Below are 72,089 nucleotides of genomic sequence, written 5' to 3'. Positions count from 1 at the left end.
GTCTGGTTCACTCCATCTATGATGATTGAAAGTTTTGCTGGGTATATTAGTCTAGGCTGGCATCCTTGGTCTCTTAGTGTCTGCATTACATCTGTCCAGGTCCTTCTGGCTTTCAAAGTCTCCATTGAGAAATTGGGTGTTATTCTGATGGGTTTGCCTTTCTAAGTCACTTGGCCTTTTTCCTTTGCTGCTTTTAATATTCTTTTTTTTTATTCTGTACATTTAGTTGTTTAATTATTATGTGGTGAGGGGACTTTTTTGGGGGGTCTAGTCTGTTTGGTGTTCTATAGGCTTCTTGTATCTTCATAGGTATTTCCTTCTTTAAGTTGGGAAAGTGTTCTTCTATGATCTTGTTGAATATATTTTCTGTGCCCTTGAGTTGGTATTCTTTTCCTTCTTCTACCTAGAGGTAGAAGGTTTGTAGGTTTGGTCTTTTCATGGTGTCCCAAATTTCTTGGACATTTTGATTTATGACTTTGTTGGCTTTAGTGTTTTCTTTGACTGATGAGTCTATTTCTTCTACTGTATCTTCAACGCCAGAGATGCTCTCTTCCATCTCTTGCATTCTGTTGATTATACTTGCATCTGAAGTTCCTGATCGTTTACTTAGATTTTCTATTTCCAGCTTTCCATCTGTTTGTGTCTTCTTCATTTTTTCTATTTCCCTTTTCAGGTCTGGTCTGTTTCCTTCCATTTGTTTCATTGATTTTTGTTGATTTTCTTTCAGTACTTTATTGTTTTCTTCCAGGACTTTATTGATTTCTTCTAATTTGTTTGACCTTTCCTCTAGTTGTTTACAGCGTTCTTCCCATTTTTTTTGTCTTTTCCTCTACACAAGCCTCTACCTTCTTAATGATGTCCTTCATAAGCCTGTTTTCTTCTGCTTCTTCCAATTTCTGATGTTCAGGTCTAGGTGTTGGAGGAGGGCTAGGTCCTGGTGATGCTGTATTGCTATTCATTTTGTTTTATGTGTTTCTGCCTTGACGTCTGCCCATCTCCTTGTGGTTCGTTCTTGGCCTTATCCACACACTTGGTTCAGATGGAGCTGACAGATTCAGGAAGTCTCTCTCTCTTGTCCAGATGGGAGCTCTCATGTCCAAATTGGAAGTCTGGGGCAGTATGGGATCTCTTATCCAGAAGGGAAGTCCGGGGCAGGATGGGAGCTCTTCTCTCTCTCTCTCTCTCTCTCTCTCTCTCTCTCTTTCTCTCTCTCTCTCTCTCTTTCTCTCTCTCTCTCTCTCTTTCTCTCTCTCTCTCTCTCTTTCTCTCTCTGTGCTCCAGAAGGGAAGTCCAGGGCAGAATGGGACCTGGGGGCCGGCCTCTAAGTCTCAGGAAGTGGCTGGGGTCTGTGCTCCAGAGGGGAAGTCCGGCGCAAGATGGGAGCTGTGCTCCAGAAGGGAAGTCTGGAGCAAGATGGGAGCTTGGGGCCGGCCACTAAGTCTCAGGAAGAGGCTGGGGGCTCGGGCAGATGGGCATGGGGGCAGGGTATGGAGATTTCAGGGTCTCCTGGGGGTCTTGGAGAAGGGGATCCTTCCCAGTGGGGCTAGAAGGGAACCTGCCCGGTGGCCAGAACCTGGGGCCAAGTTGGATAGGTCTTCCCCAGAGTGGCTGGTGCCCAGGGATGGGTTCCGGGTCAAGCTAGGGCACTCACCTGTGCTCCAGAAGGAAAGTCCAGGGCAAGATGGGAGCTGGGGGCCGGCCTCTAAGTCTCAGGAAGAGGCTGGGGTCTGTGCTCCAGAAGGGAAGTCCGGGGCAAGATGGGAGCTGTTGAGTTAGTTTTCTTTAAGGTTGTGGCCTCTAGAGAGTCAAATACAGACTAGTGAGAGGCCACATATCCAAGAGCGTATCAGCAGCACAAATTAAATTTGATGAGTTAAAAAAGAGTCACAGGAGAGCCAATGCCATGAAAATGTATTATGTAAAACTATTAAATAAGTAATAGAATTGTACCCAAGGCAATAAGCTCCAAAGCAGGACAGGTTTTAGTAATCTCATAATCTTGGAAATTAGGCTTAGTATGAATAGGGATTGATTGATTGGTTGGTTTTCCTGACAGCATTTTTGATCTAGGTGTGAGAGAGCAGGAGCCAAATGCATTTACATCACATATTGGATAGAGAAGAGAATGTCAGGTAAATTGGGATTTCATAATCCCAATATCAAAAAAGCATACTGTGAATAATTTAATTCACCATATAATAACTTAATGCACAATGTACAGACAGATCCAAACTGAAGCTCAGCCATTCATGATGCCAGCACTTAATAACCCTCCAATCCAATCTATAGAAATTCTTGAAAAATAAATAAATGGAACACATAAAATAAGACTTACTTTCTTATTTCCACTATCGAAATTACACATTTTAGCTAATAACAAATCCAGAAGAAAAATTTTTTTTATCATTCACAAAAATTCTAATTACATAAATCATCCGAGGAGTTGGCATATGTGAAATCTAATTTGGAAAGCCACACACCAAGAAATAGTAGAAGTGTATTGATCTGGCCAGAAAGTAAATAAAACAAAAACTCTTTTGAAGGATTGTATTTGTGAAAACATGTGGGTGCAAAATATTGGTATTGTTTACTGGATGAATTATTCAATTCCAGATTTAAATAAATTAATATTGTATGTTGTCTTTAAATACTCTAATTTGTCACAAAAATTCCTGATTTTCTACAATCCTGTGAAGAACAAGAAATGCCCAATATTATCACATACTTCTATACCAGGTGAAATGTGATAGAATATAATGTTTGGCAGAAGGAATAGGAACAATTTGATGATATTTTGTTCTCTCTAGAATGTCACATTACTACCATAAACATGCTACCCTCAAATATTTTCATGACAAACAATAATCACAGGAACATCTTTTCAGTGCTTAAATACAAACGACATTTACCTAATTGGTAAATATCCTCATTATGAAAATACAGTATTATCTTAAGAAATGTCCCTATGAAGCAAGGCAGAAATATGAAAGTCCTCTCTTCACAGGAATTGGGCATTCCATAATGAAGCTAGAAATACCAGCAGACCATTGAAAGAAAACTTTACTCAGTCTGTAAGATATGAAGGCATGGCAGTGCTCTGGATTGTGTTTCTCGGGGATATCACTTGACACAATGCAGTGAGAACCAACACTATCAAGTGTATCCTGTAGAAGAAATGTAGACTTATGAATCATCAGATTCCAGTCTAAAAAAATGTGAGTCTAAAAGTACATAAAGTTACCATCTAAAGCACCATGAACAAGGAGGTGATCAGCAGTAAAATAACATAAATTTGCTTATTTCCTAGGTAATAAGGGAGGGTAAATTGAAGAGAAGAATGGTGGCATGCTTATGTACAGCTATATTATATATTCTTTACACTGAAAATGAATAAAAAATAAATAAAGGAAAAGTAGTTACTTCTTATCTATATTCTTAATGAAGTATTCAATTTTCACATGACGATGCATTGTATAAATAGAAGAAAAATAATTTCTTTATCTCCACCCCACATTTTATTAATCTCCAAAAGCACCTGAGGTCAGTCAAACTGAAGAAAACAAAACAAAACTTTAGGACAAACAACAAAAATATCAAAGAGAACATCTTTATCATGTCAACAAGATGGGAGCATTTGTTAAAATTGAAAAAGTAAAGCTTCATAGAAAACCATTTGTCCAATATGCCTGTACACATACATATGTGTCTTTTTATTACTGTAGTCACTAAGAAGTTCATTGATTTTTTTCTCAATACTTTTCTTCTCAGTTTGCTGTTCTGTGGAGAAGTTCTCATTCCTAAGGCTCTCATTATCTGGTCTCATGGCAAGGTGCAAACAACAACTATTTATTTACTTTCAGGATCATCCTTCCTTCCACATTCTGGATGATTAGATCATATGAGTGGACATGAAACACACAGGCCAGAATCCTCTTGACCATATTATCTCATAAGCCTAATTCATCACATCACAAGCTTGATCACCATGTGAACTCTTTGAAGCAGATTCCATTAGACATTCCAAAGCAAGTTTAAGGTAGAAGCATAATAAACAACTTATCCTAGAAAGATCTTAGTGTAGACATACAGATATTATGTTCATGAATGCCTATAATATGCAACATATTTGGTATCTAGACATGCAAAGAACACTCATACTCTCTGTCTCTTTGTGTCTATCTATGTCCCCCTTCTCTCATACACAACTGTATTACCAGTTACTGCACAAAATCTCCCAAACTAGCAGAGATTAGATAGAGAACCATTCATAATTCTAAAACCAGAAGTACCCATCAGTATCTCAATATCAAGGTAGACACTAAGTTTCATATTATAGTCCTCTTCATGACCTTGACATCATTTTAAGTGGATAGATATCTTGTGATCAGATATCTATGTCTGTAATATTGGTTTTCCCCATTGTTTATTCTTTTATTTGAATTGTGTGATACTTGGAATTGACTCCAAATTTTTTTAATATTCTATCTGACCAAAATAGAATGCAGCTGGATCTCTTTTCTTTTTCACTTTTTTTGCATTGTTCCTTGTTTTATTTTTTCCTTTTATATAAAAGAGCTTCTTTTCCCACAACATATATTTCAATTATGTTTTCCCTGTTTCTCCTTCTCCCACTTCATCCTTACCTTCTCTTCTACCAGATCTAGACTCTTTCTGTCCCACATTAGAAAACAAACAGGCTTCTAAGGGATAATAATATAATATAAACAAGATAAAATAAAAACTAACACATCTGCATTGTAAAAAATGAACAAACAGAAGGGTAAGAACCCAAGAGAAAGTTGAGATAACAGAACCCACTCATTTGCACACTCAGGAATCGCACAAAAATACTAAATGGGAAGCCATATTATACATCCAAAGAAAATATAGGATAAAAAGAAAAAATAAACATGTATAGTTAAAATAAAAAGAAGTAATACCTAATAATATAAAATTTAAACAAAGTTTGGAGAGGCCTCACATGCCATTGTGAGAAAAGGACCTCTAAAGATGCCCTTGAGTTTGGTTTCTCTTGGTTATCTCCTGCTGGACAAGAATTCTACCTTTAAGAATACTGTGTTTTTCACTGGTGAGACTCCCTTGGAGGAAACTAAATTGTCATTTCTAAATGATTTTCATTTGGTGATTGCTTTTGGATTAAGCATGGTGATATGTTTCTACTTTTCCTTTCAACTCTAGGACCCCAGTTAGTAAAGACTTGTGATGTCCCTGTACATGGTGACTCATTCTCTGTGAATTCATTTGAGCTTTGATTATACTGATTTAGAAGACCTCATTTTTTTGGTATCCTCTATCCCTTCTGGCTCTTAAACCCTTTCTTCCCCCTTTTCTGAAAATTTCTCTGAGTCTGAGGTGAGGGATATGATAGAGACATTCCATTGAGGGCTGATTGTTCAAAAGAATTTCCCTCTCTGCAAGAGGTCTGGCTGTCAGTCTGTGTTTCTTCCCATGTCCTACAGGGATGGATTCTGATCCTAATCCCAGGATGTCCCCAAGCAGATCAAGCTACACAACTGTTTCACCATGCAGAGGGCCCAGCCCAGTCCTATGCAGGCTCCACAGTCATTGATCCAACTTTCATGAGTTCCCACTAGTTTGGTTTACTCATCTCTGCAGGTTTCCCCATCATGAACCAAATGCTCATAGAATCCCACTTCTCTCTCTTTGGCAGGACTCCTGGAGCTCTGCCTGGTGTTTGGCTGTGGATCTCTGCTTCTGCTTCTATCAGTCATTGGAGATATGCTCTGTGACGATAGTTGGGGTATTCACCAATCTGATGACTAGGGAAGACCAGTTCAGTTCAGGCACCCTCACCACTATTTCTAGTAGTCCAAGCTGGGGTCATCCTTGGGGATTTCTGACAACTTCCCCAGCACCCAGTTTCACTCTATCTTCAGAATATCTCCCTCTATCTTTATATCTGTTTCATTGCTTTCCCATTTCATCCCTGTTCCAGCTAGAACATCCCATTCCCTATGTTCTCATGCCCCATCCTCTACCCTCCATTGACCACCCCTCATCCCCAGTTTACTCATGGAGACCTCATCTATTTTCCTTTCCCAGGGCAATCCATGCATCCCTCTTGGGGTCTTTCTTGAGATGGCTCAGCCGTTAAAGGATAGGCTCACAATCAAGAATCATAAACTTTTGATGTCATTGTTTTTCTCTTCTGAGTATTATTCCATTGTGTATATGTACCATATTTTGTTTATCCATTCTTCAGTTGAAGGGCATCTAGGTTGCTTCCATGTTCTGGCTATTACAAACAATGCTGATATGAACATAGCTGAGCAAGTGCTCTTGTGTGGTTGAGCATTCCTTGGGTATATGCCCAAGAGTGGTATAGCTGGATCTTGGGGGAGATGGATTCCCAATTTTCTAAGAAAGCTCCATATTGGTTTCCAAAATGGTTGTACAAGCTTGCATTCCCACCAGCAGTGGAGGAGACTTCCCCTAGCTCCACGTCCTCTCCAGCATAAGGTGTCTTCAGTGTTTTTGATCTTAGCCATTCTGACAGGTGTAAGGTGGTATCTCAGAGTTGTTTTGATTTGCATTTCCCTGATGATTAGGGATGTTGAGCAATTCCTTAAATGTCTTTCATCAATGACATCATGAGGTTTGCAGGCAAATGGATGGATCTAGAAAAAATCATCCTGAGTGAGGTAATCCAGACTCAGAAAGACAAACATAGGAGGATACTAGATGTGGAACAAGGATGACTGGACTGCTACTCACATCACCAGGGAGGCTACCTGGAAAACAGGACTCCAAGAAAGACACGGGGATCACCCAATGACGGAGAAATGGAAGAGATCTACATAAACAGCCTGGACATGAGTGGGGGTAGTGAAGGGCTAGGGTCGAGGGAAGGGGAGCTTGGGGGAGTGGGAGATCCCAGCTGGATCAACAACAGAGAGGGAGAACAAGGAATAGGAGACCATGGTAAATGAAGACCACATGAAAATAGAAAGAGGCAAAGTGCTAGAGAGTCCCACAGAGATCCACAAAGGTGTCCCCACAACAGACTGCTGGCAATGGTCGAGAGACAGCCCGAACTGACCTAGTCTGGTGATAGGATGGCCAAACACCCTAGTTGTCATGATGGAAGCCCCATCCAACTACTGAGGGATCTGGATGCAGAGATCCATGGCTAGGCCCCAGGTGGATCTCTGGGAGTCCAGTTGGAGAGAATGAGGAGGGTTTATATATGAGCGAGAATTGTTGAGACCAAGGTTGGATGGAGCACAGGGACAGATGGCCAAACGAATGGAAACACATGAACTATGAACCAATGGCTGAGGGGTCACCAACTGGATCAGGCCCTCTGAATGGGTGAGACAGTTGATTGGCTTGATCTGTTTGGGAGGCATCCAGGCAGTGGGACTGGGTCCTGTGCTCATTGCATTAGTTGGCGGTTTGAAACCTGGGGCCTATGCAGGATCGCTTGACTTGGCCTGGGAGGAGGGGACTAGACTTGCCTGGACTGAGTCTACCAGGTTGATCTCAGTCTGTGGGGGGGAGGCTTTGCCCTGGAGGGGGTGCGAGTGGGGGGTGGGCTGAGGGGAAGGTGGGTTGGGAGGGAGGGGGGCAAACAAGGAAATCCGTGCCTGATATGTGGAACTAAATTGTATTGCAAAATAAAAATAATAAATAACAAAAAAAGAATCATAAACTTTTGATTAGTGTTCTTTTGCCTTTCAACTATCTCTAATTCCATGTCCTATTAACTTTCAAGTAGTAGGCTATTTCCATTTAGGTCACATAATAGATGATCTAGCCCCTAAAGCATGTGACCTTAGAAATTCCTATAAAGCCCAAAGATTTTATCATAGAGTTTAATGTCAGAACCATACGCCCTTAAATTTTAACACCAGGAATAATCAGCTTCAATTCATAGATAACAGATGAACAATAGCATGCACAATATTTTTAATTTGGGTTCTTTTTGCAAATGTCATACTTCATCAATGTAACAAAATCATATCTACTCCTTGCTTCTCCATACATCTTTCCACACATAAAACACAACCTTCTCCCTGCTTCTTGGCTTTTGGTTTTCATAACGCAGTATGCTCTGTTAGTGATGTTAACATGTGCATGGTAGGGACATTTACTAGAGAGTGAGAATCCTACCATAAACCACAGTCTCAAAAAAGCCCCCCCCCCATAGGCACTACCTACTGCCTATATCTAATAAGTGTGTTGTGGTGGGTTGCTAAATAACATCTATTGAATCTATGCCAGTATTTTTGCTTGTTTGTTCTTGAGATGGTATTCCCAAGTAACCCAAAATACAATAGCAACATCATGATATAAAGATGATATTTCACAGCACTAATATGTTAGTTCTTAAATCCTTCAGACACCTATGCCAAGATGTTCCTTAAACAATGAAGAAGAGGGAATTTGTCTAATGTCCTTTTTACTTCAGAGCACTTAGATTGTTATTCTCAGGAATTTAAATGACTATGTCTTTCTCCCTTTACTTCTTCTATTATATAAATAAAATTCTAAAGTTGACTAAAGTTGACTGCAGCCTATGTCTCTGGGCATAAATATAAATATTAAGGAAAGCATTTGATTCTATGATCACATTGCAAACTAATGACAGAGTATTATACCCTTATTGTTCCTCATGCATCAGATTTTCAACAACATTACAATATCAGACATGAAATATCTTCCCACTGATTAGAATTCAACTTAAATCAGAAAACATTTAGTTACCTCCTACCACAATTATTGGTATTATCTCACTTATAAAATAAACATACAGATGCTTACATTATTTAAACTGCGTGGCCATTAGCTCAGGCCTACCATTGTCTAGCTCTTACTCTTATACACAGCTCATTTCTGTTAATCTATATGTTGCCACACGTTCTGTGGCTTTACCTGCTGCCTTTTCATGATGCTCTCTGGATGGGAGGCTGGCATCTCTCCCAGATTTCCACCTCCTAGCCTCTCCTCTCTGTTTGTCCCACCTATCCTATACTCTGCCTTGCTACTGGCCAATCAGGGTTTTATTTATTCTCAACATACAGGTCATTCCATGGCACTTCCTCTTTTCTGTTTTTTTAGGAAGATTTTTAACTTTAACATAGTAAAATTACATATAACAAAACAGTTATCTAGCAAGAATTACTGTTCCAATATCTAGTCTATTTGTATTTGGCAAAATTAAAGAAGATATCCTATGTATCTTACATTTGTGAGTCTAAGGTTTCATATCTAACTTATTTCTTATAATAACCAAGGAAATTATAACTATCTAGTCTTCAACTACATCAAAGACCTCAGAAGGATATAATATAAACTGAGAAATGGGAGAAGGATGCAAGCAACTTTTGAGAGTCTTGTGAGAGTAGACAGAGACAGCTGGCAGCCTGGACAGTCATCCAAAGTTCTCTTGTAAAGTTTGGGCATCTGTCTTTAGCCCACATGCCTAGAGTCTCTCAGTCATTTTTCTCTGTGTTCTGTAGAATGTCGGTCAGTTTCCTCTGCCAGGCAGGAACCTGAAGGACCATTTTGCCAAGCAAAGTTCAGTGGTCATCTTTCTATGGGTCCTACATGTCCAGTCGATACATTTTTTTCAAGCAGTCCAGGCAAGAAAAGTTTCTTGCCCAAATGTCTATTTTTGACAAGAAGAAGATAAACTCCATACAGAGTGTCTTTGATGCCCATCCTCCTCTTTGAAGTAAATTGGTGCTGCCAGGATCAGACATGTCTCACTGTCCTGAAAGTCTAAATTTTTAAAACATTTTAAATGCCATATTCTGTAGGTCTTTGAAGTGTTTGAAGATTACCTACCTAATTGAATTATATCTATGTATACCTAGAAAACAACATGACTATAAGTTTGACTATCATAGAAGACTAATTATTAATCTGTACTTCTTAATTATCCATTATAATCTGAATGAGTTACATAAACATAATACCTCAAACAAGAATATATATATATATAAAGTATATATAATATATAATATATATATAAAGTATAACAAAATTAAGTTTAAACTTGTATCAATAAACTAAAATCCATAGCAATGCAAAACATTTTAAACAAGTTGCTCTTTAAAAGTAGATTCAATAATCTACCCTTTCATCCTATCATATCTATATCATATCCCCTTTTCTTCTTTAGAAAGAGATCACATTGATAATAAACCTGATTTAAATAAAAATATTGATTTTTTTTTCTGTCCCACACAAGAAGGCTCTTCTGATATCTGACAAAAGAATCTCTCAACCTTTTTTAGCAATACATTTGGGTTTAGAGAAGGAGTGAGGCAATTCCATCTCCAAAGCCAGTTTGGTATATTTGGGAATTTGGGCATAGCTTCTCTTACTACTTCCTACTAGAGGGGGGGTGCTATATCTTATGGGGACACAAAGAAAATTTTACGATTATTGAGTAGTCTGTGAGGGTGTATCGTCTGTGCCAGTTGCCTTGAAACTGTTCTGGATGTTGGATCATCTGGGCCATGGTGTCATCAGAGACCTTTCAGGGGGTCTTGGCTGGTCAAACCTGATGCATCTTAATCTGGAACAAATCCATAGCCTCTGGCTTTCTGTGGAAACAAAAGCAGAGCCTCCTTTCCAAAGCAACATATCCTTACATCCAAATTTTGAAGTCAAGGTACCTTTAAAATATACATATTGGCTTAACTCAACAGCTTTTACAACAAAAGCTTTTCTTCAGTTAAGAATCCCAAAGAAAACACAATCCAGATTCTCTGTGTAATATCCATCTTTATGTGGCTTATTTTTTTATACTACCTTTACTATCTCTTTAAAGACTTTATTTTCAAAAACTATCTACTTTTTATATAACTGTATATATTCCTTTTTCTCTCTCTTCCAAGCCTACGTACATTTTTTACACACATTGTAAAACATTTAAATTCTTGTTTCATCTGAATCTGTCTTATTGTGAACTATTGTTTTAAACTGTAGCATTACTAGGGCTAAAATAACAGCTTTGGCAGGTGGCTCCGTCTACCTCAGCTTCCCAACATGGTGTTGGAACATTTATTGCCAGCTTTGGGAGCCATCAACTCTTAGAAACAGTGGTTCTATGCTTCTATCCAATCAGAGTGTAGCCAAGATACCTCTTTTTTTTTTGTACCAGCAAAGGCTAAATCTACCACACAGCAGTAGTGTAATATACATATTGGAGATGCCTCATTCCCGTCATGCTCTCATGCCATGAACCCGCCATAGTAGCTCAAACCTACAGGCTGCTGCTAACTTGAGAGAGACAACCAGGAAGCTGTTTTTAGCTCTGTTTTAGAATCTTTTTTCTCAGGTTTTAGGTGAAAACTCTTGCCAACCCATTGGGTGTCATTGTAGCTAGAGTTTTTCTCTCCGGGTTCCGCGAAGAACCAGCAGTCCTGTAGCCCACTTATAAAATAAACATACAGATGCTTATATTGTTTAAACTGCTCGGCCATTAGCTGAGACCTACCATTGTCTAGCTCTTACTCTTATACACAGCCCATTTCTGTTAACCTATACGTTGCCAAGTGTTCTGTGGCTTTACCTGCTACCTTTACATGATGCTCTCTGGATGGGAGGCTGGCATCTCTCCCAGATTTCCACCTCCCAGCCTCTCCTCTCTGTTTGTCCCACCTATCCTATACTCTGCCTTGCTACTGGCCAATTAGGGTTTTATTTATTCTCAACATACAGGACATCCCACCGCACCCATTATTTTCCTTCCATTACTACGCCCTCACTCCCAGTTTACTCATGTAGATTTCATCTATTTCTCCTTCACTGGGCTACCTATGTGTCCCTCTTAGGGTCTTCCTTCTTAGTTAGCTTTTCTGGATCTATGGCTTGTAGTCTAGTTATCCTTTGCTTTATATCTAGTATCCACTTATGAGTGAGTACATAACACATTTGTCCTTCTGAGTCTGGGTTACCTCACTCAGGATGATATTTTCTAGTTCCATCCATTTGCCTGAAAATTTCATGATATCATTGTTTTTTACTGATGCATAGTACTCCATTGTGTATATGTGCCACATTGTTTTTATCCATTCTTCAGTTGAGGGACATCTAAGTTGTTTCCAGGTTCTGGCTATTATGAATAATTCTTCTATGAACATAATTGAGCATGTGTCCTTGTGGTAAGATTGAGCATTCCTTGGGTATATGCCCAAGAGTGGTATAGCTGGGTCTTGAGGAAGAATTATTCCCAATTTTCTGAAAAACCACATGCTATATTTTTTAATGTAACAATTACATACAATTTATAATGGAAAACTTCAGCCAATGAAATAATGTATAAAATTCAGCGCCAATTTGCAGATAAGACTAAAGTCAATAATAAATAATAAAGAATAGGATTACAGGTATAGAAATGGCTTATTTTAATTAATGCTTCTTATTTTAATATTACCCAATTGAACTGAGGTGCAGGTTTTGTGTTGGAACTTTATTAGGCAGCTTGTTTTCTACATTTTTCCATAAGCTCAAACTTCATATTTTGAAATAGTATTTGGTTTGCAGAAAAAACCCTTGTTATATTGTGGGCGTGTCTGCTATAGGAATTAAGTTAATTAAATTTAATGGATATTTTCATTTTTAGAATGTGTTTTGGTGATTTTATGAAAAGAATTTTCCTGTGGTTTGAACAAAATAATGTAGCACTTTGGGGCAAAGATGCAAAAAAGTAGCCCTGCACTTGAGGCCAAGATACAGAAAATCTCCACAGCTACTGTAGCCTTGCCCTTGGTGCTTTGGTAGACAGGAAGGAAGGTGATCCAGACACTGCAGAACACCAGCATGCTGAATGTCAGGAACTTGGCTTCACTGAATGTGTCAGGCAGATTTCTGGCCAGGAAAGATACAGTAAAAGTTGCCAGGACAAGGGAGCCCAAGTATTTCATGACACAGTGGAAGGCAATAACTCAACTTTTGTTGCAGACAATCAAATTATGGCCATGTTCAGCAAATATAGTGGGCCCTGGGTGGATCTCTGGGAGTCCAATTAGCGAGAATGAGGAGGGTTTATATGAGCGAGAATTGTTGAGACCAAGGTTGGATAAAGCACAGGGACAAATAGCCAAACGAATGGAAACACATGAACAATGAACCAATGGCTGAGGGGTCACCAACTGGATCAGGCCCTCTGAGTGGGTGAGACAGTTGATTGGCCTGATCTGTTTGGGAGGCATCCAGGCAGTGGGACCGGGTTCTGTGCTCATTGCATGAGTTGGCTGCTTGAAACCTGGGGCCTATGCAGGATTGCTTGGCTCGGCCTGGGAGGAGGGGACTGGACCTACCTGCACTGAGTCTACCAGGTTGATCTCAGTCTGTGGGGAAGGCTTTGTCCTGGAGGAGGTGGGAATTGGGGGGGCCGGGGGGGAAGGTGAGGGGGGTGGGATGGGGGAGAACAAGGGAATCCGTGGCTGATATGTAGAACTGAATTGTATTACAAAATAAAAAAAAATAGAGGAGAAGTTCCCATCCAGATTCCACAGAGAATCAGTTGAATCACAGTGCAGATGGGAATGATGAAGTTAGGTGCACCTGATGCCAGCAGCCACCTCATTCTTCTATCTGGAACAGTGACTTTGAATGCTAGTACCACAGTAATTGTCTTAGGCAAGACAGAAGTGACTGCCACAGTGAAGACAATTTCAACTGAGTTCTTTTACAAGAAACAGGTGACCATTTGGGATGGCCAATAAACCAAGGGACAGAGAAAACAAAATATGAGGCAGATGAGTAGTACAAAGCTGAGAACTTGGCTATTGGCCTTGACAATGAGAATATCTTTATACTTCAAAAAGATTGCTAGTACAACAGATGTAAGGGAATGGAAAAACTGTTCCCAGCCAGCCAGAGAATTTCCCAAGGGATCCGTTTAAGTCAGAAAGGTCTCAAGTTTTTTTTTTTAGCTGTGAGTTCATTTTGTGTTGGCACACTGGTCATCTGGACACTTCACACAATGATCTATGGCTAGAATAGGAAGAGAAGCATTTTTAGATTTAATTTTTCCCTAGTATTCATGAAACATGCTAATTATTTTAATGATTTGGGAACTTATGATGAATTTTATTTACCTCTAGTAGTATGTGTAAACTAAATGTATTTGATGCATTGTATTTAATTCTAAGTTTCATTGACTTTCATCTTAGTGCAAAGGTTTTGTTTATATTTATTTTATGTATCCAAGAACTGTTTAGTATGTTTGTAAACAATAATATACTTTTACATAATGTTCAGGTAGACACAGTAACCTACCTTGAATTGAGTCATTCATAGAAACACAGTTGTTATTCATAGTTTTGCATACAATGCTAAACAAGACCTGAGAATGAGGTTTTTCCTGGCATCTGTCTATTGGCAGCAAGTTAGGTGCCACATAAAATTGTCCTCACGTGGTTCCTTTGGCATACAAACCTTGCCCACTCCATATCTTAGAAGGTACTTATATCTATCAGATTATTAAACCAGTACAATTCCTAACAATGTTCAATATATTTGCTTACACTCATATTAGTAAAGTACTCTAATCTCATCAAGGAAACTTATCTTTGAGACAGAGACCACTAGAGAAAAATCACAACCAGTGAAAAGGTAGAGTGTTGGAGCACAATCTAATAGATACATCTGTAATAATACTCCCTCAATTAAGTCTCAGAAAAAAATGCAGAAGAGGAGGATAGAAAGGTTATAAGAGCTAGGGGATCAGGGAGTTTGACATGAGTAGGTGTCTCATAGAAATGTCACTAGTTACAAACATACAAGCTACAAGCATAAAATTGCATAAGCATGACTGCTTCAACATGAGTTAAACAATGCAAACAATAATAAATGTGGCAAAGTGGATGTGGAAAAGACAATCAGGCTTCAACCATACACAGAGTACTATAGGCACCTAAGGAATATTGAGCATAGGAGAAACTGTCTTTTCCAGAGTATGGCACACCAATTGATTATCTTTGAGTAACAAAATGGCCAATCCTGAAAACAGACAATTAATATTGTACAGTCTGAAGAGTTTGTATTTAGAAACATATATCTATGTACACAAAATATAAGCACATGCCAACAGTAAATGAGAAAAGTGTCAATAAATTTGAAAGAAAGCAAGAAGGGATATGTATGGGGATTTGGGGGAATGGTGGGGAATGGGGAAATGATGTAATGGTATTATAATCTAAAAATAAGAAAAAAAGATAGGAAGCAAAAAATAAAACTTTGCGTTGATAATTCCAAGGAAAGCAGAGACAACATGAGCAAATTATCACCCAAATTCTCTACAAGTAGAAAATATCACATCTATTTTTATGTTTCACTCTTTGATCTTTGGTTGGGCACATAATCTACAAATTTTACTAATTTCTGTAAGATTTGATAGTTCATTGCTCCCAATGTTGCAGTACTTATTGTGAAAACATCAATATGTAGATAGCATTTCAATCCTCAAGAGCATAATTTTGAAGGATAGTACTGGATGAAGCTAAGAATTTCCTTCCATTTATATCTTTGTAGTTTATATCAAAATACATTCATTTTTTTTTTGAATTGCGTTGACCCAACAGATCAAATGGAAAAGATGCCATTCCAATACTGAGTCTATCCATCAGAATGCTTACATTTCATTTCAGTTGTTCAATCCTCTCTGATTTTCTAAGCAATGTCATTAAAACTGATGAGTGGAAGTATTCAAATGCTTCAATTTTATTATGTATTTAAAATAAAGTAGAAGAATGTTATATTTATTCATTTTTATAGAAAATATAATCTTCTCTGGTACAATATACTCTGACCACAGCTTCCCGTTTCCTCCACTCCATACATGCTTTTTTATGTAGCAGTAAGGGGAATTAAATAAATTTGAGTGTAGTATCCTTGTGTTCAACCAACACAAAAGTCAATATATTTGAATTTTGGCTTTGTTATATATATGATAGTATCCTTTGAATCAATATAATTTTATACATTAGTCTTTTCAAGTGTTTCATTTTCTTGCATTAGTCACTGGGTTTTATAATCAAATATGTTTATAATTTTCGTGTGACTTTTCAAATACCTGAAATATTTCTTCACATTCCTCATGTACAAATAAAGTAGAATTATATTTATATGCGGGTCTGGTTCTAAATGAAACTGCCAGTTAATTATTTGGCTATTTCTCTTCACTACAACAGTAATTAATTCCATTCTTCAGAAACTGGTATAGTATATAAAACACAGTTTTCAAAATTTCTGTACATCAATGTTGATTCTACCTCCTACTTAATTAAAAAAACTCTCTGTGAATTACTTGCTATCAATATTATAAGAAAATCTTTAATTCAGAGTTCAATATGATGGCATCTAAGAGTAAGACTGGAAATATAAATTACCAATGATAGCATTGATCTACCATAGCACAAAGTACATAAATGAGCATTTCTAAAAAATGGTAGAACATCACTGAATATGCTTTCCTTGTTAGAGAACTTGGGTGGTACAGGGAACACAAGGATGCATAGCATATTAACCTTAAACAAACTGTAAAGTAGATACAACTTATTAAAAATGCTGAATGTTATGATGAAGATGAATTGCAGTATAAATGTTTAGTACTTTCAAATAATATCCAGGAGAAAATGTTATGTTCATGGGTCTAGACTCCTCTGATAATATGTAGTTAAAAAGACAGAGAGTGTACTACATTTTCTTAATCCATTTTTCAGTTTAGGAGCATCTAGTTTGTTTCCAGGTTCTGGGTAGTATGAATAATGCTGCTATGAACATATTTGAACATGTGTCCTTGTGGTATGATTGAGCATTTCTTGGGTATATGCCCAAGAGTGGTTTAGCTGTGGTACATATACACAATGGAGTACTACTCAGCAGAGAAAAACAACGATATCATGAATTTTCAGGCAAATGGATGGAACTAGAAAATGTCATCCTGAGTGAGGTAACCCAGACTCAGAAGGACAAACAGGGTATATACTCACTCATAAGTGGATACTAGATATAAAGGAAAGGATAACCAGGCTACAACCCACAGCTCCAGAGAAGCTACCTAACAAGGATGACCTAAAGAGGGATGTATATATCACCCTATGAAGGGGAAATAAATGAGATCTCTATGAATATATGGGATGAGGTGTGGGCAATGGAGGGTAGGCGATAGGGAATGAGAACGTAAAGAAATGGGATGGTCTAGCTGGAACAGGAATTGAATGGGAAAGCAATGAAAGAGATACAATGATAGAGGGAGATTTAAAGGGGATGGAGAGAAACCTGGTGCCAGAGAAGTTACCAGGAATCCCCAAGGATGACTCCAGCTTGGAATACTAGAAATCGTGGACAGGGTGCCTGAACAGATCTGGCTTACCCCAGTCATGAAATCGGTGAATACCTTAACTGTAATCACAGAGCTTTTCTCCAGTGACTGATGGAAACAGAAGCAGAGATCCACAGCCAAATACCAGGCAGAGCTCCAGGAGTCCAGATGGAGAGAGGGAAGTGGGATTCTATGAGAAAGTGCATCAGGATCATGATGGGGAAACCTGCAGAGATGACCAAACCAAACTAGCGGGAACTCATGAAAGTTGGATCAATGGCTGTGGAGCCTACATGGGACTGAACTAGGCCCTCTGCATGGGGAGACAATTGTGTAGTTTGATCTGTTTGTGGGGTCCACTGGCAGTAGAATCAGAAACCATCTATTGTAAATGAGCAGGATTTTTGGAACCCACTACCTATGATCAGACAACTAGTGCAGCCTTGAAGATGGGGGAAGGGCTTGGATTTGCCTCTACTGGATGTGCCTCCCCATGGGATGCCTTGCCTTTTTGTGGGGTGGTGTGGAGGGATGGAAGGGCGTGGCTGGTGGGTGGGAGGAGGGAAGAAGTGGAACTTTGGTGTGTGAAATGAATGAAAAAATTTTCTTAATAAAAAATAGATGAAAAGAGAGTGTAGTATTTCAAATACCACTGTGACTGATGCTTTCAAACTCTTAATGAAACTTTTCTTTTCCCCAAAGGACTCTTTGTGAACTATGTAAATATGGGAGAAAATAAACAATCTGTTGATTATTTTAGTAAATCACATCTTTACTCGTCATGTTGGAAACTTCATTTTCTGGACAGGGATTACAGTCAAAACAGCAGCCTTTCCCTCCTGAGGGGATTTTCTGTGTTCAGGATTGCAGGGCCTACTGTATATGGAGGGTGGACTCTGAGGAAAATCAGATACATTTTAGACACAGGGAGTTTAATGTAAGTTGCAAAAGCTGCAGTGATTCACAACACAGGACCAGTGAAAATCCTCCTATTAAACCCATGTAGCATATTATAACTTAATATTTCATTGTTTTTTTTAATTTATTTTAATTTATTTTGCAATACAATTCAGTTCTACATATCAGCCACGGATTCCCTTGTTCTCCCCCCCTCCCGTCCCCCTCACCTTCCCCCCAACCCCCCCCCCCCCATTCCCATCTCCTCCAGGGCAAAGCCTTCCCCACAGACTGAGGTCAACCTGGTAGACTCAGTCCAGGTAGGTCTAGTCCCCTCCTCCCAGGCCGAGCCAAACAATCCTGCATAGGCCCCAGGTTTCAAACAGCCAACTCATGCAATGAGCACAAGATCTGGTCCCACTGCCTGGATGCCTCCCGAACAGATCAAGCCAATCAACTGTCTCACCCATTCAGAGGGCCTGATCCAGTGGGGACCCCTCAGCCATTGGTTCATAGTTCATGTGTTTCCATTCGTTTGGCTATTTGTCCCTGTGCTTTATCCAACCTTGGTCTCAACAATTCTCGCTCATATAAACCCTCCTCATTCTCGCTAATTGGACTCCCAGAGATCCACCCGGGACCTAGTCATGGATCTCTGCATCCAGATCCCTCAGTAGTTGGATGAGGTTTCTAGCACAACAATTAGGGTGTTTGGCCATCCCATCACCAGAGTAGGTTAGTTCGGGCTGTCTCTCGACCATCGAGATCCCAGCTGGATCAACAACAGAGAGGGAGAACAAAGAATAGGAGACCATGGTAAATGAAGACCACATGAGAATAGGAAGAAGCAAAGTGCTAGAGAGGCCCACAGAAATCCACAAAGATACCCACACAACAGACTGCTGGCAATATTTCATTGTTTTTAAGATAAATATTATGAATTTATGGGGATCTTATGAGAGATAGGGAGAGAGGGAGGGAAGGAGTAAGGGAGAGAGAGAGAGAGACAGAGACAGAGAGAGACAGAGAGACAGAGAGAGAGGATATAGAAGAGTGGAAATGAGTCAATAAATGAGTAATTGTCAAAATGTCAAAACCTTTTATCCCAAAGATGAAGCATGCTATTTTAGAGTATTTGTGCTACATGTAAATCATTTGAGTTAAGACCAAATTACCTGTCTAAAATCTGTAGCAAACTCTAATCATTTCATTAAATATGTGCAATTGTGGATCATTTGGAAAATGTCCAGAAAACTTTCCTATTTTCACTTTGAGTCGAAAGTGTTGCTTAAAATCTGTGATATAGAAAATGTCATACTTTGTATCACATGTTGGCTTTTGGTTCATAATCATTAGGTTTCCAGCAGAATTTGCAATTTGTATGTTCTTTAGAAAAGGAACATCTAAAACACAGTTGTCATTTTAAGTTTAAAAATTACTACACAGTAGGACAGAAAATATAAATTATGTAATGCCTATAATTTTCATTAGCATGGCCTAAAATGTAATTTTATTAGGATTACTGAATAGTAAATAAAGAAATTATATACAGGCATAATATTTCACTATACTTCAAATTTAAAATTTTATCACTGGAGTTGATACTCTAAAATATACACACCTAAATTATATGCATATAGAGTAGAGACACACGCTGTATTTCTTCCTGGCAACATTATTTTTTTTATCATAACCTAGGTAATTTTTGTTTTTTTATAGTTCAAAAAGTGGCAATATTACTAGTATTATCTAGAATCTATTTATTACAATGATGAGCAAATTTTTGATCATATAAAATATAAAGGGAAATTACAAGAAGCCATAAAATTATTAAATGCAACTTTAGTGATAGTAGTATTAGTGTGTATGTGTTTTAGTCTAGGAAAGACTCTGAGGCCCACAAATTATAAAGGTCATTGCTTATGCCCTTGACTTTATGCCAGGACTGGATGGTATTATCTATGGCTAAAGACACTGAATGTACATCCTTTGCAAGCAGGACACTGAGAAACTAACCTGGAACTAGAATGGAAACTCTCACCATGTTAGCTGCCTTATGGAATGTCAGAGGGGTGATGTGAAGCTGCCAGTGGAGAATTGTCACCAACATTCCTGTTTGTCTATGGACTCTGCAAACTATACCAACAACATTCCAGGAAAAATATGATTTCTCCTGCATAGTTGCTCAGTTATCAGGGGTAAGAACAACAGTCTTCCAATTAGATGTAATGCCCACTAGACAAGAGAGAGTTCAAGCCTGTTAATGTAAGTCAGCGAAAGTCTATGGTTGAAGAAGCATTTTTTATAGTTTTATTTGATAGACATCATGTGCCTGTCAAACTGTCTTCTGAACAGGTGTGCTTTTACCCATAGCTCACTGTTATTGTCAGTCTCAACTCATAACTATGGGGGAATCTCCTGAGAACAATGGCCTGTTATTGGGACATGGTAGGCTATTAATTATCTGTGTACAACTGTAGTCAATGATGCGAAAGCTCATGGATCACTGCAGAAGAGGGTACAGAAAGAGTATAAGAGACATAGCAGGGAGTGGAGTGCTGGGTAACATTTTCCTCTGCAATTAAAACTTCCAACATTCCTGGAGCTCCTAAGAGGGAAGATAAACAACTCAAAACAGCCTCAGGGAATCCTTGATACTTACAATGTTCACTGCATCCCTCCGTGACACTGTGAGCAATGAAAGATGAGAGTCTTTCTCAGATAAAATTAATCCAAGCAGCAAAGAAGTCTCTCAGTGAATCATATCTACAAAAAAATACTGAGACCAGACCAAATCCATGTCACAGAACAAAACTCAGGCCATGTGAATGCTTTTGAGACTTAAATTCCTATTCAAATTCTTATCATTATACCTTCTACTTGGAGAGATCCCAGAAGAGACACACCGATCTTTCTTTTCTTTCCTTTTTTGTTTTGTTTTTTGTTTTGTTTTGGTTTTTCGAGACAGGGTTTCTCTGTGTATCAGTCTTTCTTATAACTTCTAATATAGACATACATTGTCTCACGTTACCTCAAAGTGTTATTTTCAAAGGGATGTCACATATTTGGAATTTGCCTAGGATATATTCCTGTCACAATGTCCTTTAAAGAAACCAAAAACTTTCCTGAAAGTGGCAATAACTTTAAAATCATGAATTAAAGAAAGATTAGCAACCAGTTTCTAAATTATTGGCTATTAGTCACTACACACATGGACCACTTTATGACTAAGCCATTTCTAGTCCATGAAAATGTCACAAAATTCTTACAGAACAATCCAGATCTAGAGGGTTATAAAGGATATGTGGTCCCAGTCTATACTGTAGTTCTAAGAACGTCAGGTTTTTAAAGATGACAAAAAGTTGTAATCAGCATTTCTTTGCCTGTTCTCTATGTCTATTTCCAGGTTCTGTTAACATTCAAGTAGTAGAAACTCTATTAAGTTCACTTACTAGATCATCTAGGACCTAGGATATCTGACCTTAGGAATTCCTATAAAGCCTAAGAACATTTTAGGGCACAGGTTAATTTCAGTCCCATGGACCCTTAAGTTCATTTATTACTGGGAACAGTCACCTTCAATTCATAGATGAATTATGAACAATCTTTTATTTTCATTTTTCTTCATTAAGAAATTTTCTACTCACTCCACATACCACCCACAGATCCCACCTCCTCCCTCCTCCCAACCCCTGCCCTCTCTCTCAAGCCACCCCACATCCCCACATCCCCTAAATCAAGGTCTCCCATGAGGAGTCAGCAAAGCCTGGCACACTGTGCCTAGGCAGGTCCAAGCCCCTTCCCACTGCACCAGGGCTGTGGAAGGCATCACACCACAGGCACCAGATACCCAGAAGCCTGGCCATGCACCAAAGATAAATCCCAATCCCCCTTCCTGGGTGCTCCCCCCAATAGTTCCAGCCAAACAAAGGCCTAGTCCAGTCCCATGGGGGCTCCACAGCCACCAGTCCAGAGTTCATTGGCTTCCAATAGTGTGGCCCATCATCTCTGCATGTCCTCCCATCATGAACTCAACAGCCCTCCGCTGAAGAATCCCTCTTTTCTCTCATCAGTTGGATTCCTGGATTTCAGCCTGGCGCCTGGCCGTGGATCTCTGCATCTACCTCCATCAGTCTCTGGACCAAGGCTCTATGATGAATGTTACCAGAGTAGACCAGTCCAGGTGCCTACTTATAGAGAAGATTTTTAAATTTATATCGTTTTGAGAATGTCATTAATCAATGTAACAGAATCATACCTACTCCTTGCATCTCCAAGCAACAATACATTCATGGAAAGGGAACCTTCTCCCAAATGTTTGGCTATTGGTTTTCATAACACAATAAGCTCAGTTAGTGATGGTAACATGTGCATGAGTTTAGGGTCATTTATTAGAATCCTAACAGAAAACACAACCTCAAAAAAGTTTTCCTCCCACAGGCACTATCAACTGCCTATAGCTCATCAGTGTGCTGGGGTGGGTTCCTAAAGAAGATCTACTGAGACTTTGCCAGTATTTTCACTTGTTTGTTCTTGTGGAGATTTTTGTCAAGTACCAGAAATACAGGAAAACATCTTGCTATAAAGATGGCATTTCCAGAAGAACTTACCCTTTGGCTGTTAAATCCTTCTACCACCTATTCCAAGATGTTTCCTAAGCCATGATGATGAGAGGATTTGGTTAGGTCAGAGCACTTAGTCTGTTCTTCTCAGGACTTTAAAATATTATGCATTTCTCCCTTGATATCTATTACATAAATAAGCTTTTATGACAAAGTTTGAGAGCAGCCTATGTCTCTAGATAGAAGCATAAATATTAAAAAAGGCTTTTTTTTTTGGGTTTTCGAGACAGGGTTTCTCTGTGTAGCTTTGAGCCTTTCCTGGAACTCACTTGGTAGCCCAGGCTGGCCTCGAACTCTCAGAGATCCGTCTGGCTCTGCCTCCCAAGTGCTGGGATTAAAGGCATGTGCCACCACCGCCCGGCTTAAAAAAGGCTTTTCATACTGTGATCACTTAGCAAACTAATAATAGAATGTTATACTATAAGCCCTTTTCCCATGCCCAGCCATGAGATATCAACAGTCTTACAAATTAAGACATGAAATACCTTCCTATTGTTCAAGCTTCAAATTCAATCAGAAAGCATTTAGCATTATATATCTCCTAGCATTATTATTTGTATTATCCCATGTTCTGGTCTATACCCTTACACAGAACACAATTTAATTACTTTTTTGTAGCTTTCTTTACAGTCCTAGATCAATATGAAGGGTTTCATAATTAAATCTTGTTTCTATATACACTCTACATGCTAATATTTTTTGGAATGTAAAGATAACACACAATTTGTAGTGAAAAAAATACAGTTAAATGAAATAATGTGAAGTTTTCATTCCAAAACCCAGATACTACACAATTATATAACAAAAATAACAAAAAGCAGAATTACATATGTAGAAATGACTTATTATAATGATTCATCCAAGAGAAGTGAAATCCAGACTTTATATTCAAACTTTATTACGCAGTTTATTTTGTACATATTTTCATAAGATTAAACTTCTTACTTTGACATAATATTTGGTTAGCAGAAAGCATGCTTGTGATATTGTAGGCATGTCTGGTGTAGGAAATAAGTTCGTTATATTTAATGGATATTTTCAGTTTTAGAATGTCTTTTCCTGACCTTATGAAAAGAATTTATCTGTGGTTTAAACAAAATAATGTAGCACTTTGGGGCAAAGATGCAAGAAAGTAGCCCTGCACTTGAGGCCAAGATACAGAAAATCTCCACAGCTACTGTAGCCTTGCCCTTGGTGCTTTGGTAGACAGGAAGGAAGGTGATCCAGACACTGCAGAACACCAGCATGCTGAATGTCAGGAACTTGGCTTCATTGAATGTGTCAGGCAAATTTCTGGCCAGGAAAGCTACAGTGAAGCTAGCCAGGGAAAGGGAGCCCAAATATCCCAGGACACAGTGGAAGACAATAACTGAACCTTTGTTGCAGACAATCAAAATATGGCCATGTTCAGCATGTACATCCTCATCAACAAATGGAGGAGAAGTTCCCATCCAGATTCCACAGAGAATCAGTTGGATCACAGTGCAGATGGGAATGATGAAGTTAGGTGCACCTGATGCCAGCAGCCATCTCATTCTTCTATCTGGAACAGTGACTTTGAATGCTAGTACCACAGTAATTGTCTTAGCCAAGACAGAGGAGACAGCCACAGTGAAGACAATTGCAAATGAGGTCTGCTGCAAGATACAGGTGGCCATATGTGGATGGCCAATATAAAGCAAGGGACAGAGAAAACAAAATATGAGGGAGATGAGTAGGACATAGCTGAGAACTCGGTTATTGGCCTTGACTATGGGTGTATCTTGATGTTTCAAAAAGATAGCTAGTACAATAACTGTAAGAGAAGAGAAACACAGAGCCAAACCAGCCAGACACATTCCCAAGGGGTCTTCATAAGCCAGAAATGTCACAACTTTTTTGAGGCAGTGAGTTCGTTTTGCATTGCTGTACTGATCATCTGGGCACTTCACACAATTGTCCATGTCTAGTATAGGAAGGGAAGTATTTTCAGTTTTAGTTTTTTCCTAGTACTCATGAAACATGACACATTAATGCATTAGGAAGTAATAGCTAAATTTTATTTACTACTTGTATTATATGAAAACTAAATGTATTTGATGCCTAGGATTTAATTCTATTTTCTGTTGCCTTCCACCTTAATGCAAAGGGTTTTTTATATTTATCTCAGTTACTCATGAACATTAAAAAAAACACTAATATACTTTTAAATAATGTTCAGTTAGCCACAGTGACTTACCTTGGATTAAATCATTCATGGAAAAACCCATTTGTTATTCATAATTTTGTGTACTATGCAAAATAAGAACTGATAATGAGCTGGTTCAATGCATCATTTAATTATTCTATCAGCAAAAAATTAGGTCCCACATATAAATGACCTCATGGGGCTCCTTGGAAATCAAACTCTACCCAATCCATATATTAGAACCCACATGTACTACATTATGATTACAGTATAATACCTAACAATGTTCAAAATATTTGTGCTTACACACATATTAGTAAAGTCCTCTCGAATCATCAAGGAAACTTATCATTGAGGCAGAGACTACTAGGGAAAAATAACAGTCATTTAAAGTGTAGACTTGTGTCACCAAGTACAATGGATACCTATACTCTGTCACTTAAGGCTCAGGAAAAATTGCTGAAGAGTGGGATGGAAAGATTGTAAGAGCTAGGGGATCAGAGAATTTGATGTGAGTCAGTGTCTCCTAGAAATGTCACAAGCTACAGCCATAAATTCTCACCAACATGATTGCTTAAATTAAGGTGAACAAGTATAAAAACAATAGACATGGAAAATGCATGGGGGAAAGATCGTCAGGCCACAATGCAAGAAAGAGAGCTACAGGCATCTAAGGGATATTGAGAGTGGCAGAAATTGTCTTTCCCAGAGTAAAGCACACCAACTGATTATTTTTGGAAAACAAAAAGGTCAGCCCTGAAATCATACAAGTAATATTGCAGAGACTGAAGAGTTTGTATTTAGAAATATATCTACATACTTCTACACACAAGACAAATCAAATATACATACCAACAATTAATGAGAAAAGAGGCTATAGATTTAAAAGAGATTCTGGAGGGTTTTATTGGAGGTGTTTGAAGAAGGTTAGCGAATGGAAAGTGATATAGTTGCATTACAATATCAAAAATAAAAAAGAAAAGAAACAGAAAAATATTCAGCACTGTCAAGGAATGCAGAAACATCATGAACAAATTCCCATCTAAATTCTCTACATGTCAAAAAATTCCCATTAAGTTTTAGGCTTCAATGTTTGAACTTTTGTTGGTCACATTATCTGCAAATTTTATAAAATTCTATACGATTTGACAGTGCAATGCTCCCAAGGTTACAGTATTCATTGAGAAAACAACAAAATCTAGATAATATTCTATATCTCAAGGGCATGATTTGAAAGATAGTACTAGATGATGCTGATAATTTTTTATTTATACCACAACATATTTCTTTTTCTTCCCATTGCATTGACACAACAGACCAAACTGAAAAGTGATGATTCCATTTCAGCACTGAGTCTATCCGTCAAAAAGTTTCTATTTGGCTTCAGTTTTTCATTCCTCTGATATTGCTAAAGAGTGTCATCTAAACTGTTGATTAGGAGCATTATCATACTTTAATTTGTAAAATTCTTTTAAAATTAATTATAAAATGTTCTATTTATGTCTTTGTATGGAAAATATATTCTTCTTGTATACAATGTACCTTTCCCATCGTTTCCCCTTCCTCCACTCCTCTTGTGCTTTTCTAAGTAGGTTAAGGGGAGTTAAAAAAAAATTGAATATAGTATCTTGTCTTTAACCGACACAAAAGTCAATATTTGATCAGTTAATTTGGAATATATATATATGTATATATATATGTATCATTTGAATTAAACAATATTTATTTTCTTTTTGTGCATTATTCTATTCAAGTAGTTTGCTTTCTCACATTATACATTGTGTTTTGTATTCAAATATGTTTATTATTTTAGTGTAATTTTTAAAAACTTGCACTATAATTTTTATATAATCCTCAAGTTTAACTCATGTAGAATCATTTACATGGTGGTCTGGCTCTAAGTGAAACTGTCAGTTAAGTATTCAGCTATATCTTATCACTACTACAGTTATTAATTCTACCTTTCTGTTGCCTGATACACTACCAAAACAAAGTTTTCAGTTTCTGTACCTCAAATTAGATTAAACCACCTCTTTAATTAAAAAAGTCTCTTTGATTTATTTGTTATGAATATTATAATAAACTCTTTATTTCAGAGGTCAATATGATGGCATACAATCTAACCTATGAAGTACAGTAAAACTGAAAATACAAACTATCAATGATAACATTTCTACATTTCTACATCTTATATTTATACATAGTATGATCTACATTTGCACACAGTACAAAAGAAAGTGTTTCTAAAACATGATGCAATGTCACTGAAGATCTGCTCCTCCTTAGAAACACTGGGAATGGGGGCACTAGGAACATGTGTATGCACAGTATATACATCTTAAATAAACTGAAAGGTAGATACAACTTATTACAAAATGCTGACTATTAGGATGAAGATGAGTTGCATTAGTAACTGTTAGTGCTCTAAAGTAATGTCCAAGAGAATACTTTATATTCATGGGTTCTAGAATAATGACACAAAAATGTAGTTTAAAAGACAGAGTATATTATTTCAAATTCCAGTGTTACTGATGCTTTCAACTTCATAGTAAGATTCATCTAATCCATTTCCCAAAGGACTCTATGAGAGCTATGTAAATATGAGAGAAAATAAGTAATCTGTTGATCATTTTGACAAATAATTTCCTTACTTGTCATGTTGGAAATTTTATTTTCTGGACATGGATCACAATCAAAACAACAGACAGCCTTCCCTTCCTGAGGGGATTTTCTGTGTCCTGGACTGCAGGGCCTACTGCATACAGAGGGTGGACTCTGAGGAAAATCAGACACAAAGAGTTTAATGTAAGTTGCAAAAGCTGCAGTGATTCACAACAAGGAGCCACTAAAGATTCTCTTTTTAAACACATATGATAAAAAGTAAAAATCCATTTTATGACAACATTACGAATGTTTGGAGATTTATGTACTGTAAAACACACACAAGAGAAAAGAGAGGGAGATATACACACAGAGGAAGGGAGGGAGGGAGAGAGAGAGAAGAGAGAGAGAGACAAAGACAGAGACAGAGAATATAGAAGAGTGGAAGTGAGTCAATAAATGAATAAAATCAAAACTCTTCATCTCAAAGATGAAGCATGCTGTTCTAGAATATTTATACTACATGTAAATCATTTGAGTTAAGACCAAATTACCTGTCTAAAATCTGTGGCCCACTCTATCATTTCATCAGATATGTACAATTGTGGATCATTTGGAAACTGTCCAGAAAACTTTCCTATTTTCACTTTAAGTCCAAAGTGATTAAAATATGTGATATAGAAAATGTCATACTCTGTATCCTGTTTTGTCTTTTGGTTCATATTCACCAAATCTCCAGAAGGATTTATAAACTGTATGTGCTTCAGGTAGGAGAACATCTAAAACACATATGTTATTTTACTTTTAACTATGTCTTCACAGTAGGACAGAAAATGTGAAGTATATAATGCCAGTAACTTTCATTTGCCTCTCCTAAAATGTAACTTTATTAGAAGTACTCAGTAATAAATAAAAGTAATTACATACAATCATAAAGTTTCCCTGCACTTTAAAGTTAAAATTTTCTCACTGGGGTTGATACTCTAACACACACACTTCCTAAGTTATATGCTTATAGATTAGAGATGCATTCTCTATTTCTTCCTGGCAATATTGTTATTTGATCATAACCTAGATAACTGTGTTCCATAACAGTTCAAAAAGTAGCAGTGCTACTAGTATTATCAGGAATCTATGTATTACAATGATGGGCAACTTTTTAATCTTGTAAACAATCGTTTCCTTGTTGCCTTTTAAGAAATTCACGAAAAAAATATTTTTCTTCCAAATTTTAAAAACATAGGATTAATGTTTGTGTTTGAAATATTCTGAAAAAATTTCTTCACTTAGAATGCAAAATGCAGCCGGGCAGTGGTGGCACACGACTTTAATCCCAGCACTCGGGAAGCAGAGCCAGGTGGATCTCTGTGAGTTCAAGGCCAGCGTGGGCTACAAAGTGAGTCCCAGGAAAGGTGCAAAGATACACAGAGAAACCTGTCTCGAAAAGCAAACAAACAAACAAACAAAAGATTGTAAAATGCAGACTTGTGCCCGTATCACCTGTAACATAATTTGTGACACTAACAAGATATTCATCTCATGCAGTGAAAGAGTCTAGAAATATATGCATCTGGAGAAAAGTTTGTAGTTTGCCTAGATTTAGAAAACTGTGGTTCCCGGGACTTCCCTTTTGGAACACTGGTGAGTGCCCTTCCTTGCAGACCCCATCCCTGGGCACCAGCCACTCCAGGGAAGACCTGCCCAACTTGGCCCCAGGTTTTGGCCACTGGGCAGGTTCCCTGCTAGCCCCACCAGGAAGGAACCCCTTCTCCAAGACCCCTGGCAGACCCTGCAGTCTCCACGCCCTGCCCCCACGTCCCTCCGCCTGAGCCCCAAGCCTCTTCCTGAGACTTAGAGGCCGCCCCCCAGCTCCCATCTTGCCCCGGACTTCCCATTTGGAACACAGGTGAGTGCCCTTCCTTGCCCCAGACCCCATCCCTGGGCACCAGCCACTCCAGGGAAGACCTGCCCAACTTGGCCCCAGGTTCTGGCCACCGGGCAGGTTCCCTGCTAGCCCCACCAGGAAGGAACCCCTTCTCCAAGACCCCTGGCAGACCCTGCAGTCTCCACGCCCTGCCCCCACGTCCCTCCACCTGAGCCCCAAGCCTCTTCCTGAGACTTAGAGGCCGCCCCCCAGCTCCCATCTTGCCCCGGACTTCCCATTTGGAACACAGGTGAGTGCCCTTCCTTGCCCCAGACCCCATCCCTGGGCACCAGCCACTCCAGGGAAGACCTGCCCAACTTGGCCCCAGGTTCTGGCCACCGGGCAGGTTCCCTGCTAGCCCCACTGGAAAGGATCCCCTTCTCCAAGATCCCTGGCAGACCCTGCAGTCTCCATGCCCTGCCCCCACGCCCATCCGCCTGAGCCCCAAGCCTCTTCCTGAGACTTAGAGGCCGGCCCCCAGATCCCATCTTGCTCCGGACTTCCCTTTTGGAACACTGGTGAGTGCCCTTCCTTGCCCCGGACCCCATCCCTGGGCACCAGCCACTCCAGGGAAGACCTGCCCAACTTGGCCCCAGGTTCTGGCCACCTGGCAGGTTCCCTGCTAGCCGCACAGGGAAGGATCCCCTTCTCCAAGACCCCTGGCAGACCCTGCAGTCTCCACGCCCTGCCCCCACGCCCATCCGCCTGAGCCCCAAGCCTCTTCCTGAGACTTAGAGGCTGGCCCCCAGCTCCCATCTTGCTCCGGACTTCCCTTTTGGAACACTGGTCTGGCTGAACCAAGTGTGCTGATAAGGCCAAGAACGAACCACAAGGAGATGGGCAGACGTCAAGGCAGAAACATATACAACAAAATGAATAGCAATACAGCATCACCAGGCCCTAGCCCTCCTCCAACACCTAGACCTGAACATCAGAAATTGGAAGAAGCAGAAGAAAACAGCCTTATGAATGACATCATGAAGTATCAAGAGGCTTGTGTAGAGGAAAAGACAAAAAAATGGGAAGAACGCTGTAAACAACTAGAGGAAAGGTCAAACAAATTAGAAGAAATCAATAAAGTCCTGGAAGAAAACAATAAAATACTGAGAGAAAATCAAGAAAAATCAATGAAACAAATGAAGGAAACAGTCCAAGACCTGAAAAGGGAAATAGAAAAAATGAAGAAGACACAAACAGAGGGAATGCTGGAAATAGAAAATCTGAGAAAACGATTGGGAACTTCAGATGCAAGTATAATCAACAGAATGCAAGAGATGGAAGAGAGGATCTCTAGCATTGAAGATACAGTAGAAGAAATACATTCATCAGTCAAAGAAAACACTAAAGCCAACAAAGTCATGAACCAAAATGTCCAAGAAATTTGGGACACCATGAAAAGACCAAACCTAAGAATAATAGGGGTCGAAGAAGGAGAAGGATACCAACTCAAGGGCACAGAAAATATATTCAACAAGATCATAGAAGAAAACTTTCCCAACTTAAAGAAGGAAATGCCTATGAAGATACAAGAAGCTTATAGAACACCAAACAGACTAGACCCCCCAAAAAAGTCCCCTCGCCACATAATAGTTAAACAACTAAACGTACAGAATAAAGAAAGAATATTAAGAGCAGCAAAGGAAAAAGGCCAAGTGACATATAAAGGCAAACCCATCAAAATAACACCCGATTTCTCAATGGAGACTTTGAAAGCCAGAAGAACCTGGACAGATGTAATGCAGACACTAAGAGACCATGGATGTCAGCCTAGACTAATATACCCAGCAAAACTTTCAATCACCATAGATGGAGTGAACAAGACATTCCATGACAAAGCCAGATTTAAACAATACTTATCCACAAACCCAGCCCTACAGAAAGCACTAGAAGGAAAATTCAAACCTAAGGAAGTCAGATACACCCTCGAAAACACAGGCAACAGATAAAGCCACAGCAGTAAACCCCAACGTATAGAAGTACCCACACATCACCACCAAAAATTAACAGGAATGAACAATCACTGGTCATTAATTTCCCTCAATATCAATGGACTTAATTCACCTATAAAAAGACATAGGCTTACAGAATGGATACAAAAGCAGGACCCATCTTTCTGCTCCATACAAGAAACACATCTCAAATTCAAAGATAGACACTACCTAAAAATAAAAGGCTGGGAAAAGACTTTCCAATCAAACGGTCTTAAGAAACAAGCGGGTGTAGCCATCCTGATATCCAGCAAAATAGACTTCAAACTAAAATCAATCAAAAGAGATCAAGAAGGACATTACATACTCATCACAGGAAAGATCCACCAAGATGAAGTCTCAATTCTGAATATTTATGCCCCAAACACAAGGGCACCCACATATGTAAAAGAAACATTACTAAAGCTTAAATCACATATAAAACCCCACACATTAATAGTGGGAGACCTCAACACCCCACTTTCACCACTGGACAGATCTCCCAAATTGAAACTTAACAGAGAAATAAAGGACTTAACTAATGTCATGACTCAAATGGACTTAATCGATATCTACAGAACATTCCATCCTAACAAAAAAGAATATACCTTCTTCTCAGCACCCCATGGAACCTTCTCTAAAATTGACCACATACTTGGCCACAAAACAAATCTAAACAGATACAAAACAATTGGAATAACCTCCTGTGTTCTATCAGACCACCATGGTCTAAAGTTGGATTTCAACAACAACAAAAACTACAGAAAACCTGTAATCTCATGGAAACTGAATAATACCCAACTGAATCACCAATGGGTTAAGGAAGAAATAAAGAAAGAAATTAAAGACTTCCTAGAGATCAATGAAAATGAAGACACCACATATCCAAATTTATGGGACACTATGAAAGCAGTACTAAGAGGGAAATTCATAGCACTAAATGCCCACATAAATAAGTTGGAGAAATCTCACACTAGAGACGTAACAGCATACCTGAAAGCTCTAGAACAAGAAGAAGCACAGTCTCCCAGGAAAAATAGACGTCAGGAAATTATCAAAGTGAGAGCTGAAATCAATAAAATAGAAACAAAGAGAACAATACAAAAAATTAATGAAACAAAGAGTTGGTTCTTTGAGAAAATCAACAAGATAGACAAGCCCTTATCCAAACTAACCAAAAGACAGAGAGAGAGCATCCAAATCAACAAAATCAGAAATGAAAAGGGGGACATAAGAACAGACATTGAGGAAATCCAGAGAATCATCAGGTCATACTTCAAAAACCTCTATTCGACCTAACTGGAAAACCTAAAAGAAATGGATAACTTTCTGGATAGGTACCACATACCTAAGTTAAATCAAGACCAGATAAACTATTTAAATAGTCCAATAACCACTAACGAAATAGAAACAGTCATTAAAAGACTTCCAACAAAAAAAGCCCAGGACCAGATGGTTTCAGCGCAGAATTCTACCAGATCTTCAAAGAAGAGTTAATACCAATACTCTCTAAATTGTTCCACACAATAGAAACAGAAGGAGCATTACCACACTCCTTCTACGAGGCTACAATTATCCTAATTCCTAAACCAAAGAAGGATACAACAAAGAAAGAGCACTACAGACCGATCTCCCTCATGAACATTGATGCAAAAATACTCAATAAAATACTGGCAAACAGACTCCAAGAACACATCAAAATAATTATCCACCATGATCAAGTAGGATTCATTCCAGGGATGCAAGGGTGGTTCAACATACGAAAGTCCGTCAATGTAATACACCATATAAACAAACTCAAAGAAAAAAACCATATGATCATCTCACTGGATGCAGAAAAGGCATTTGACAAAATCCAACACCCTTTCATGATAAAGGTATTGGAGCGATCAGGAATACAGGGAACATACCTAAACATAATAAAGGCAATTTACAGCAAGCCAACAGCCAACATCAAATTAAATGGAGAGAAACTCAAAGCAATTCCACTAAAATCAGGAACGAGGCAAGGCTGTCCACTCTCCCCATACTTATTCAATATAGTACTTGAAGTTCTAGCCAGAGCAATAAGACAACATAAGGAGATTAAGGGGATACAAATTGGAAAGGAAGAAGTCAAGCTTTCCCTATTTGCAGATGACATGATAGTATACTTGAGCGACCCCAAAGATTCCACCAAGGAACTGATACAGCTTATAAACACCCTCAGCAACATAGCAGGATACAAGATCAATTCAAAAAAATCAGTAGCCCTCCTATATACAATGGACAAAGAAGCGTAGAAGGAAATCAGAGATACATCACCCTTTACTATAGCCACAAATGACATAAAATACCTTGGGGTAACACTAACCAAGCAAGTGAAGGACCTATATGACAAGAACTTTAAGTCCCTGAAAAAAGAAATTGAAGAAGATCTCAGAAAATGGAAAGATCTCCCATGCTCATGGATAGGCAGGACTAACATAGTAAAAATGGCAATCTTACCAAAAGCAATCTACAGATTCAATGCAATCCCCATCAAAATACCAACACAATTCTTCACAGACCTGGAAAGAATAATACTCAACTTCATATGGAAAAAAAAAAAACCCAGGATAGCCAAAGGAATCCTGTACAATAACACAACTTCTGGAGGCATCACGATCCCTGACTTCAAGCTCTACTATAGAGCTACAGTAATAAAAACAGCTTGGTACTGGCATAAAAACCAACATGTGGACCAATGGAATCGAATTGAAGATCCTGACATTAATCCGCACACCTATGAACATATAATTTTTGACAAAGAAGCAAAAGTGCACAATGGAAAAAAGAAAGCATCTTCAACAAATGGTGCTGGCAAAACTGGATATCAACATGTAGAAGGCTGCAAATAGATCCATATCTATTACTGTGCACAAAACTTAAGTCCAAGTGGATCAAGGACCTCAACATAAATCCAGCTACTCTGAACCTGCTAGAAGAGAAAGTAGGAAGTAGTCTTGAACGCATTGGCATAGGAGACTACTTCCTAAATAGAACACCAGTAGCACAGACTCTGAGAGAAACAATCAATCAATGGGACCTCTTGAAACTGAGAAGCTTTTGTAGAGCAAAGGATATGGTCAACAAGGCAAAGTGACAGCCTACAGAATGGGAAAAGATCTTCACCAACCCCACATCTGACAGAGGACTGATATCCAGAATATATAAGTAACTCAAGAAATTAGACATCAAAATGCCCAACAGACCAATTAAGAAATGGACTATAGAACTAAACAGAGAATTCTCAACAGAGGAAACTCAAATGGCCGAAAGACATTTAAGGAATTGCTCAACATCCCTAATCATCAGGGAAATGCAAATCAAAACAACTCTGAGATACCACCTTATGCCTGTCAGAATGGCTAAGATCAAAAACACTGAAGACACCTTATGCTGGAGAGGATGTGGAGCTAGGGGAACTCTCCTCCACTGCTGGTGGGAATGCAAGCTTGTACAACCACTTTGGAAATCAATATGACGCTTTCTTAGAAAATTGTGAATCAATCTCCCCCAAGATCCAGCTATACCACTCTTGCGCATATTCCCAAGAAATGCTCAACCACACCATAAGAGCACTTGTTCAGCTATGTTCATATCAGCATTGTTTGTAGTAGCCAGAACATGGAAACAACCCAGATGCCCTTCAACTTAAGAATGGATAAACAAAATGTGGTACATATACACAATGGAATACTACTCAGCAGAGAAAAACAATGACACCATGAGGTTTGCAGACAAATGGATGGATCTAGAAAAAAATCATCCTGAGTGAGGTGACCCAGACTCAGAAAGACAAACATGGTATGTACTCACTCATAGCAGGATACTAGACATGAAACAAGGATGACTTGTCTGCTACTCACATCACCAGGGAGGCTACCTGGAAAACAGGACCCCAAGAAAGACACAGGGATCGCCCAATGACAGAGAAATGGAAGGAGATCTACATGAACAGCCTGGACATGAGTGGGGGTAATGTAAGGCGAGGGTTGAGGGAAAGAGAGCTTGGGGGAGTGGGAGATCCCAGCTGGATCAACAACAGAGAGGGAGAACAAGGAATAGGAGACCATGGCAAATGAAGACCACATGAGAATAGGAAGAAGCAAAGTGCTAGAGGGGCCCACAGAAATCCACAAAAATATCCCCACAACAGACTGCTGGCAATGGTCAAGAGACAGCCCGAACTGACCTACTCTGGTGATGGGATGGCCAAACACCCTAATTGTTGTGCTAGAAACCTCATCCAACTACTGAGGGATCTGGATGCAGTGATCCATGACTAGCCCCCGGGTGGATCTCTGGGAGTCTAATTAGCGAGAATGAGGAGGGTTTATATGAGCGAGAATTGTTGAGACCAAAGTTGAATAATGCACAGGGACAAATAATGCAAATGAATGGAAACACATGAACTATGAACCAATGGCTGAGGGGTCCCCACTGGATCAGGCCCTCTGAATGGGTGAGACAGTTGATTGGCTTGATCTGTTTGGGAGGCATCCAGGCAGTGGGACCAGATCTTGTGCTCATTGCATGAGTTGGCTGTTTGAAACCTGGGGCCTATGCAGGATTGTTTGGCTCGGCCTGGGAGGAGGGGACTAGACCTACCTGGACTGAGTCTACCAGGTTGACCTCAGTCTGTGGGGAAGGCTTTGCCCTGGAGGAGATGGGAATGGGGGGGGGGGTATTGGGGGGAAAGTGAGGGGGACGGGAGGGGGGAGAACAAGGGAATCCGTGGCTGATATGTAGAACTGAATTGTATTGCAAAATAAATTAAAATAAATTAAAAAAAAATACACTCAACAACAGAAGGAGCAACATGGCACCACCAGAAATGAGCAGTTCTACAACAGCAAAACCTGGACATCCCAATGTAAATGAAACAGAAGCAAACAACCTTAAAATTACTTTATGAAAATGACAGGGGCCCTTAAAGAGCAAATAAAAAATTCCCTTAAAAGAATTGAGCAAAATACATAGAAAAATGGAAGAAATCAATAAATCCCTTAAATATCAAGAAAAAAACAATCAAATACAAAAGGAAAACAGTTCTAGACATGAAAATTGAACTAGAAGCAATAAAGAAGACATAAACTGAAAGAAGGCTGGAAATGAGTAAACAAGCAAGGACTATAGAAGCAAGTGTTACCAAAAGAATATAAGAGACAGAAGAGATATTCTTGGGCATTGAAGACACAGTAAAAGAAATCATCAAAGAAAATTTTAAATTCAACAAATACTTAACATAAAATGTCCACAAATAAAATATCACACTTTCCCTTTTTTTGTCTCAATAAATAAAAATAATAATAATTCCCAGAGCTCAGCCTGGCACCAGGACGTGGATCTCTACATCTGCTTCCATCAGTCACTGGATGAAGGCTCTATGATGATAGTTAGGGTGTTCACTAATCCGGTCACCAGAGTGAACCAGTCCAGGCACCCTCTTGACCATTGCCAATAGTCCAAGGTGGAGTCATCCTTGTGGATTCCTGAAAACTTCCCCAGTGCCCTGGCTCTTCCTATTTCCATGATATCTTCATTTATCATGGTATCTCTTTCAGGGAATCCAATCAATGAGAGAGAGGAGGGATTCTGTGGGAAAGGGACATTGAGACCAAGATGGGAAAACAGACAGAAATGACTAGACACATTAGTGGAAACGCATGGACTTGGCCCTCTAGATAGGCAAGATAGTTGTTTAGCTTGAACTGTTTAGGGGGTCCCAGACTGTGGGATTGGGATCCATCCCTGGTACATGAGCTGGCATTTCGGAGTGCAGAACCTATGGCGGGACACTTTGTGCAACCTTGGAGCAGGGATGAGGGTCTTAGACCTGCCTCAAATGAATGAATGCACCAGGCTCTGCTCACTCCCCATGGGAGACATTGCTTTGGAGGAGGTGGGAATCAGGGGAAGGTTGGGGAGGAAGACTGGGGGCAGGGAGGATGGAGGAGAGGAGGATCTGTGGTTGGTATGTAAAATGAATTTAAAAAATTAAAAAAAAAAAAGAAAACTGTGGTTCCCTTCAAGAAAGTCATCACAATGCCATACAGGCCGTGCAATGCAAGAAAAATACCTTCCAGGAGTCCAATTGCAGTCCTTTTCCAGCATTCTCTGACCATATGTCTACTTGTTTCAGAAGCATTTCATGGAGTGAGTGGGCCACAGCATACACAGCATTGTATAAGTTATAACTTGAGTCACTCATGGACATTCCAAACTGGTGCCTAAACAACCACTTGAATAAATTTGTGGTAGAACAATTTTTCAGTTTCTTACAATTACAGGATGACAAAGAACAATTAAAATAAGTCCACCATAGTCTAACAAATGAAATTTCATTACTGTAATTTGAAGGGTGCACTGTCTGCATAAATTGTTTAAAACCAGGTATCTCAGAATTCTGATGTGAATAAATGAGAGTCCCATGGGGGGAGTTAAGCAAGAAATCTCCTTTAATTGTGATTCTATCAAACTGTGACATGCTGATCCAGATTCTCTTAACTGTTACAGATTGCCATAGTATAAAGTTCACTTGTACAGTAGAGTCTTTGTCTCCATAAACAATCACAACTTTTGCTGATGACATCATGATCTGGTTAAAGTATTTATCAGCTATTTTAAGGAATGATAAATTCTGATGGGCAATAATACTCACAAATGCTAAACAGACAATGTTTCTTTGCATCTTCTCTCTCAATTCAGAAAGAAATTGAATTCCGTGGTCATCATCTGAAATGATCACTCCCACCCAATTCCATCTGAAGTAAACCAGTAGGGACACCATGGCTAGTGGCAGAGATGTGTCCTTGGGAGCTATCTGGTAGAGATGAGGATATTGTTCACGGACATTCAGGAGAGGTTGAAAATAACCATAGTAGAGCTGGAGTACATAGGACATAAGCATGAACGACAAAGATGTAATGAATAATATTTGGTCTAAGAACTACATGTACTAAGCAAATGCTGGGGGTGTTAGAAAATTCAAATTCTTATCCTCATTATTAAAATAATATCCAATTTTTTGGGGTTGTTCAAAAACTATAAATAAACTAAGTTTTCTGGTAAAATGTTTCAGACTTCTGCTGCCTTTGGTGATAAATTTGTTATGCTTTCTGGTGAAAGTATATGAACATGTATTATTGATAGAACTGAATAGATATAAACCCAGTCTCTGCCTTTTAACCTTTTTGGTACTCAGAAAGTCAACTTGAAGGAGACAGTATTTCATTAAAGTATCCCACCTCAACTTACCTCTGGAGTTCTGGACATGTACCGGAATGGTCCAAAAGTTGCAGAAAATGCCCATATGGGTCCTGTAAGTACAATTAAATATTTTCTCTGATTTTTGCAGTAGTAGTTTGGAAAGTTTTCACTTCTTTTTGGAGATAGACCATATTTCTTTTTCTCCTCCACCAGGTTACATTTAATGTTAACTAGCAGAGACATGTTTGGTAAAATATGAGGATTCCTGTTGATCTCTTCCATGGCAAAATAAAGAGAGAAAATCAAGTGGACATTCTTTGGTGTCAACCTGAAAACAGAGCACACTATTCATGAGAGATTAGGTTCCAAACATGACAATTTTAACTCACTCTTAATGTGAGAATAATACTGAATTCTTTTTTTTTGTCTCATTAGTAAGTGACACAAGTCCTATTTCTTTAATGTATGAGAGACCTATGCATGAACATCAGGATTCTTAAAGGCTATTTTTGGGGAGGTGGGAGTGGATTTCATACCAATGAGATTGATTCTTTTACTTTGAAGCTTTTTAATGTTCCATCCTATTTTCTGTAAACTTCATAAAATATATGCATGCCATTCAGGGGCTAGAAAAGATTGTACTGGCTACCATTGAATCTGTTCATGCCATCATTTTGTATTTCTAACATTTAACATATGTGGAAAATAAATGAGTATTACGTGCTATCTGGAATGCTATACTCTTATACAGAGGCAGCACTGGACAAAGATATGTCTTTGTTAAGGATATGAAGACTAGGCAGCCAAACCTGCCTGTGTCAAGAGCTCTGAGAAGGCTGAGTGATTTATAGGTAATGCAAATAGCATAATAATTCTTATACTCCCTCTTCCCTTTCACATACTTCCTTATTTTCATTTCGTATTTGAGGATGTGCATTATTCAGTGATACAAGATTGGATATAAGTATACCTGCTTCCAGTGAGGAATGAATTACCTTCTCTTTACGTGGACCCTTATGCTGCCTTTCAACCTATATATTCAGCTTGGTATTACAGAGCATGTCCTGTGTTGAATGTTTTAGACTTGTCCTGATATGTCCTGTGTAATAGACTTACTTTAGCTTCTCTCTTTCACTTAAGGTATTTTGATTGGATGTAAATGTTTTGATATATTTCATATAGAGTTTGATCTTATTTAACAATAACATCTCATTGCATTGTGTTGTTTATGAGTATTTTAGATATTGCCTCATGCTGAGAGTTGCTGGTAGCAATGGTTTTACTAGAGGCCTACGAGTATACAGCAGATGGCAACTGACAGTTCAGGTGTCATCTCATCAGGTAAATAATTCTCTAATGCAGATCCTCTTGAGACACAGCTTAAAGAGCCACAGCCCCTGGACATTGTTGCTTGTGTCTGTAATGTCACATATGCATAAGCAGGTATGCTATCTCCCTGTAACATGAACCTTAAAAGGTTTATTAATATAAAGAAACCCAAGGCCAGGTATTGGGGTGAATACTGGAAGATCGGAGGGGCAGAACCAAACCATAGCTGACCTCACCTCGCCAGCTTCTCAGGTGATCCTGCATCCTCGAACTGGAAGCCTCTGAGTCCTCACCCAAATGAATCTAGGCTGAAGGGCTGTTAAAAGCTAGAAGTTTAACCAAGCTCTAGTTCCTGGTCCTCATGCCTTATATACCTTTCTGCTTCCTGCCATCACTTCCTGGGATTAAAGCCATGTGTCACCATGCCTGGTTGTTTCCAGTGTGCCTTTGAACTCAGAGATCCAGAGGGATCTCTGCCTCTGGAATGCTAGGATTAAAGGTGTGTGTGTGTGTGTGTGTGTGTGTGTGTGTGTGTGTGTGTGTGTGTGTGTGTCTGTGTGTACCATCATTTTCTGGCCTCTATATTTAGTGGCTGTTCTGTTCTCTGACTCCAGATAAGTTTATTAGGGTGCACAATATATTGGGGAACAAAATATCACTACATTTCCCCAACACCTGAACTTTAATGTGTGGTGATATTGTGAACCTGTGAGTTCAAAGTCACACTGGAAACAGCCAGGCATGGTGACACATGCCTTTAATCTGGGGAAGTGATGGCAGGAAGCAGAAAGGTATTTAAGACATGAGGACCAGGAACTAGAGTCCTGTTAATTTTTTTTAAGCTGTTAGCAGCAGTTCAGCTGAGATCCATTCGGGTGAGGACTCAGAGGCTTGTAGTTTGAGGAAACAAGATTTGCTGAGAAGTTGGAAAGGTGAGGTTAGCTGTGACCTGTTCTGTTTCTCTGATTTTTCAGTGTTCACCCCAATACCTGGCTCTGGGTTTGTTTTTATTAATAAGACCTTTTAAGATTCATGCTACAGTAATGTGTAATCTCATCTGATGTGTATATATAATCTCCTGATTACATCTCAATATTATGGGCACATATATCTGTGAATAGTCCAGAAGATGACTTCTCATTAAGTTGTATAATTCTCATTATTCTATCAGGATTATAAGACATTTAGGCACTGTTTTTTTTTATCACTAGTTCAGACTGGCATAAAAAAAACAAACAGCAATTTCTTCTCAGTTCTAAGAGGAGTCACATACTATTGGCTAATTTTGGGCCTCAGAGCAAATTCAAACTAGACTGAATGTTTCTGGAAATGGACCATAAGTTAAGAATTACAGTTATGCACAAAGATAGAGTTGCAGATGTCTAACCAAGGTTATTAATCACAAAGAAAACTAAAATACTATGCCAGTTTCTCTAGCCACGCCTCATTGATAACAGAGACCAGCAGTCACTCCCTACTAAATTCTTTTGTAATTAACACTTTGTTCAATCTTCTAACCTCAATTTATGAATAAAACTCATGGTTCAGCTAACTAATTATTTATTGTTTAGGTCCCAAATAACAAGTAATCAATTAACCAAGTCAAGAGGGAAACAGCTTTATGTGGAAAAATTTTCAAAATTAGCCAGGGCTCCAGAAAGTGGTCTGGCCTCACAGCCTTCAATATAGAGTTACAAGTCCCTTCCTTGTGATTAGGGTTTCAAACAGGATAAGAAAATATATTTTTACATTTGGGACCCATGCATTGCCATGGTAAATGGCTCTGCTCCTTATTGTTTACTTAAGGAATGTGCTATGACCTTCAGATGCAGCTTTTGTAACTTTTCTATTTATTGCAAAAAGCCTCCTTTTAAATGTGTATATAGCTGTGTAGGACAAAGAAAGCAAGAGAATTACAACTCGAGAGAAAATTGAAGCTGTAGAGAAATAGAGAACATAACACTCATATCCTGTATGTGAGTCTGATTCCCTCAGATAGATAGAAACTTATTCTATCTACAGACTCTGAGATAAAAAAGTTTCTTAAAATCCTGCTACTCTGAAGACATTCTATTTACATCCCTAGAGCAATTCTAGGAGCTGAACTCCCAGGCTTTTTTAGCCTCATCCATACTTTCTGTATTGCTTTGTGACTAAATACATATTCAGTTAACTAGACAAATGTGTCTGTGAAGCTAGCACGGAACTGACAGAACAATTATTTTTCCCATAATATTTTAATGCTCATGTTTGAATCAGTTTTTTTGGCAGTGTCTTATTCTTGTATTTGTTACAATTATCTCTTTCAGAAAGAACTGAAGTTATGTCACATTGTCTAGGCCCTTGCCATTCTGTACTGGGAATGAATATGCCTTTTTAATATTGGATTCTTCCGTTCATGCACTATAATTACTTATCTGTGAAATACTATTATGTCAAATAATATATACTAGACAATAATTTAAAAATCATGTATTTTAGAAATTGAAAGGACATTTTTTATTTTCATATGTAACAGAGGAATACCTGGGACAGCTAAAATAAGACTAAATAATGAAATAACTCCTGGGAATATCACTATGGCCTCACAATGTGCTACATAGCTATAATAATAAAAACAGAATTAAACTGGCACAAAAAACACCCATGTTGATGAATAGAAAGGAATTGGAGTCTCATACTAAGTCTACACACCTATGGACATCTATTTTATGATAAAGAGGCCAGAAATACCCTGTGGAAAAGCTAAACCTCTTTAACAAATGGTGCTGGCCATACTAAATGGATACATGGAGAAGAGCACAAATTTATCCATACCTATCACCCAGTACAAAACTCACCTCCAAGTGGATCAAAGACCTCAGTGTAAGACCAGATATGCTAGATCTCTTAAAAGAGAAAATTGGGGAATAGTCTTGAAATCATGGTTATAGTAAAAAGTTTTTTTTTCTGAACAGAACACTGATAGCAAAGGTACCAAAATAGCAATATTTAAATGAGACCTCATGAAACCGAAAAGCTTTTGTATGGCAAAAACCTCTAGCATCATTAGAACAGAGAGGCAGAATGGAAAATGAGAGAAGATCCTTCCTCATCATGGTACACCCTAAATCAAATGTACTTTGAAATTTTATCCAGTTATGTTTAATATGGCCAACATCAATCAAACAAATGCTAGTTTGTGCTGCAAGGATGCATAGTAATGGGAAGACTCACCCATTGCTTGTGGGAATGCAAACTTGCAGAGCATTATGAAGATCAGTGCAGTAATTCCTCAGGAAGCTTGGTATAGATCTACTTCAAGATCCAGATATCTAACCTGTCTTAGTCAGGGTTTCTAATGCTGCAGTGAAAAACCATGACCAAGAAGGAAGCTAATAGGGAAAGAGTATATTTGCCATATACTTCTGTATCCTTGTTCACCAAAGAAGAAAGTCAGGGTAGCAACTCCAGCAGAGTAAGAAACTAGAGAAAGGAGCTGTTGAATAAACCATAGAGGGCTGCTACTCATCGGCTTTCTTCTCATGGTTTGTTCAGCCTGCTTTCTTATAGACCCTAGGATCACAAGCCCAGAGATGGAATAACCCACAATGTGCTGGGCCCTCCCCTGTCAATCGCTAACTAAGAAAATGTTCCACAGACATGCCCACAACCAATATCATGGAGATACTATCTTAACTGAGTGTACCTCTTCTCAGATGACTTTAGCTTGTGTCTAGTTGACATAAATTTTTAGCATACCACTCTTATTCATGCAGGCCAAGGACTCTACATCGTATTATAAAGACATATTTTGGCCCGTGTTCATAGGATGGAAATCTAAAATAGTACAATATTCCTAAAATAAATGCATTTATGAAGGCAACCTAAATGAAATTGAGATATAACAGTTGAGATCAAGCCCCAACTGTACAGACAGGTCTGATATAGATATAAGATAAAAGGGTAGATTATTGAATCTACTTTTTTTTTTTTAAATTTTTTTATTTTTATTTTGCAATACAATTCAGTTCTACATATCAGCCACGGATTCCCTTGTTCTCCCTCCTCCCATCCCCCTCACCTTCCCCCCAGCCCACCCTCCATTCCCACCTCCTCCAGGGCAAAGCCTCCCCCGTGGACTGAGATCAACCTGGTAGACTCAGTCCAGGTAGGCCCAGTCACCTCCTCCCAGGCCGAGCCAAGCGATCCTGCATAGGCCCCAGGTTTCAAACAGCCAACTCATGCAATGAGCACAGGACCGGGTCCCACTGCCTGGATGCCTCCCAAACAGATCAAGCCAATCAACTGTCTCACCCATTCAGAGGGCCTGATCCAGTTGGTGACCCCTCAGCCATTGGTTCATAGTTCATGTGTTTCCATTCGTTTGGCTATTTGTCCCTGTGTTTTATCCAACCTTGGTCTCAACAACTCTCGCTCATATAAACCCTCCTCATTCTCGCTAATTGGACTCCCAGAGATCCACCCGGGGCCTAGCCATGGATCTCTGCATCCAGATCCCTCAGTAGTTGGATGGGATTTCTAGCACGACAATTAGGGTGTTTGGCCATCCCATCACCAGAGTAGGTCAGTTCAGGCTGTCTCTCGACCATTGCCAGCAGTCTGTTGTGGGGGTATCTTTGTGGATTTCTGTGGGCCTCTCTAGCACTTTGCTATTCTCATGTGGTCTTGAATCTACTTTTAAACAACAACTTGTTTAAAATGTTTTACATTGTTATGGATTTTAGTTTATTGATGCAAATATAAAGTTAATTTTTTTATACTATGTGTATATTTCTATTCTTGTTTAAGATATTATGTTTATACAACTCATTTAAATTGTAATGAAACAATTAGTCTTCTATGATAGTAAAACTTATAGTCATGTTAAATTTTTTAGGTATACATAGATATATTTCAGATAGATATGTAATCTTCAAATACTTCAAAGACCTACAAAATATGGCATTTTAAATTTTTTTTTTGTTGTTTTTGTTTTTGTTTTTCGAGACAGGGTTTCTCTGTGTAGCTTTGCGCCTTTTCTTGGAACTCACTTGGTAGCCCAGGCTGGCCTCGAACTCACAGAGATCCGCCTGGCTCTGCCTCCCGAGTGCTGGGATTAAAGGCGTGCGCCACCACCGCCCGGTGGCATTTAAATTTTTAAAAAAATTTAAACTTTCTGAACAATGAGACATATCTGCTCCTGGAAGCACCAATTTAATTCAAAAAAGAGGATGGACATTAAAGACAATCTATATAAAATTTATCTTCTTCTTGACATAATTAGCCATTTGGGCAAGAAACTGTTCTTGCCTGGACTGCTTAATTGACTGGACATACCGGACCCATAGAAAGGTGGCCACTGAACTTTGGTTGACAAAATGGTCCTTCAGGTTCCTGCTTTACAGAAAAAAACTGCCAAACATTCTACAATACACAAAAAAGTAACTAAAAGACTCTAGGCCTGTGGGCTAAAGACAGATTCCCCAACTTTACAAAAAAAAAATTAGGTGACTCTCCAGGCTGCCAGCTGTTTCTGTCTACTCTTACAAGACTCCCAAAAGTTACTTCCATCCTTCCCCCATTTCTCAGGTAATATTATATCCTTCTAAGGTCTTTGATGTAATTAAAGACTAAATGCTTATAATTTTCTTTAGTTATGATAAAAGATAAGTTAGATATAAAACCTTAAAGTCACAAGTATAAGAAAGATAGGATATCTTCTTATTTTTGCCAAATACAAATAAACTAGATATTGTAACTGTAATTCTTGCTTCATAATTGTTTTGTTATATGTAATTTTACTATGTAAAAGGTAAAACTTTCCTTTTAAAAAAAGTGCTATGAGATGTTCTGTATGTTAAATATATTACTCTAATTAGTTAATAAATAAAACACTGATTGGCCAGTAGCCAGACAAAAAATATAAACAAAACAAAAAAATTCTAAAAAGTAAAATACTAAAAAGAAGACACTGCCAGCTGCCACCATCAGTACCAACATATAAGATACTGATAAGCAATGAGCCACTTGACAACTTATAAACTAATAGATATAATTTAATTTAAGATATAAAAACTAAATAACAAAAAGCCTGCAATGGCCATACAGTTTGTAAACAATATAAGTCTCTGTGCTGTGTTGACTAGGTTGGGTCTAAGCCACTGCGGGACTGGCAGGTGAGAGAGATTTATCCTGACTGTGGGCCAGACAAGACTAGAAAAAACTCCAACTACAGAGGTCTTGTAAACAAAGGAATCTTATAGCACCAAAAATGGGTTACATTGTATTGCATAGTTAGCCAAATCAGCCCAAAGGGACCTCTAAAAGCACAGGATGTTACCAAGGCTCTAGGCTCCTCTCTATAAACTGAGGATAAGGCCCTATGGCTGAAGATGACACCTACACAGCTGAGTGAAGATTAAGAAATCAAGCTGGTGCCTAACTAGAGCATTTATGCCTGCTAACTACTGCCCATAGTACTCAAAGTTCTCTTAAACAAGCAAGGTAAACACAAACCTAAACATCTACATGTTGACTACCTGCAAGATGTGCTCGTGAAACAGTGGCATGAAGCTGGTGGAATAACCAAATAATAAATGATTTGGTTTAGGTCCATTCCAAGGGATTAAATATATGTCTGACACTGCAATGCTGGCCAAGAACCGGGCAGTGGATAGGACAGGGACCTAGGGGAAAACCAAAGACTAGTGCTCTGAAACAGGAACAAAGCCATAAATGACTCCTAATTTCATTCTGCTATAGTTATTGATCTGTTCCTTACTTAGACACTGTCAGAAAAGTTTTTTCTTCCAGCATATATAGATAAATACTGAGATCCACAACTGGTCAATGTACAGAGTGAGAGACCTTGCACCACTTTTACATGTGGTTTCTCCATCAAATGCACCATCCCTTCCCACAGGGCTCAAGGAACTCCATGGCAGAAGTGGAAAGATTTGTAAGAGCTAGAGTGGATTGAGAACACAAAATAAATATGGCCTTCTATGCTCAGGACTGATGCACATGACCTCACAGAAGCTGAGGCAGTATGCACAAGATCTGCACACATCAGAGTCAAATGGAATTTATTTGCTCAGTGCAAAATTGGACAAAAGCTCCTATCCAAAGCTCAGGAAATATCTCCTATCAATATTTGCTTGCAAACAAAAATTTAGTTCTCTCCAGCGTAGTCTCCCTGGGGACACAGACTTCCCTTTGTGGCTGACCCAAGATTCAGCACTATATGGTAAAATATATACATATATAGATATATATATACACATACATGTATGTGTATATATATATAAAACTGCAATGATATCTGTGAGGCTTCATTGTATAATAATTTATTTTTCAGGGCTTTAAAAGTTATTTTAAGCTTAAAGTCCTTTGGATTTGTATTGTCTTCCAGTTTTGTGTTTTTATGGGATTTCTGTGCATAAGAATGTGTGTCTCTTATTATCTATATGTGTATCTCCTTCTTTTTATTTCTTCTGTTTGTCTGATTGTGTTACCTATTCTGATTTGTTTGTTTTTGTTTTATCTTATTTTCAAACTATTATTTAGAAGTCTCTTTGTTTTCCATCAAGAGAAAGAAAGGATGTAGGTTCAGATAGGAGGGGAGTTGCAGAGGTTCTCAGAGGAGTTGGGGGAGTGAAACCTATAATCAGAATATAATATAATGAAATAATATAATATAATGAAAAATAAGATTTCAATAAAAATGCAGGGGGTATAAGGTTGATCTGTGCTGTAATGTTTATAGCCCTGTGAAAATATTGCATTAGGTTAAAAAAGCATAAAAGAGTAAAAAGTAGATTATCTCATTCAAAATAAAAGACCAACTGGAACTTTATGGGATAGAATGTAGATTCAGGAATAGGTAGGAATGAGGGGATAAAATGATGACAGCTGAACACTTCAGTATTCATGATTCCTAGCGAAATGTTTTATATGTTTTGAACTTGAACTGGCCATATTTCAGAATGTCATATTTTACTCATAAAGATCTATATTATGTATTTATTTATTTAGACAATAAACCATGTAGGTGCATTAATAATCTCATATTTTATTCTATAAATTCATTTGTTTTATCAAATCTGACATCTTGTTTATAATCGTGGTAGAACCATCCAAATATTGCTTAGAAAATAATATTGAGTAGCCATAAAACAAAAACTGCTGTTTAATCCCAATACAGGAAGAGAAACATGCAGTAATCTAGAAACATGTTTACTACATAATAAAAAAACTTAATAGGAATTTAGATACAAAATATCCAGTCTGTAATGAGCATACAAGTATATGAAGAAAATTCAGGATGTGATCAGGACCATTGTTATACATATGAGGCATTTATGCCTCCATAAGAAAGTTTCTATACTAATTGATTACTTTTTATTAATAAAAAATCCAAACAAATGAGTCTAGGAAGAAAACATTTGCTTGGCCATTTTCCTTATTACTCATAAGTTAGGAGAAATCAGAATATTTCTCTGGATTTCTCTCATCTTGTGTTATATAAATATGTAAGCATAGATGTAGAATGTCCCTGGTATTTCAAATACCAGAATTTCAGACATAAAATTCCTTAATGTCTTAAAATAGGAGGTCACATTACTGAGGCATATTAATTCATTAGCTGATGATATTTGAAAGTGAATAATACGAATTAAAAACATCCTCTCTATTACATTCAAAGCACAGCCTGTCTGCAATGTGGAGATAATCATTGGCTTATGGAAGACATGATATAGGTAATGGTGAACATTTTTGTTCAAATTCTACTCAACTTGCCCTTCACTCTTCCTCATTTGTATCTGAACATTTGGATGTCTGGGGCATCTTCTTCATGTTCCATATTACCATGAATATTACTTTTGTAACTATTATATAATCACTTGCTCATTACTCCACATTCTCCTTCAAACCTAATGATATTTTTGATGAACAGATTAATGATCAACACATAGGATATTGTGTCACTTCTACTGTGATTTTTAATTTGTTCTGAGATTTTTCTATTTTGTAATCCAGTCACAAACTTTCTCCTCTGTTTTGAATGTCCTACTAAGATATGGTATTAAAAACTGAACATAATCTTTATCTAAAACTGAAAACTTCATGTGATGATTCTCACACATATAGAATGCCACATCTAGAAATATGATTTTACCCAAATTTAGAATGTTATTTTTGACAATTTCCTTATAAAACCCAAGAGACATTGTAACCATTTCCTCAGCTGAAATCTCAACCAGTAACCTCATTGAGAAAGGAAAATTATGGTCAAAAATATAAATCAATTATTGTGTAGTGCACTTATCCTCATAATAAATAAATTTATTTTATATAATTAGGGAAAGAGGAGAAATAGATTTAAATGTTTAATAAATTTAATATATGAAAGCATATGCAGCAAAATGAAACCTAACTATTTCTAATCAGTAAATGGGCTTCAGCCTGGAGAAATTAGGATGAATTGGTTACCTTAGTACTTCTCTCTCAACTGTTAGCAAGTATCACAGACAGCACATTTTATTCTAGCACTATAAAAAGGAAAGTAGTAAATCATTGCTTGCAGGGGTACCCTCTATTCTAGCAAATAAACAAATTGACTACTGGAGTACTCTAAATGGATGCTTCATGTGTTTCTAACATAGAACTTTGAAAAAAGTTGTGATATTGTTTATTCAACAAAAATGTGGCTGTGCATATGTACCTGAATATAAAGGAAAGGACAGCATAAAACTATCATAGGGAACAGATATTGATTTTCCACACTTGATTTCAGCTGCAGGAGACCAAGAACACAACAGTTGTAAAATTATGACAAATAGATTATTTGAAAAATATCTCTGCACCTTTTTAATATATATATAACTAAAAGTCAGGGCAAACACACCAAGGTCCACTTTGTAGGAATTGGTCATTGTGTGCTGATGAAAAAACAATAAAAAACAGTAGCAGATGAAAGAAAGACCCCTTTATTGTAGCCTCTATGAAATAAACTAAAAACAGTGTTTAGTACTTCGTTTGTGAGGGGCATCACATGACACCAGCTGGGAACTGTCATATTAAAGGATTGGCTCTAAAAGCAAAGTTGACAGCATGGATCATTTATTCAGCTTTCAGCCTGGAATCTGTGACTTGAAAAATACAAACAAGCTAACCTCTAAACCATCAGAAACAGGACAATAACCTTCAGTAAACATGAAATAAATTTGGGTAATGTCCTAATAGGGAGAGGAAAAGACAGAAAGAAGACACACAGAATAATGGTCTACCTCTCTGCAGCCCTAGAATGTAACATCTACCATGATAAACAAAAATTAATAAGTGAAAGAGGCACTTACTGTTTATCTAGACTTCCAATGAAATAATCATTTTTCATGTTTCCATGTTCTGCATAAATGAAAAAGGAACAATCAGTGTCTTTATCTCCTTCTGGGTTTTTCTTGTCTTTCACTCTGAAAAAGCACACAGGGTCAGTCAAACTGCAGAGAAAGAAAGGAGGCTTCAGGATCAGGAAGACAAAGATCAAAGACAACATCTTTGTAATGTAGCTGAGATGAGAGCCTGAGCAAAGTGCAGCATGAAGAGTCAGGAAGAAACTCACGTATCAATTATGCATGAACCCATGCAGGTGTCTCTTTTTATTATTATAGTTACTGTGAAAGACTGCACACTTTTCAAGAATCTCAGTAATTTTCTTTTGAGTACCTTGTTTATCTCTGTTGGTTGTATAGTCACTCTCTGGCCTGGGGCTCTGCATATGAGTTCCTAAGTCCAGGGGATAATTAAGGTATAGTAATTTGATTTATGATAATTCTTCTGCTCCGTATCCCTTATGAGTAGATCTATGTAATTGGACATGAGGTTCACAGACACAATTCCTTTTAGGCGAGTTTCCTAACAAGCTCTGATTACCATATGTAGTGGTTGACTTGGATTACATCAGATATTCCATATGAATTTTGTGTCAAAAACAGTTCTTCATAGGCAGAGATTATTGCAGACATACAGGAAATATGACCTGCAATGTTCATGATAGGAAGAAGTATCTTTACTGTCTGTTTGTATGAGTATATTCTTTGCCTGCTTGAATGTTGTTTTTTTGTCTGTCTGAGAAGCTTCTGCATGGCAAAGGACAATGTCATTCAGACAATGCAGTAGCCTTCAGAATGAGAAAGAGGAAACTCAAATGGCTGAGAAACACTTAAAGAAAAGTTCACCATCATTAGCAGTCATATCATTACAAATCCAGTCTACACTGAGATTTCATCTTACACCTGTCCAAATGGCAAAGATCCACAACAAAAGGGAAAGTAGAGCTGGCAGAAATGTGAAGTAAGAACACTCGTACATTGTAGATAGGAGTGAAAAACCACAAAGTCACTATGAAAATCAGTGTGGCAGTTTGTCTAGAAGACGGCAATCAATCCACCTTAAGATCTAGTTAAACCATGTTTGGACATATATTCAAAGGGTGTGTCATCCTACCACTAAGACATTTGCTCATTTGTGTTCCTTGTTACTCCATTAATAATAATAATCAGAATTTAAAAACCATCATATATTCTCCTAAACAGAAGAATAGATAAAGAAAATATGGAGCATTTGTACAATGGAGTATTACTCAGGTGATAAAATAGTGATATCATGAAATTTGCAGGAAAATGGGTGGAATGAGAAAAAAAATCGTACCAAGTGAGCTATTCTAGAATCAGAGAGATAAATATTGCATATATTTGCTGATATGTGGATATTAGCTGTGAAGTCATTGATAAAAAAGCTACAATTGATGGAACCACAGAGAGTATGTGTAGGATGAGGGACTGGAGGGAATAGTTGATGTCATTAGAAAAGTGATATTGAATAGACAGTTGGGGATGGCTAAGTGTAGTGGGCTAGAATGGGAGGATCAAATGGGGAAGGTGAGGGGGGAAGAGGTTATGGGAAAGAATATGGACAGAAATACCTAAAATCAAGGGCCATTTGAAGGTTAGTATAGAACCTTATTACAGTTTAAACTTCCTCAAATATATATGTACATAAAGGTATTTTAATGAAATTGTCAGTATTACAGTACACAGAATGTAGACTAAATTCTAAACAGTCTGAGTAAACAAGAAACACAGTGCCAAATACAGAGTTAAATAGCCAAAGAGGTCAGAGAGTCACAACTATCTTATCTTACCACCTTGCCTCTGTAGCTTCCCCAGAGAGAGTTTCTTCCTGCCTGACTTGTGTTTTTATTGCCTTTCTGTTTTGACTTCTCATTGGCTCTAACCCCAACCACATGACTTCCTCATCACTACCTGTCTGTACAGATCTCCAGGTCGCTATGGTTGGTAGTGGGATTAAAGGCTCTTCTCACCACTCTTGGCTGTGTCCTTGACCACACAGAGACTCTGCTTGCCACGTGATCAGAATAAGGGCATGGGCTACCACTGCCTGACTGCTATTCCTGGCTAGCTATGACCTCTGATCTCCAGGAAAACTTTATTTATTAACATGCAAATAATATCAAATTTTAGCACAAATAAAATATCACCAAAACAGAGTCCCAACTGCTCCTCTTTTTTCACCAAATGAAGCTTTTTAGTACTTGGATTAGGTTACATCAAATTGTCTTGTTGACCAAAAGTGACTCACAGGGATCCAGAAAAAAACCAGGAGGTTGCTAAGAGTAAAGATTGCTCTCCACACACTGACAGCAAGGTTCCACTGCTAAAGAGGGCACCTACAGAAATCATTGAGGATGGAGACATCAAGCCAGTTCCTACATAGAGTCGTTTCTCCCATGTTCCAGGGTATTTGGTGTAGGAAATACACTGTAAGCTCACAAAAGTGAAATGTAAACACTTGGCCAGCTACAAACCTTATGCACCCAATGCTGTTCTGCCTGAAAGACATGCTGGGTCAATGGTGACAAAAAGCTAGTAACAACAGATAACAGATTTGACTTAAGACACACCCCACAAGATAGAACTTACCCCACACTGCTTACATGCTCAAGACCCTGAGTCTAGATAACACAGAGACATAGGATAAAATTAAGTAATACAGATTTAGGAAAAGAAAAAAGTAGTGATAAGATGACTCCTAATGATATTCTGCTCTACTTAAAAACCAGTGTCTCTTCCCTTGTCATCAGAGAAGCTTGCTCCTACAGCAGATGGGTACAACTATTGAGATCCACCACCAGACACTATAAAGAAGGTGAGAGATCTTGAAACAACAGCACTAAATAAACCTCTCCATTCAGAGCTCATGGCTCCTCACAGTGGGGAGGAAAATATTGTAAGAGTCAGGGTGGTTAGAAGACAAGAAAACAAGCCCCTCTAAATCAACATGTCTAAAGCTCATATGAACTCATAGACTGAGATAGCACACACAGGACCTGCATGGATCAGGACCAGGTTCTTTGTATTTGTGTTGTGGCTCTCAGGTTAGTGTCTTTGTGTGAATCCTAGGTGGCTAAATGAGTGGGTCTCTGATTCTTGTGCTTTCTCTTGGGCTTTTTCCTTCTCTTAATTTGTATTGTTCAAAGTAACATGAATCTTTTTTTAAATTTTTTAAAAAAAATTTAAAATTTTTTTATTAAGAGATTTTCTACTCATTTTATATATCAACCACAGACTCTCCTGTCCTCCCTCCTCCCACCCCTCAGCCGTCCCCCAAAATCCACCACCCATTCCCACCTCCTCCAAGGAAAGGTCTCTCCTGGGGAGTCAACAGAGCCTGGATCACTCAGTTGAGGCAGGTCCAAGCCCCTCCTCCCTGCACCAAGGTTACACAGTGTCTCACCATAGGCTCCACCTTGCAAAAAGCTGGCTGATGCACTATGGACAGGTCCTGGTCCCCCTGCCTGGGGGCCCCCTAAAGAGTTCAAGCTAAACAACTGTCTTGCTTATCCAGAAGGCCTAGTCCAGTGCCATGGGTTCTCGTCAGCTATTGGTCCACAATTCATGTGCTTCCAATAGGTTGGGTAGTTGTCTCTGTGCTTTTTCCAATCATGGTCTCAATATTTCTTGCTCATAGCATCCCTGCTCTGTCTGGTCAATTGGACTCCTGGAGGTCCATCTGGGATCGGGCCATGGATCTCTGCATTCACTTCCATCAGTCACTGGATGAAAGTTCCATCATTACAGTTAGGGTATTCAGCCATCCAATCACCAGAGTAGGTCAGGTCAGGTACCCTTTTGACCACTGCCAGTAGTCTATAGTGGAGTCATCTTTGTGGATTCTTGGGGACCTCTCTAGCATTTTGCTTCTTCCTATTCCTGTGGTTTCTTCATTTACCATGGTATCTCTTTCCTTGTTCTCCTACTCTGTTCCTGATTCAGCTAGAACCTCCTGTTCCCATAAGCTCTCTTTCCCCTGACACTTGCCCTCCATTACCCCCCAGACCACCAGTTTTCTCAAGTAGATTTCATCCATTGCTTCATCACTGGGTGATCCCTTTTTCTATCCTGGGGTTGTACTTACAAGCTAGTCTCTCTGGAGGTGTGGGCTGCAGTCTGGGTATCCTTTGCTTTATGTCTAGTATCCACTCATGAGTGAGTACATTCCTTGTTTGTCTTTCTGAGTCTGAGTTGCCTCACTCAGGATGATATTTTCTAGTTCCCCCCATTTGCCTGCAACCCTCATGATGTCATTGTTTTTCTCTGCTGAGTCATACTCCATTGTATATATGTACCACATTTTCTTTATCCATTCTACAGTTGACGGGCATGTAGGTGCTTACAGGTACTGGCTATTACGAATAATGCTGCTATGGCCAATAGTGCTATAGCTGGTTCTTGTGGAAGATTAATTCCCAATTTTCTGAGAAACTGCCATACTGATTTCCAGAGTGGCTGTACAAGTTTGCATTCCCACCAACAGTGGAGGAGACTTACCCTTGTTCCACATCCTCTCCAACATAAGCTGTCTTCAGTGTTTTTGATCTTAGCCATTCTGACAGGTGTAAGATGGTGTCTCAGGGTTGTTTTGATTTGAATTTCTCTGATGACTAAGGATGTTGAGCAATTCTTTAAATGCCTTTTAGCCATTTGAGATTCTTCTGTTGAGAATTCTCTGTTTAGCTCTGCAGGTCATTGTTTAATTGGACTATAGGTATTTTGGTGTCTAGTTTCTTGAGTTCTTTATATATTCTAGAGATCAAACTTCTGTCAGATGTGGAGTTGGTGAAGATCTTTCCCCATTCTGTAGGCTGTTGTTTTTTCTTATTGACCATGTCCTTTGCCCTACAAAAGCTTCTCAGTTTCAAGAGGTCCTATTTATTAATTGTTGCTCTCAGTGTCTGTGTTTTGGTGTTATATTTAGGAAGTTATGATAGGGGCTATTGCATTCAAGATTACTTCCTACTTTTTCTTCTATCAGGTTCAATTAACTGGGTTTATGTTGAGATCCTTGATGCACTTGGACTTATGTTTTGTGCACAGTAACAGATATGAATCTATTTGCAGTCTTCTACATGTTGACATCCAGTTATGCCAGCACCATTTATTGAAGATGTTTTCTTTTTTCTATTGTATAGTTTTGGCTTCTTTGTCAAAAATTAGGTGTTCATACATGTGTGGATTAATGTCAGGGTCTTCAATTAGATTCCGTTGGTCCACATGGCGATTTTTATGCCAGTACCAAGCTGTTTTTACTAATGTACCTCTATAGTAAAGCTTGAAGTCAGGGATTGTGACGCCTCCAGAGGTTGCTTTGTTGTACACGATTCTTTTAGGCATCCTGGGTTTTTTTTTTAATTTTAATTTTTATTTTGCAATACAATTCAGTTCTACTTATCAGCCACAGATTCCCTTGTTCTCCCCCCTCTGGCCCCCCTCACCTTCACCCCATCCCACCCCCATTCCCACCTCCTCCAGGGCAAAGCCTTCCCCACAGACTGAGATCAACCTGGTAGACTCAGTCCAGGTAGGCCCAGTCCCCTCCTCCTAGGCCGAGCCAAGCAATCTTGCATAGGCCCCAGGTTTCAAACAGTCAGCTCATGCAATGAGCACAGGACCCGGTCCCACTGCCTGGATGCCTCCCAAACAGATCAAGCCAATCAACTGTCTCACCCATTCAGAGGGCCTGATCCAGTTGGTGACCCCTCAGCCATTGGTTCATAGTTCATGTGTTTCCATTCATTTGGCTTATTTATCCCTGTGCTTTATCCAACCTTGGTCTCAACAATTCTTACTCATATAAACCCTACTCATTCTCGCTAATTGGACTCCCAGAGATCCACCTGGGGCCTAGCCATGAATCTCTGCATCCAGATCCCTCAGTAGTTGGATGGGGTTTCTAGCATGACAATTAGGGTGTTTGGCCATCCCATCACCAGAGTAGGTCAGTTCGGGCTGTCTCTCGACCATTGCCAGCAGTCTGTTGTGGGGGTATCTTTGTGGATTTCTGTGGGCCTCTCTAGCACTTTGCTTCTTCCTATTCTCATGTGGTCTTCATTTACCATGGTCTCCTATTCCTTGTTCTCCCTCTCTGTTGTTGATCCAGCTGGGATCTCCCACTCCCCCAAGCTCTCTTTCCCTCGACCCTCGCCCTTCATTACCCCACTCATGTCCAGGTTGTTCATGTAGATCTCTTCCATTTCTCTGTCATTGGGTGATCCCTGAGTCTTTCTTTGGGTCCTGTTTTCCAGGTAGCCTCCCTGGTGATGTGAGTAGCAGTCCAGTCATCCTTGTTCCACATCTAGTATCCTCCTATGAGTGAGTAAATACCATGTTTGTTTTTCTGAGTCTGGTTTACCTCACTCAGGATGATTTTTTTCTGGATCCATCCATTTGTCTGCAAATCTCATGGTGTCATTGTTTTTCTCTGCTGAGTAGTATTCCATTGTGTATATATACCACATTTTGTTTATCCATTCTTCAGTTGAAGGGCATCTAGGTTGTTTCCAATTTCTGGCTATTACAAACAGTGCTGATATGAACATAGCTGAACAAGTGCTCTTGTGGTGTGGTTGAGCATTCCTTGGGTATATGCCCAAGAGTGGTATAGCTGGATCTTGAGGGAGATGGATTCCCAATTTTCTAAGAAAGCACCATATTGATTTCCAAAGTGGTTATACAAGCTTGCATTCCCACCAGCAGTGGAGGAGAGTTCCCCCAGCTCCACATCCTCTCCAGCATAAGGTGTCCTCAGTGTTTTTGATCTTAGCCATTCTGACAGGTGTAAGGTGGTATCTCAGAGTTGTTTTGATTTGCATTTCCCTGATGATTAGGGATGTTGAGCAATTCCTTAAATGTCTTTCAGCCATTTGAGTTTCCTCTGTTGAGAATTCTCTGTTTAGTTCTATAGCCCATTTCTTAATAGGACTGTTGGGCATTTTGATGTCTATTTTCTTGAGTTCCTTATATATTCTGGATATCAGTCCTCTGTCAGATGTGGGTTTGGTGAAGATCTTTTCCCATTCTGTAGGCTGTCGCTTTGCCTTGTTGACCGTATCCTTTGCTCTACAAAAGCTTCTCAGTTTCAAGAGGTCCCATTGATTGATTGGTTCTCTCAGTGTCTGTGCTACTGGTGTTATATTTAGGAAGTGATCTCCTATGCCAATGTGTTCAAGACTACTTCCAACTTTCTCTTCTAGCAGGTTCAGAGTAGCTGGATTTATGTTGAGGTCCTTGATTCACTTGGACTTAAGTTTTGTGCACGGTGATAGATATGGATCTATTTGCAGCCTTCTACATGTTGATATTCAGTTATGCAAGCACCATTTGTTGAAGATGCTTTCTTTTTTCCATTGTGCACTTTTGCTTCTTTGTCAAAAATTATATGTTCATAGGTGTGTGGATTAATGTCAGGGTCTTCAATTCGATTCCATTGGTCCACATGTCGGTTTTTATGCCAGTACCAAGCTGTTTTTATTACTGTAGCTCTATAGTAGAGCTTGAAGTCAGGGATCTTGATGCCTCCAGAGGTTGTGTTATTGTACAGGATTCTTTTGGCTATTCTGGGTTTTTTGTTTTTCCATATGAAGTTGAGTATTATTCTTTCCAGGTCTGTGAAGAATTGTGTTGGTATTTTGATGGGGATTGCATTGAATCTGTAGATTGCTTTTGGTAAGATGGCCACTTTTACTATGTTAGTCCTGCCTATCCATGAGCATGGGAGATCTTTCCACTTTCTGATATCTTCTTCAATTTCTTTTTTCAGGGACTTAAAGTTCTTGTCATATATGACCTTCACTTGCTTGGTTAGTGTTACCCCAAGGTATTTTATGTCATTTGTGGCTATAGTAAAGGGTGATGTATCTCTGATTTCCTTCTCCGCTTCTTTGTCCATTGTATATAGGAGGGCTACTGATTTTTTTGAGTTGATCTTGTATCCTGCTATGTTGCTGAAGTTGTTTATAAGCTGTATCAGTTCCTTGGTGGAATCTTTGGGGTCGCTCCAGTATACTATCATGTCATCTGCAAATAGGGAAACATTGACTTCTTCCTTTCTAATTTGTATCCCCTTAATCTCCTTATGTTGTCTTATTGCTCTGGCTAGAACTTCAAGTACTATATTGAATAAGTATGGGGAGAGCAGACAGCCTTGCCTCATTCCTGATTTTAGTGGAATTGCTTTGAGTTTCTCTCCATTTAATTTGATGTTGGCTGTTAGCTTGCTGTAAATTGCCTTTATTATGTTTAGGTATGTTCCCTTTATTCCTGATCGCTCTAAGACCTTTATCATGAAGGGGTGTTGGATTTTGTCAAATGCCTTTTCTGCATCTAGTGAGAGGATCATGTGGTTTTTTTTCTTTGAGTTTGTTTATATAGTGTATTACATTGACGGACTTTCATATGTAGAACCACCCTTGCATCCCTGGAATGAAGCCTACTTGAACATGGTGGATAATTGTTTTGATGTGTTCTTGGTGTCTGCTTGCCAGTATTTTATTGAGTATTTTTGCATCAATGTTCATGAGGGAGATCGGTCTGTAGTTCTCTTTCTTTGTTGTATCCTTGTTTGTTTTAGGAATCAGGGTAATTGTAGCCTCATAGAAGGAGTTTGGTAATGTTCCATCTGTTTCTATTGTGTGGAACAATTTAGAGAGTATTGGTATTAACTCTTCTTTGAAGATCTGGTAGAATTCTGCGCTGAAACCTTCTGGTCCTGGGCTTTTTTTGTTTGGGATACTTTTTTTTTTGGTTTTTCAAGACAGGGTTTCTCTGTGTAGCTTTGCGCCTTTCCTGGAACTCACTTGGTAGACCAGGCTGGCCTCGAACTCACAGAGATCCACCTGCCTCTGCCTCCCGAGTGCTGGGATTAAAGGCGTGGGCCACCACCACCCGGCTGTTTGGGATACTTTTAATGACTCTTTCTATTTCATTAGGGGTTATTGGACTATTTAAATAGTTTATCTGGTCTTGATTTAACTTAGGTATGTGGCACCTATCCAGAAAGTTATCCATTTCTTTTAGGTTTTCCAGTTTTGTGGAGTAGAGGTTTTTGAAGTATGACCTGATGATTCTCTGGATTTCCTCAATGTCTGTTGTTATGTCCCCCCTTTCATTTCTGATTTTGTTGATTTGGATGCTCTCTCTCTGTCTTTTGGTTAGTTTGGATAAGGGGTTGTCTATCTTGTTGATTTTCTCAAAGAACCAACTCTTTGTTTCATTAATTTTTTGTATTGTTCTCTTTGTTTCTATTTTATTGATTTCAGCTCTCACTTTGATAATTCCTGGCGTCTATTTTTCCTGGGATACTTTGCTTCTTGTTCTAGAGCTTTTCATGTGTGCTGTTAAGTCACTAGTGTGAGATTTCTCCAACTTATTTATGTGGGCATTTAGTGCTATGAATTTCCCTCTTAGTACTGGTTTCATAGTGTCTCATAGGTTTGGATATGTGGTGTCTTCATTTTCGTTGATCTCTAGGAAGTCTTTAATTTCTTTCTTTATTTCTTCCTTAACCCATTGGTGATTCAGTTGAGTATTATTCAGTTTCCATGAGAGTGTAGGTTTTCTGTAGTTTTTGTTGTTGTTGAAATCCAACTTTAGTCCACTGTGGTCTGATAGAACACAGGAGGTTATTCCAATTGTTTTGTATCTGTTGAGATTTGATTTGTGGCCAAGTATGTGGTCGATTTTAGAGAAGGTTCCATGGGGTGCTGAGAAGAAGGTATATTCTTTTTTCTTGGGATTTAATGTTCTGTAGATATTGATTAAGTCCATTTGAGTCATGACATCAGTTAAGTCCTTTATTTCTCTGTTAAGTTTCGGTTTGGGAGATCTGTCCAGTGGTGAAAGTAGGGTTTTGAGGTCTCCCACTATTAATGTGTGGGGTTTTATATGTGATTTAAGCTTTAGTAATGTTTCTTTTACATATGTGGGTGCCCTTGTGTTTGGGGCATAAATGTTCAGAATTGAGATTTCATCTTGGTGGATCTTTCCTGTGATGCATATGTAATGCCCTTCTTGATCTATTTTGATTTATTTTAGTTTGAAATCTATTTTGCTGGATATCAGGATGGCTTCACCTGCTTGTTTCTTAAGACCATTTGATTGGAAAGTCTTTTCCCAGCCTTTTATTTTTAGGTAGTGTCTATCTTTGAATTTGAGATGTGTTTCTTGTATGCAGCAGAAAGATGGGTCCTGCTTTTGTATCCATTCTGTAAGCCTATGTCTTTTTATAGGTGAATTAAGTCCATTGATAACGAGGATATTAATGACAAGTGATTGTCCATTCCTCTTATTTTTTGGTGGTGATGTGAGTGTACTTCTCTTCTTTGGGATTTACTGCTGTGGCTTTATCTATTGCCTGTGTTTTTGAGGGTGTATCTGACTTCCTTAGGTTGGAATTTTCCTTCTAGTGCTTTCTGTAGGGCTGGGTTTGTGGATAAGTATTGTTTAAATCTGGGTTTGTCTTGGAATGTCTTGTTCACTCCATCTATGGTGATTGAAAATTTTGCTGGGTATATTAGTCTAGGCTGGCAGCCATGGTATCTTAGTGTCTGCATTACATTTGTCCAGGTCCTTCTGTCTTTCAAAGTCTCCATTGAGAATTCGGGGTGGTATTCTGATGGGTCTGACTTTATACGTCACTTGGCCTTTTCTTTCGCTGTTCTTAATATTCTTTCTTTATTCTGTAGGTTTAGTTGTTTAGTTATTATGTGGTGAGGGGACTTTTGGGGTGGGGTCTAGTCTGTTTGGTGTTCTTTAGGCTTCTTGTATCTTCATAGGTATTTCCTTCTTTAAGTTGGGAAAGTTTTCTTCTATGATCTTGGTGAATATATTTTTCATGTCTTTGAGTTGGTATTCTTCTTCTATCCCTATTATTCTTAGGTTTGGTCTTTTCATGGTGTCCCATATTTCCTGGAAATTTTGTGTTATGACTTTTTTGGCTTTGGTATTTTCTTTGACTGATGAAACTTTTTCCTGTATTGTATCCTCTACACCAGAGATTCTCTCTTCCATCTCTTGAATTCTGTGGGTTATGCTTGCATCTGTGTTTCCTGTTCGTTTACTCAGATTTTCTATTTCCAGCATTCCCTCTGTTTGTGTCCTCTTCATTGTTTCTATTTCAATTTTCAGATCTTAAATTGTTTACCTCTCCTTTTAATTGCTTTTTCAGGGTTTTCCTGGCTTTCTTTAAGGGATTCATTGATTTCTTCCAATTTTTTATTTGTCTTTTCCTCAGTTTCATTTTTCATTTTTTCTTGCAAGGCATGTATCATCTTCTTGAAGCCATTTTTAAGGTAGCCATCTTCTTCTTCTTCTGCTTGTGACTTTCAGGTCTTGCTATTGGAGGAAGGCAAGGTTCTGGTGATGCCACATTGCTCTTCATGTTGTTGTATATATTTTTGCCTTGATGTCTGTCCATCTCCTTCTCTAATAAGTATAAGAGGTACCTGTGTCTGATTGAGTTGCTATTAGTCCACTCTGTGCTTGTTGTGTCTGTGTCTCAGGGAGCCCCTCTGGGTCCAGTCTTGGCTCTTGGTCTAATTTGAAATGGCAGATTATGTATCTCAGGGAGATGCTCTTTGCCTAACCTAAGCTAGATGCTTCTGTGACTCACAGAGCCACTCTTGGTCTTATCGGGGCTCATGGTCCAGTCAGAGCTAACAGATTCTGTGTCTCAGGAAGCCTTTCTTGGTCCAATGAGGGCTGGCAGAATCCCTGTCTCCAGAAGTTACTCTTGGTCCAATGAGAGTTCTTGGTCCAATGAGAGCTCTAGGTCCAATGAGAGCTGGCAGTTTTGTTTCCATGCCTCAGGAAGTTACTGGGGTCACAGCCAGGTGTGTATCAATGTCAGTTGTGGAACTTGTAGATTTTAGGGTCTGATGGGGGGTTTTGGTGAGGGAGAAGATTTTCCACAGGAGTTTTCTCTGCTGACCTGCAACTGGCACAGAGTTGGGTTGTAACACGAATCTTATACTGAATTTATCTTCCCCTATAATCAGATTAATGACTACTCTAATTGTCATCATAAAACCTATATTCAGTAACTGATGAAAGCAGATGCAGGGATCCACAACCAAGCACCGGTATGAACTCCTAGACTTCAGTTGAAGAGAGTTAGGAGGGATCACAGGAGAAAGTGATGTCAAGATTATGATGGGGAAAACCATAGAGACAGCTGACCGAAGCTGGTGGGAGCTCATGAAATCTGGCCTGTCAGGTAGGGAACCTGCATGGGACTGAACTAGGTCCTCTGAATTTGAGTAACAATGATGTGGCTAGATCAGTTTAGGAACCCCTGACACTGCAACCAGAACTTATCCCTTCTGCATGGCTTTTTGGGAAGTATTCCCTAGGGTGGGATGTTTGACTCTACCTTGACACAGGGTGGAGATGCTTGGTACTGCCTCAACTTTGTATGCTAGACTTTGTTGACTCACCAAGGGTGGCCTTGCCTCTCTGAGGAGTGTAGCAGAGGATGGAGGAAGCAGGGTGCAGGAGAATAGGAGGTGGGGGGACTGTGATTGTTATGCAAATTAAAATGAAAAAAAAAACTAAAAAAAGCAAAAACTATAAACAAAACAAAACAAACACAAACAACAAAATAAGAAGAATGTTGTTGTGGATGCTGTACGATAGTCCACTGAGTCACATTTACCCCTTTAGTTCATTCATCTTTACTTACAAGTGTTCATTTCCTGGGGTCATTGGTCTGGCTAGAGATCTCTTGTTTCTGTTACACCACTGAAAATGGGCTCTCAATTGGGGTCCTCTAGGATGTCCTGTTGTTTTCTTGTGTCATTGAGATCCTCCTGTTTTGGACCTATAGGTCCACCCTGTTCACATATTCCAACACTTCATAGATTCACTGGATGTTGGAGTGGTCAATCTCATAGTCCTGCTTCTGTGCCTGGGTGGCAGCTGGGTTGATCAGCCTGCCAGCTTTCCCTCCTCTTCACTACCTAGGTGAGCTCTCCAGCACTGCCTTGGCTACTTCATCTAATGTAGCCTGAAGCAAGGAATGAGACCAGGTCTCCTGCTCTCAGGTCCCCATATTTGGTTCACTCACACTCACACTAGCAGGACTAGCTCCACTCTTTTGCTGAGGAGAAGTAGAGGGACTTCTCTCCTGATAGCTGTAGGGGTCATAAGGGGTGCACTGGGGTCTGCTTTCTTTCTCTCACATTCTCAGGCCTGGCTCATTTCCATCCCCTACAGCACAGTCAGCTCTAGTGTGCTGCCAATATGGGAAGCAGAGCCTACTCTCACACATTCTGCACAGATGAGAGTCAGAGTGAGTCCTCTGACTCTTGTGACCAGGGGCCAGCCCTCTCATCTGCCACAGGAGGTGATGGTGAGGACAAGGTGACATCTTTTCTCTCAGCTCATGCCAACACATGCCGGAGGTGAGGGGTGGGGTCAGCTCTCTTATTCTCAAACCCTCAGGGTTAGCTTACCTGTGTCCCTGACTAGTGTACTGCCCAGATGAGGTATATACCTATGGGGCCATCTTTACCTAGTCCTGGGGCAAGCATTCCCCTGAGGGGTAGAGCCAATTGTCCTGCAGCAGTGTCTAGTGTGGGCTGGGGTAGCAATCCCAGGATCAGTGAAGGGCAGGGTAGGTTTAGCACAGCATGGGTCCAATGAGCTCGTGTGCTAATATGGGCCATGGATATCATCATAGACTCCAGATGCAGCAGGACCACAGACTGAGACCTAGTCCTTGGCAGAAGCTCTGGCCTGGAGATCACCATTTCTCAGTTGGCAGAACAAGCCACCCAGATCAGTATGGCCCCTGTGACAGCATGGTCTCAGGCACAAACCTGGTCTCAGGAGGCAGACAGTCCCTGGCATCTCAAGAACCCTCATTGTTAACAGGAGCCATGGGCACAACCCCAGACCCTGGCCACTATGTGGTCACAGACCTGAACATGGACCTAGGCAGTAACCCATGCCTGGAGGTCTCCATGGCCCCAGGTGGGAGTAGCAAACACCCAGATCAGTTTGTTCCTAGCAGTGGCATGATCCTCAGACACTGACATGATCTCAAGTGACTGACCAGACCCCAGTCATCTGCAAGGCCCTGGTTGGTAACAGGAGCCATGGCCATCAGCCCAGACATTGGCTGCTGTGAGGCAATGGACCCAGACCTGGACCTCAGTAGCAATCCTAGCCTAGATGTCACTGTGACCCTAGGTGACAGCACAGGCCACTCAAATAAGCATGGTGCACTATAGAAAACATTTTTATGAATATAAATTATATACATGTACTATAAATATACATATAAAATTTAAAGTATGTAAACACAAGTTATAAAGGTCTATGGACATGCAGCTTGGGTGACAAGGGTCTGAAAAGTGTTTTGAGGTATGTGGATATAATTTGTGAGGTTAAAAAAAGATGACTTAAGATATATAAAATGTTTCAGATTTCTTTCCCTTTATTTTCCCTCACTATGCTATTGTTATATTAATACTTCAAAGGTTCACTGTTCTAACATTAATAAATAAAGTTCTAATAAGCTATTAACCTAGTTCTTGTAAACACTGGCTATTATTATCATAGTCACAAGTTCAAGATTTTAAATTTTCCTATGGTTGTTTCTACATATAAAGTTAAAATGCTTCTCATTTTATTAAAAATGTTTGCTTAATCTTCATACACCCAGTCTTTGGAAAAAAAATGTTAATACTTTTAACCAAAATTATTTATAGGTTCAGAACCTTTTACTACTACTCAAAGGCATGAGTCTATTGCCTTTTCTACAATGTGAATTTCAGGACAGACTACAAACAATTACAATGCTAACATGCTAACGTGTCTCGAACTTTTGTCTTCATATACATAAATAAATGAAAGGTTCTTATAAGCTTCAGGAGATTGACTTGGAGCCACCTCTCACAGGGCAAAATGGACTTTAGATAAGTATTGCCAATCAACAAACCTGTTTTCCACCTGCATATTCCTGATGGGGATGGGACCTCCACCCCTTTTGCTGATTTTGGAACATACTTCCCTTAGTTACCATGGCTGTGGACCTGGGAGTTTCAAAAGTACACCTAAGAAAAAATTTCTCCCCTAAAAGTTGTTAACTTTATTTCCTGCCCTTAATATACATCCATTTCAGCATATTTCTAATTAAAAACTAAAGATTGCTCCAACTGATGCCTGCACACCCCTAGTCCCAGATTGTTTTACAGTGCCTGAACCGCAAATAAAGCAGCATGCTCTTCCTGGACCTGGTCAACATTCCAGCCTTTCTGTCTGTCAGTCTTCACTCTTTCCATGGCTAGCCACCTTCATAGGCCTGGGGGTAACATTCTTCATGGCTAGCCTCATGGAGATTACAGCTGTCTCCACGGCTAGCAATGTTCACTGGGCTGATGTGAATGATCTATTTTTTCTCCTAGCAACTTGCCTTCTGTACTTCCTCATGGAAAAGTATCCCGGGGTCTCCAGGATGGCAGTTAACCAAATGCTTCTTCACCCATGCCTCCTGATGAGCATGAGCCCCATTGACTGTGTTGCCCTCTTCCCATGTTGTTCCATGCCAGCAGGAAGTAGTGAGAGCTGAACCACTGTCCATGTATCCAAACAAGTCAGGAAGTTTGGCTGGGATCCCCAGCTTACCCCTGCTTGATCTGGCCATTCCTCTCTCTTCAAAACCTGCCCTCTCAGAAACCTGCCTAGTACAGTTCCTCCCCCGTGGCTCCCAGCTTCCCAAGCCCCCATCAAAAGCTTATAATTGGGCATAAGTCCAGCTTATAGAGGACACACCATCCTCCCATGCCTACAGGGTAATTCAACCCCCTCCTTTAGAACAGCAGCCTTGTGATTTCTCTCCTAAACTCTTCCCCTGCCTTGCTCTCTGGAGGCTGGAAGACTCACCCTGGAGTGCTTTGTTCCAAAAAACCTGGTCTTTTACTTCTTAATTCAGCTTGATCTGCCTTACTGTGTTGGTAGAGAAACCTATTATCAGGGTATAGAAAACTTATCATTATGTACTCATTTATAAGTGGATATTTGCTGTAAGTAAAAGATAATCGTATCACAATTCACAGACACAGAGAGGCTAAGTAACAATGAGGGCTTAAGAAGGGAAGCAAAGATTTTCCTGGGAGGGGAAATAGAATAGTTTTTTTTTTTCAGGTAGACTCAGGTGGGTGGGTTGGGAACAAGAGGGATCAGGTATCTTGGAGGAAGGGAGAAAATACTGAGAGAAATGACTGAAAATGTGGGGCATTTTGGAGACAAGATAGATATTCCTAATGCAATGGAAACTCCATGGAATCTATGAGATTAATCCTGTGAAAACCTCTTAGTAATGGGGTATTGGTGAAATTATTAAGGCCACTCCACGTAGATAAAAGGAGATTTATTTAATGGCGTAACTTACAAATTAAGGGATAGGTAGGTCGCGGAGTCTGGGGAAGGTGTATCGCAGTCCAGCGGTGTTCTCTGGAGCTCTGCTTAGTACACCTCTCTAGTCCAGGGTCCTGCAACAGAGAGAGCGCCAGCCGATCCAGCTCTCGGGTCCCCAGGCGCCTCCTTTCGCCCCGCCTTGTAGGCGTGACAGTTGCCGAAGTCTCAATGGGGGTTGGAACTTACAGATCAAAGCTGGAATGGCTACCCACTACATCTCCCCCTTTTTGTCTAAATAAGAAAGTTCTAACCTAATACAAGACTATATACAAAGGAATGGTTATCAAATATAGTCCAGGAATAATGAGGGATAATGACCTAGATAAGATGGAACTACAACCAATGCAAACAATATCAAGCAAGAAACACATACTATTATCCAGAGAAGTATAGAGCATAGGTAAATGGCATGTTACAAAGATCATTCCAAAAGGTGTCCTATCCTAAAGAACCTGAATCTAATACTTAATATGTTCTATCTACTAGGTTGTAACTATAACTGCTAGTCTTCAATCCCATCAAAGACCTGAGAAGGAATATAATGGTACCTGAGAAATGGTAGATGGATGCAAGCAACTTTCGGGAATCTTGCGAGAGTAGACGGAGACAGCTGGCAGCCTGGACAGTCACCTAATGTTTCTCAGCATTGTTGGTGCATTCAAATTGGCTACAGGCCTAAAGTATCTGACAGACCATTTTCAGAAGCAGGAATTCTGAAAGACCATCTTACCCTGTCTTGGCAGAGTACAGTGGTCGCTTTCCTTGTGTCCCGCTTGTCCAGAAAGGATAGCATTGCATTAGTACTGTCAGCCGTCGAGGCAAGGGCAGTTCTTTGCCCAGTAGGCCATTTTGTGCCAAGAAGACAAACTTCCAAATGGAAATGTCTTAGAAGCCCAACATTCTCTCGGGATCAAATTGGTGCAGCCAGGAGCAATTATGTCTCACATCAACAGAATTCTAAGTTATTTAAATGCCATATTCTCTAGGTCTATGAAGTGTTTGAAGATTACCTGTCCATCTGACCTATGTATCTGTAAATCTGGATAACCTAACTAACGTAACTATAGAGATGACAAGCATAGGTGACTATAAATCTATAAGTCTTATCTACCGAAATAACCTAAGGACTAAGGCTTCACGTAAACAAGGTAAACAGTCTATAAGCAAGTGTATGGTAAAGAACGATGACTTCAAAATTGTGACAATACACAAGATGTTATAACAGAGGTAGGAGTATATAGTGCAATATGCAATATGACAATAATCTTAAATATATATCGATATTTATAACAGAGGTAGGAGTATGTAGTGTGATATGCAATATGACAATAATCTTAAATACATATCAATATACCGAATATCCTAAACAGAAGTAGAACCTACATAAAGTATGACAGATATAAATTTACATTTGTATCAATATACAAGTATTTCAAATAAGAGTAGAAATATATGTACATTATAACAAATATAGTTCTGTATTTGTATCAATATACAAATTATCTTAGACAGGAATATAAAAATAGTTTACATTTGTATCAACATATAAGAATCCATAACAGTGCAAATTACAGTGCAAATTATTTAAGGCTGCTATTTTACTAAATTTGTTTACTAGTATACATAATAATCTACCATAATACCTTATACCTATCCATTCCATTTCTTCTTTTCATTTTTTTTTTTTTTTTAGAATACTGAGTTTAATATTTCCTTCCACCCCCAACCCTATAACCATCATCCATAACCCTGAGAATTATGAAACCTAAGGGAGAAGGGGCGTCGTTTTCTTAGAATTAGTTCCTGCTGTTTAGGGGGTGATGTTATCTCTGTTGGGTACTGTGAGAAAGCTCAGATAGTTAAATCTCAGTTAGACTAACTGTAGGTTCTGCAGCAAGTCTTAGAGTAATGGGTAAGATTGTCTGAAATTCTGGTAAGAAGTGTCGTATGATGATGATTACCATGGCATCATTCTGGATTGGGTAGAGTTGTTGTTGGGGCCCCGTCTTCCTTCTGGAGACTTCTGAGATTGCTATTAGAAAAACTTATTTGTTATCAAAATGGAAGGTTTGGATTTAAAGAGGACATAGCATGTAAGAAAGGATTCTGAGAAATCAAGAGTAAGCATGGAGAGAGTTAGACTCTAGAAGACAATGGTCCTTTTTTATTGGTTTCCTTCTGTCCCACACCAGAGGGCTCTTCAGATATGGGACTGAAGAATCTCTCAAACTTCCTTTTAGCAATATGCTTGGGTTTAGAGAAGGAGTGAGCCAATTCCATCTCCAAAGCCAGCTTGGCTTATAATTGAATTGGAACCACCACTTTTCTAGATTGATAGAGAGATAGATATTAGACAGTGAGATTTTACCATGTGTAGATTGGTACCAATAGATTCTTTCTTTCTGCTGTAAACATCCGGATATCCAAGGCCTTATGACTTCTGTAAGATGGGTATTTCCATCATCCTGGAAAGACAAAAACAGAACCCTACTCCAACCTTTGATTGTTAAATTTTTCTTACAACTTGTAGAGATGTCACATTGGTGGATGATCTTTTACTTCTCCTCATCAAGGGGTTTTTCCTGTTCGAATCGAATTTTTATTAATTTTGTTGGTATCCATAGCTTTTCTTCTCCTGCAGAAACAAAGGCAAAACCCCTTCCCCAACGTAGAACATATCCAGGTTTCCATTCTGAGGTCAGCACATCCTTGAAATAAACTGGTTGGTTTAGCTCAGGAGTTTTGTCTGTCGTCCAATGTCTCTCTGCAGCTGTTGTTCCTTTCTCATCAGCATTGAGAAAATTCAAGGTTAATAAAGCACTATGCAATCTATTTCTAGGAGTCATTGTTACCCGTTGCTGTTTATTTAGCATATCTTTTAAAGTTCGATTGGATCTTTCTATGACTGCTTGGCCTGTGGGATTGTGTGGTATACCTGTAACATGCTTTATATTGTAATAGGCAAAGAATTGTCTCATTTTATTGGAGACATATGCTGGGGCATTGTCTGTCTTAATTTGTACAGGTATTCCCATGATGGCCATAACTTCTAATAGGTGTGTAATCACAGAATCAGCCTTTTCAGAACTCATAGGAGTTGCCCACTGAAATCCTGAATAGGTGTCAATGGTATGATGTACATACTTTAATCTTCCAAATTCTGCAAAATGAAACACATCCATCTGCCAAATTTCATTTCTTTGTATACCTTTTGGATTGCTCCCTGCAGGTAATGGAAGTTGGTTATAGATGGAACAAGTAGGACATTTTTTCACAATATCCTTAGCCTGTTGCCAAGTGATGGAGAAATCCTTCTTCAAACCTTTGCTATTTACATGGCATTTCTTATGAAATTCTGAAGCTTCTAGCACATTACCTATTAGTAACTGATCAATCTCATCATTACCTTGTGCTAGAGGTCCTGGCAGACCTGTATGGGATCTGATATGTGTTATATATATAGGATGTTCCCTTTTTCTGATGATTTCCTGCAATTGTATGAATAATGAAGTTAATTCTGTATTATCAGGAATAAATTCAGCAGTTTCAATATGTAAAACAACTCTCTCTGCATATTGAGAGTCAGTGACTATATTGAGGGGTTCTGTGAAGTCCATCAGTACCATAAGAATGGCATACAGTTCTGCCTTTTGTACAGAGCTGTATGGACTTTGTTCCACTTTACTTAAGTCTCCTGATTTATATCCTGCTTTCCCTGATTTATTTGCATCAGTATAGAATGTGAGGACTCCAGAAATTGGCTTTTGTCGTACAATGTGAGGAAGGACCCATTCAGTCTTCTTTATGAATTCTATTCTCTTGCTTTTGGGATAGTGGTTGTTAATCTCTCCCAAAAAGTTACTGCAGGCTCTCTGCCAGTATTCATTATCTTTCCATAGTGATGAAATTTCTTCATTAGTTAAAGGTACTACAATTTCTGCTGGGTCCATTCCTGTCAACTGGCGAAGTCTTAGTTTACCTTTTTGAATCAAATCAGAGATCTTTTCTATATAAGTCTTTAATTTCTTATTTGGTTTACGTGGTAGGAATATCCATTCCAATATAATATCTTCCCTCTGCATCAAAATACCTGTTGGGGAATGTCTGGAGGGGAATATGACAAGAATGCATTTAAGTTCTGGATCCACACGATCCACATGTGCTTCTCGAATTGTCTTTTCTACTAGAGCCAATTCCTTCTCAGCTTCGGCTGATAATTCTCTTGGACTATTTAATTCTTTGTCCCCTTCTAGAGTATTAGCCAAATTTTGTAGTCCATCTTTGGGTATTCCCATGATGCCCAGTAAGTTGGAAATGCTTCCTAATAACTTTTGAAAATCATTAAGAGTCTTCAACCGATCTCTCCTTAGCTGTACCTTTTGGGGTCTAATTTTTTGTAGCTCTATCTTATATCCTAAGTAGTTAATAGAATCTCCTCTTTGTATTTTTTCAGGAGCAATTTGCAGTCCCCAGCGAGGCAAAACTTTTTTTACTTCTTCAAACATGCTTTCTAATGTATCTAACTTTGGATCAGCTAATAGGATATCATCCATATAGTGATAAATTATGGATTGTGGAAACTTCACACGAATTATCTCCAATGGTTTCTGCACAAAGTATTGGCACAAAGTAGGGCTGTTTAACATTCCCTGTGGGAGGACCTTCCATTGATATCTCTTGACTGGCTGAGAATTGTTATAATTAGGTACTGTGAAGGCAAATTTTTCTCTATCATTTTCTTGTAAGGGTATGGTAAAGAAACAGTCTTTTAAGTCAATGACTATTATAGGCCATTCTTTAGGTAGCAGAGAGGGCAAGGGCATCCCAGTCTGTAGGGAGCCCATTGGCTGAATTACTTTATTAATAGCTCTCAGATCTGTCAGCATTCTCCAATTACCAGACTTTTTTTTAATAACAAATACAGGAGAATTCCAAGGGCTGGTAGATTCTTCAATGTGTTGAGCATTTAACTGCTCTTGAACCAGCTGTTCTAAAGCTTGTAGCTTGTCTTTTGTCAAAGGCCATTGTCCAACCCAGACAGGTTTATTAGTTAGCCATTTTAAAGGTAAGGCAGTTGGTACTTCTGAGGGTTCAATAGCAGTTGTGCTCTGTTTGTGAACAGCCTGAATGGTTGGTGCCTGATTTTTATAGCATGTGATGATATTATTCCTAGAAACATGCATTTGTCTGTATTCTTTTTCTGAAAG

General features: G+C 39.0%; 1 protein-coding gene across 1 annotated transcript; it reads right to left on the bottom strand.

The window, feature by feature from the left end:
• Window positions 1–23,870: 23,870 nt before the first annotated feature.
• Window positions 23,871–50,606, bottom strand: LOC128125725 (vomeronasal type-2 receptor 116-like). The gene is made up of 6 exons (XM_052763370.1): window positions 50,407–50,606; window positions 38,786–39,065; window positions 37,608–38,414; window positions 28,168–28,392; window positions 27,664–27,787; window positions 23,871–24,790 (listed from the first exon to the last, which is right to left on the bottom strand). Exons 1-6 carry the CDS (start codon window positions 50,601–50,603, stop codon window positions 23,871–23,873), a joined length of 2,553 nt encoding a protein of 850 aa, XP_052619330.1. The 5' UTR covers window positions 50,604–50,606.
• Window positions 50,607–72,089: the final 21,483 nt, after the last annotated feature.

This window comes from Peromyscus californicus, unplaced genomic scaffold (assembly GCF_007827085.1).
Source record: "Peromyscus californicus insignis strain IS unplaced genomic scaffold, ASM782708v3 Scaffold_4__1_contigs__length_199733344, whole genome shotgun sequence".
In the NCBI taxonomy this organism is placed as follows: Eukaryota; Metazoa; Chordata; class Mammalia; order Rodentia; family Cricetidae; genus Peromyscus; species Peromyscus californicus.
This window is presented reverse-complemented; position numbering and strand designations above follow the sequence as displayed.

Bases quoted from the DNA above. Each gene is read 5' to 3' on its own strand.
- LOC128125725 (XM_052763370.1), bottom strand. From the start codon at position 50,603: ATGTTGTCTTTGATCTTTGTCTTCCTGATCCTGAAGCCTCCTTTCTTT. The intron at 27,788-28,167 runs GTAATTTGGTCT...GATTTTCCTCAG, and splicing joins GGGCCACAGATTTTAGACAG to AGTCCACCCTCTGTATGCAG. The intron at 24,791-27,663 runs GTAAGGAAATTA...TTCCTATACTAG, and splicing joins TAAAATTTCCAACATGACAA to ACATGGACAATTGTGTGAAG.